Raw genomic sequence first — 72,089 nt, 5'->3', positions numbered from 1 at the left:
TTGTTCCCGCTTTAATCCACATACCGAGTGAATTTTTCTTTTTAGGATTTGCTAATGGTGGTAGGTGTCGTGTAAGATAGGAATCGGTCAATTGGCAGTATAAGTATTACCCAGAGTCTCACATAGCACAAAGAGTTTGACTAAGAGTTTAATCATGGCTACCTGTCCCATAGTCTGTTTCTTAGCAGAGTGGTGAGAGATGAAAGTAGGAAGTCTGGCCCGTCATGGGCACTCTGGCACACCCCTGTAATCTCAGCAACTTGGGAGACGGAGGCAGGAGGATGGCAAGTGCCAGGCCAGCCTCAGCAACTTGGCGAGACCCCTCCTCAATATAAAAAAAATAAATAAATGAGTGAAGAGGGCCGGGGATGCAGCTCGACGTTAAAGTGCCCCTGGGTTCAATCCCCAATACCAAAACATTGAAGAAAATGAAGCAGGACGTCCGCACATCCTTTATTTCCCGAGTATTCCGTGGCATATTTGCTTTTTCTTTTATGGAAGGGATGGCAAATGACCCCATATGGCGACTTTCAATCATAGGACAGGGCCCAGATGTGCCTCAGAATGAAAAAGTAAGCAGAAGACTAACAGTTTGTGGATTGAGAATTGCCTACTGTCATGCGTGCATCTTAGCAAGTTGTTCTCCTACGTGCAGACCTCTGCTTTGTGCAGGGACAGACTTACGAAGCACTCAGTGATGTGCTGTATATTCATCTGCCCCTCCTCCTTTTTAGACCGAAACTTTTTTAAAATCTCCTGTTCACATTCATGTTTGAAATTTCCCTCTTCCAAACTGGGATGGTCCTAAATTCCTCCTTTAAACAAGGCCTTTCTTTACTTCTAGAGGAATTCCCATGAGCACACATGAGCACATACACATGCTTACAAACGTGCACGTGCACGCAGACATGGGACACATTAGGGGACGCAGAAGAGTCATTTTTAAGTGCTTCTAATGTTCCATGAGAACCATTTATTACTTGGTGCCCAGGTTTGAGGCAGGAGTTCTTCTACATGCTGGTGCTAAACGTTGCTGCTTGGGTAGAAACTTGACTTATTTTTCAGCCTTCCGCATTCGGGTGTCCTTCCCATCCAGTTATCAGTTAGCCTGAAGTTTTTCCCTCTCCAGTGGTGCTTAGATCATCTGTGTAACTCCTTGCTGCTCCTGCTGCTGCCCTACTTCTGCACATCATCACCCCTCACCTGTATTATTAAACTTTGATCTGAGCTCATTCCTTTCAGTCATTCTTCAAGGGTCTGCAATATTATCTGCCTGAAACACAGCCCTTCCCGCTTCTGAAACTGTCAGTGACTCCCTGCTCTACATTTTGGTTATTCAGATACCCACCGCACAACGCCAGGCCTTTTTGAAGCTGCGTTTGCTCTGGACTTTGCTTCCTCCCACCCCTCCAGGTCCATAGGCTTCTCTGAAGTAACTCGTATTCCTTTGTGCTTCGCTTACACTCGTCCCCCAGAAAACTTTCAACTTGCGTTGCTGAAATATGTTTTTAGTTATTGATGGACCTTTTATTTTATTTATTTTTATGTGGTTCTGAGGATTGAACCCAGCGCCTCTGGCACGCTAAGCAAGTGCTCTACCAGTGAGCCACATCCCCAGCCCACCTCCTAAAAGCTATTCAATTGTTGACTTAGTAGACATAGCCCAGCATGCCACTCTTGTGTTATTTCTTTTCAATGCTAGGAATATGGCAGAGAGTGTGTATTCATTTTGTGATTCCTCCATAGCCGTGGACACATGATGGTTTTCAGAGTAAGCTTGAGTTCAAAGATTATTTTAATGACTGCAAAAATTTAAATCAGAGTGTTATTTTTCATGAGTTGGTGAGACCATTCTCTAGAGCATTTGACTCCCCCTAGGGAAGTCATGTTACATTACCTACTAGTGTTCATGAAATGGCTGTATATCTCGCGTTTTGAAACTTCAGTAGGGAGCTTCAAAGTTATGGTGTGCGTGCATTCATGTACAACTTGCATGCTTTCTCTGTGTTCCATGTTGACCCTGAAACTTCCCCGTCTTGTTCAAACAAAGCGTCATGCCTCTATCAGGGCAGTCTTTGACTCAAGTCGCACATTTTGTGGTTTCTTTGGTGGATATTTTGGTTTTCCTGTAGTACATAGACTATTCTCGATGTGGCCCCAGTAATGACCATCGCTTGAATTTGAACCTCTTCTCCTTTTAAAATGCAGCTTCCCTGCTGACATCTGTGAAGGGAGATGAAGAGGGATGGTTTAAAAACAATCTTGGGGTTTGGTAGAGCACTTGCCTAGCACAGATGAGGCACTGGGTTCGATCATCGGTCCACATAAGCATAATAATATGAAGGTAAAAAAACAAAACCCTGGGCTTTCTGTTGTAGAGTCTGCAGGATCTAGAGGAGAATCACGGAAACGTTCTTGCTGGTGAACACAGTGAACTTAGGAAACAGATGGCCATCTTGCAAACGAAACTTATGATGGAATCTGTAAGTATCCTGTAGGTGAAGTTGACAGCTAAGGCCTGGTTTTAGCACCAAAAGGGCTTGTTTGCTAGAATATGGACAATATTCAAACAACTATTGAACAGATGATTTTCTCCTTTCAGCAGGAGGAGAAGGCCAGTGCTCGGAAATCTCTCCTATCCCTGTTATTCTCATGATCCTTTGACGAAAGCTGTTCACCCCCAAGTGATACGATAACAGTCATAAAGTTCTCTCCATGAGCCCAACATGTCTTGTTCACTGGTTTGTTAAGTGCTGGATCCCCTTGATGTTCAGACCCAAATGAAACCTGAAGAGCTGTGTGTGGGAGCTGTTGAAAAGCTGGTGTGTGAAGCTTCCAGGCCTTTGGCAGCGCTGCTGGCTTTTGCTGCCTGACACTGCCAATTAACTCTTAGCAATAAAGATGATTTCATGTTAGGTTTGGTGTCAGTGTGTTTGCGTCCATCCCCAAACTCAGAAAGCACAAGCATGGAAGGTCAACTTGTCCCCCCTTAAGGGAAACAGTTAAAGAGATGCAATCTCTTTATGGACACACTCCTGTGAGGTCTCATTAAAAGTTACAGAATCTATTCAGGTGAAAACGAGATTTCAAAGGAAATCTATTCTGTGGGCTGCAGGGCTTATTACAAGGCAGCATAGGTTAGTGCCCCCAGAACCAAGCTGCTCGGAATCATAAGACACCCGAGTCAGTGTGTGACTATCAGCCGTGAGATACAGAACACACAGACACACACACAGAGAGGAATGCCCTTTAATTGACTTGGGCTCCCTAATAAATGACTCCTGCCCTTAATATTGATTAGGAGAACAGAGAACAACACTCCATTACCTATGGTTTAAACATCTCACCCTTTTCTAGGGCGATACGTTAACCACAAGGCTTTCCCCCTATGTTTGACATTTAATTAGCCCGTGGAAAATTGATTGTATATTTATCTGCAGATGGGAAAAGTTAATTCCTATATCTGGTCTTTTATAATGTGAGTATTTTAAAGCTCATTACAAATGAGACTCCCAATGGGAAATAGTTGATTTGATAAACATGAAATTGTCGTTTATATCTGTGTGGCATGTGTATAGAGTCCCACCTTTGCTCCTTGAAATGAAGATGACCCACAAGTACACACTGAGCTCCCTGCGTTTCAGTAGAAGAGGAAAGGTGAACCGTAGATAAGGGATTGGTGAATTAAATTTGTGGATGGGGAGGGTCTCTGATGCTGTCTTAGGCATCCAAGACCTAGAGTGGTCTCAGGACTCGGGTGGCTTTGACCTTCAGTTCTGTGATTAGATCATTATTCTGCTCTTTGTCCTGTTCAGTGAGAAGTGCTAGAGAGCTCACACAGGCTGAGGGAGACACCAGTACATGGGAGGGGAAAGGAATCTGGAAGGGCACATACAACTAACCCTAATCTTGGTATTCCATATGCTCAAAACCACAGACAACCTCTCAGTGCTTCCAGGCTGGTTCTGGCCACGTGGTGTCCTGGGGCTTGGGTGGCCTTTGGAGTCAGACAAATTCAGGCTCTAGCACCGGATAGTGAAGACCAGATTAGTTATCCTGCCTGCCCCTCAGTGTCATCTTTTGTCATAAAGGACAACGTAAGATTCTGTGATGCAGAATTGTAGTTATGGTTAGGGCTGCTCCTTGCTCGATAATGACATATGGTTCCCAATTAATACTTGTGCAGTGTGTAGCTTACTTCATTATAAATGTATTTTATATTTCTATGCATTACTTGAATCACTTAATTCACATTTCTTTTTTGCATCATAATTATATATAATTGTGGGGTTTATTGTGATAGTCATGCGTGGGTATAACATATTTTGCTCCATTTTATTCCCCATCACTTCCCCTTTCCCTCCCCTCCTCTCCCTGCCAATCCCCTTTCTCTACTCACCGGTGTCCCTTCTATTTATTTTTCTAATTGGTGTATTCTAATCATACATAAAAGTAGAATTCTTTATGCTATGTTCATATAGGCACATAACATGATTGGGCTGATTTCTTTCCTAACTCCATCTTTGTCAAAAATCAGAGGCAGTGTTTTCCTCTTTGAAGATTTAGCAGACACTAGAAGCACTCACCTCCTCTTGACCAATGTTTGTCTGGCCTGGCCCTGTTTTTCACAAGTGCTGCAAATGGATTAAGTGAACTGGGCTTTGCTGTGAGTTGAAGAATAGAAAAACATTCTCCGTTTGCAAGTACCTTTCCATTTGCCTCACTTCATTGTGGGACAGTAACATCGCGTCTTTTAAAGAGAAGCAGCACTACATTGGGGGAGCCTCTGAACATTCTCACTCTGCTTTTCCACTATGATTCCATCTTAGTCCTTTTTCTACTGCCAATAATGTGATATCACATTCTGGGTAAGCTGTACATATATTTTTTGAAAAGACTCATTTTGGATCATGGTTCTGGTGAGTTCAAGGGCACATTCAGTGGTGTCCCTCTTGCTAGCAGAGTCCCAAGGCGGTGCCGGTTATCACGTGCAGGGAGTGTTGTAATGTCTGTCTCTGTTTTGGGGTCTTGCTCAGTATTCTCATGGAGCCACCAAGATTCAAACACGGGGGCTGCACCCTGATGATTGTATCTCATCCTCGTCACCTCCTAAAGGACCCACCTCTGATTAAGCTTTCTCCCACTTAATGCTTCTTGATGGAGATTAGATTTCAACACTGGGAACTTCTGGAGGAACACACTCAAACTGCATCCAAACTATAGCATCCCCGTTATCTTTGTTCCTCTTGTACTTGTGACAAACACTATCATGTAGTTGCCCATTTGTCTTTGTCCCTCAGGAGCCATTGTGAGCTTCCTGAAGGCAGCAAGCCTGGCTTCCATTGTCATAAGCCTAACCCCTAAGGGCAGAGCCTGCAATTAGGAGAAGCACAGGGAATGTGTTTGGAAGGAGTTTTCTGCAGCCTACTGTGACCTTTGCTTACTTCAGGCAGCTCCTCCTGAGGGACTCATTTGTGCATCTCACGGGTGGTGATACCCTGCCTGCTTAGTGCTTCCAGGTTCTTTGAATTCACACTTTCTTATCCTCTTTAGACTGCTATTCCTCCCATTTCAAATGGCATCCAGTGTTCTCAGTCTGGATTGAAAATGACTAATTTGTGAGCTAGGCACCTTTTCTTACATCTCTCCCCAAAGGAGTCTGGATTCCGGTGCTATTCTTGTGAGAAATTCATTCCCACTTTTGTGGAATGCCGCCCTTGCCTTTCCTGAGACCTTTCAACTACTCTGTCCGGTTCCCATGATGACAGCAATGATGTTTGTCCCTACTAAAACTGCACACATTTTTTTTCCCTCCACACACTCACCAACACTTCTCCTTTGTCTTTTAAAAATAGCTATCCATGCCAGGTGCAGTGGTGCATGCCTGTCATCCCAGCAGCTCAGGAGGCTGAGGCAGGAGGATTGCAAATTCAAAGCCAGCCTCAGCAATGGTGAGGCACTAAGCAACTGAGTGAGAACCTGTCTCTAAATAAAATACAAAATAGGGCTGGGATGTGGCTCAGTGGCTGAGTGCCACTGAATTCAATCCCTGGTACCAAAAATGAAATAAAATAAATACAATCATCCTAACAGTGATGGGGCGACATTCATCTGGTTTTGTTTTGTTTTGTTTTGGGTACCAAGGCATGAACTCAGGGGCACTCAGCCACTAAGCCATATCCCCAGCCCTATTTTGTATTTAGAGACAGGATCTCTCCCTGAGTGCTTAGTGTCTTGCTTTTGCTGAGGTCTGCTTTGAACCCAAGGTCCTCCTGACTCAGCCTGCCAAGCCGCTGGGATTGCAAGCATGCTCCAAGGTGCCTGGCTTTCCTTGTTTGCTTTTCCCTAATGATTAGGAAGGTCAAGCACCTTTTCAAATACCTGTTGGCCATCTCTGTGTCTCCTTTGGATAAATATCTGTTCAAGTCTTTGCCCATTTTTAATCAGATTTTGGGTTGTTATTGAGTATAGTAGATTCTCATATGATTTGCATATTGATCCATTATTAGATAGATGGTTTGGAAATATTTTCATCCATTCCATAGGATGCCATTTGACTCTGTAGTCATCACCTTTGCTGTGTAGAAGTGAGAAGATAGTTTGCTATCTTCTCACTTATCTGTTTTTGCTTTTGTTGCCTGTGCTTTGGGTGGAAATCCAAGAAAGCATGCCAAGACCAATGTCAATAAAGGTTTCCCTATTTGTTTCACTTATTAGGGGAGCAAGTAACTTTTCCATAGGTTAAGACTCATTTGCTTACTTATCTCTGTGAACTGTCAATTCTTCAGTCTTACGCTTGTTCTATTGGATTTTACCATCTTCACAACTATTAGCAATTCTAAAACAAATTCTGGATAGTCAAAGACTGTTTGAGCAGTTTCACTGTGTACATTTAGATGTCTGTTCCATCAAGAACGTGTTCTGGGATCTACTGTGAGTAATAGGTTTCAATTTATCTTTTTCTCTATTACTATTCATTTACCCCAACACAACCTTTCATTAATTCCATTTTCTCTTACTGATTTCATAGGCCACACTTACCGCTGTATATCCACTCTTTATGTACACTAGGATATTATATATATATATATATATAAAATATATTATATATATGTATAAAATATATATATAGACACATATAACACATATATGTACACATACGTATTAGTCTAATACACATATATATGTGTGTGTATATATATATGTATATATATATATATATATATATATATATATATGTCTGTTTTGTTCAGTTGTTCTCTTCATACACCAACAACACACAATGTAAGGTATAGAGACTTGTTAGGGTAGATTTTAATATCTGCAGAGTTCTTTTTCCACATTGATCCTTCTGATGGATTTCCTGCCTATTATTGCTCATTTGTGCTTGCTAAATGAACGCTAAGATCAGCCTTTCTAGCTTCCCCCCAAAATCTTTCAGTATCTTCATTGGGATTGTATTAAAATTTTCTATTTACTCTTCAAGATTTTGATTTACCCTTTCCTTTTTTTTTTTTTTAAAGAGAGAGTGAGAGAGGAGGGAGAGAGAGATAGAGAGAATTTTTTTTTTTAATATTTTTATTTTTTAGTTCTCGGCAGACACAACATTGTTGGTATGTGGTGCTGAGGATCGAACCCGGGCCGCACGCATGCCAGGCGAGCGCGCTACCGCTTGAGCCACATCCCCAGCCCTTGATTTACCCTTTCCAAAACCAAGTTATGTCTTTCCATCCGTTCAAAAAGACTTTGCATGTTTCAGAATTATTTCCTGTTTTTGTTATTTCAATTTTGAGTATTTCTTGTTAAATCTATCCCTAATATTTTGTTTTTGCCATTGTCAATGAAATTGTTCATTATAATTCTTCCTGGTTATTATTTTGATTTTTTATTGATGTTTGGGAGTGAATTGCTGGACAGATGCCTTATCTGTCCAGCAGTTCACATTAGGCCGCATAGGCCCCCCACCTGAGATTCGGCTTGAGGCACAGATGTGTGGTTGTCGGCAAAGGCCAGCTGGCTGTCCCCTGATGGAGTGGCCGCATGCTGTCTTGCCTCTTGGCCTTCCTGTGCTACTTGGTCCCTGGAGCCTGACTGGGTAAGTACTATCTCAGTTTGCAAGGCAGGCAGTCCTCCCGGACTTCCTGAAATCATTAGAACCGACAGCACACAGCCTGCAGTGGATGGATGTTTGAGGAGTGGTGCAAACTACAAGCCAGGGACAACCTCGAGTCAGAAACTTGGGGCCCCCTCATATATTCTCTTGTTTGCCCCTTCATCCCCATGGCTTCATTTAAAAATTTTTTCCTTTGTCCTTTTTTGATACACATGGCAATAGAGTGTATTTTCTCATATTATAAACACATAGGCTCTACGTTATTCTAATAAGCATCCCAGTGTCGTGGTGGGTCATGCTGTGGAGTTTCACTGTTTGTGTATTCGTGTAGGAACATAGGAAAGTTATGTGCCATTCGTTCCACTGTCTTTCCTATTCCCATTCCCATTCCCTTTATTCTTGTGTCTATGAAAACTTTTTTTTCTACATGTTGCTTTGTTACCTGTTCTTTATGAATCCTCTCATCCTCTGTGGTAGGGTTTCCCTTAATTCTTCCCTTCTATTTTTATGTCTCTATTTACTCTCTGTTGTCTGAGTACATTGGCCAATGCCACCACCTCTGTGATAAGCAGTAAGTAGGTAGTAGGTATCTCTTTCAGCCAGTTATCGTCTTTTGGGCTGATATTTGTATATTTTTTGAGTGAACGTAATTAAATGTATTATTTATGAAAAGTCATTATGCATCTCACTCAAAATCCACTTCTGAGGGAGAAAAGTGACTCTTCTATAGAGATTCTGCTACTTATTATTGTCTTCCACTGCAGAACACTTCACGCAAGAGACCGGTTGGGGCTCAGTTACCAAGAGTGCATATTGGGGAATGCTATTACATGCACTTTATATCGGGTGGCAAGGCTTCTGGCAACAGATCCATCTGGACTCTTGCAGCTAAGATGCCTTTAATTGGACCACCACATAATAGAACTGCATAGGAGAAATACTTTAGTGTGTAAGGGGAATTTAAAGGAAAAACCTGTCAGAAAACAAAATTTTGCCACTGTTAGGTGAGTGAATACACTCCCAGGGGTGGCTTCTATTGAAGTTCTTTTTCAAGGGTTCCTCATACATTCTTGCTTGCCTGTTTTCCTTTAATGGACTTCAAAAACACTTTCCCTAGCTCCAGGAACAAAAAATGACACTTTTATTAGGATTGTCCTAAATTTACAAATTTACTCAGGGACAGCTGATATTAAGATTTGTTTTTGTAGGTGCACAACTGAACACGTTTTCATATACTTAAGAAACATTTATGCCAGTTATGGTAGGGCCTGCCTCTAATCCCAGCACCTCTGGTGGCTGAGGCAAGAGGATCACAAGTTCACAGCCAGGCTCATCAAGTAAATGAGGCTCTAAGCAACAAAGTGAGACCCTGTCTCTAAATTTAAAATAAATAAATAAATAAAGGGCTGGGGTTGTGGCTCAGCCTCTGGGTTCAATTCCCAGTTACCTCCCCCTGTGGCGGGGGCGGGGGGTGGGGGGCAGGAAAAAGGAAAAAAAGGACAATTTCCTTCTTTTTGTCTGGGCTCTTTATTCATGCATCTTATGTGTTCTTGGATTCGGTAATGGGCCTCTTCTCAAATTTCACTCTTCCCGATGGTAAAAGAATTCAAGGTTATAAAATTGGGCAGGGTATAATTTTCACAATGAGGTCTTTCATTCACTTTGAACGTATTCTGGCATACAGCATAGGTGATACATCCAAATTTCACTTTTTCTGTTGGTCACTACTTACCCCAACTCCAATTTTTTAAAAATATGTTTTTAGTTGTAGTTGGACACAATACCTTTGTTTTGTTTATTGATTTTTATGTGGTGCTGAGGATCGAACCCAGTGCCTCACATGTGCTAGGTGAGCGCTCTACAGGTGAGCGCTCTACCGCTGAGCCTCAGCCCCAGACCCCCAATTCCGATTTTTAAAATGCATCACCTACTCACAGATTTGAAAAGCCCCCTATATCACAGAACCAATTTTATAAGCTTTTGGATCTACTTAGAGATTCTCTTTTGTTTTCTTGGCCTGTCTGAGCAGTAATGACAGAGGAGCTTCAAGTATAGCCATTTCACTGTGGCTTCTAATATCCGTGGCAGTGGCTCCTCTCATTCTCCTTTGTCGCTGTTTCCCTGTGTGTATTTTCTCAAATGTTTTTGCTAGCTGACCCTTAAAATCAAAACTGTCCACCAACAGACAAAAACCTCATGGTCTCTTTAATTCGATTGTATGTTAACAAATATAATGGGAAAGCACTCTGAGGTGGAGTCTTGTGCTCCAAGTTGATGGCATGGCTCTTCTGCCCATGCCTGCTTCCGTGTCTTTCAGAATGCACTATTGCTGGCCACCTTTGGATTCTGGATAGTTCTTGTTCAGCTTAGGCCTAGGTACTTTGCATTTGCCGCTATTAAAGGGATGTTCCATTACATCTCCTCCAGGTTACTCCTACGAAGACGCAGGCTTTTGTTTGAGGTGAATTTTGCTACCTGATTCTTTCTTCCCAAATTCTTTCATTAGTTCCAATGTTTTTCATTAAGTCTTCCTTTATACTTTTATGAAGTCTAATTACCTGGTGAGTGAGTACTTGCACTGCGATGTTAAACAATAATGAGATACTAGGCAAATTTTTCTTTCTGACTTTAGCGGGAAGTCCTCCAGTTAGGTAGGGTTTTCCCACTAAGCATGTTGCGGGGTTTTGAGCTGAGGTTTGTACATTTTCATATGGTAAAGGAGCTTAGCTGTGTTGTTTGTGAGAAGGCACTCCGTGCAAAACCCACAAATTACAACTTGTTCTGCAGGGGCTGTGTTTCATAAGGACTTCCCCTGATCAGTGCACTTCAAGTGCAATAGAGTAAGTTGGGGGATGGACGTAAAGGGCAGATATTAGTAATGTCGCATGTTCACGATGCATTTGCTAGCCAATCATTTGTCAATGTTTGCTGCAGTCTTTGAGTTAGAATTCCTTCCACTGGCCCATGAAGCTATAAAATTTATTGCCAGAGATATTGTAGCATGTGTGCTAAGAGAATTTGTTACACGCTGTAAATAAACCAAAGAAAGACTGGTAGAAGAGAGGAAAGGGAATAGGGGAGGGCGGCAGGTCGGGAGAGGAGGCTGAATTGGAGCCAATTGCATTCCATGCTTGTCTAACTGTGTCAAGATGAACACCAATATCATGTATAACTCTAAAGTACTGATAACAAAAATCCAGGCTCCTCAAAAACTAAACAGAATGAAAATATATGCCAAATTGAAGATTCTTTTAACTGGGCTAAAGTACTGAGAGCTTGATATATACTCTTGTATATTTTATACCTAATTTCCTAGTTTTTCTCCACAGTTGGAAGCCCTTTACTACCCTACACTAGTCTGTGCCAGTTGTGCTCAAAAATAATACTAGCTCAACACACAGTCTCTGGCCTCAGACTTTGTGGCACCATCCAATTCTGTCTGCACACAACTGTTGTGTGCCTGGCAGTGAGTCAGGTTCCTTCACTTCTGTTTCTGCACTTGTCGTGTGGATCATCATCATTACTGTCTCAGATAGAAAGAGATAGAAAGATTGGTGCAGAGCTGGGAGCGTGGAGTTACTTGGTGAGGTTTGCTGCTATGATGTCCTCCTGTTTTGCTCGTAGTTCTGTTTCTTCTGAACGTTTATTTTCTCCTGAGGACACTGAAAACCGTCACTAAAAATAGAACAAGAGTTGTGTTTCATATCAGTCAGTAAGAGTCACTGACAAAACATTGATTTTCTGGGAAAGGATGTGTGTGCTGGAAAGGAAGTTATCATAAGCAATAATTTAGGGTTTCATTTTATTCAAGAATCATGCAACATTTAACTTGCGTTTCAGTTATGAATACAGAAGCGCTTTTGTCAATTGACATGAAGTAATGTTGTCTTAGGCAGACTGTTTCAATGGCTTCATGTTCTATATTTTAGGAGATGTATATCGTAATGCAAATATGAATGTGACATTGCATTTTCTCCTCTAAGCTGAAAGCCTTCAGTGAACGACTGCTTTTTCCTGTGACCGTCAACCATTAAATAAAGATCGTGTTCAGGCAACCAGGGACCCATTGGCCCCTGATATTTTCCTTGACACGGTTTCTGAAGAGCATAGGAGGTCTACACGTAAACTCTGCTCCTGTGCTGGTGTTTGTGCGCAACACAGGGCCTGTCTTCTTACAGCATGTTCGCTCCCCTGCAGCAGCAGTCACGTGATTTTGGATTGGCCTTTTCATCAAGTCAATCGTTTTAGGCTCTAAATTAATTCACTACTTTAACTACTTTTTGAAGCCATAGTGTACCTCATGAATTAAATATTGAAATAAGTAAAAGAACCCAGGTCATATCCTTCACTTGAAAGTCGTAACTCAATGTTAGGACAGAAAAGTTGCTAACGTGCATATTTCATGGCCTACAGGGAGGGGAAGGTTGCTGTATTAAGGAGCATTTTATGTTGGCTTAGTTGTTGCCCTCGGTAGTTTGATAAAAGTTGGTCCTTGGGAGGCCACTGTCATCAAGTCACGCTCTGCAGGAGGCCATCATATGAGTGTCCAAAGCATTCCGTCATCCCAGCCTCAGTGCGCACGCCTGGCTGAGCGACTCACAGTGACATGACCCTGGCTTGTAGAAGAAGAGGAGGGAAACTGACTGGAAGCTAAAGCCTCTGTTTCCTACCCACTTCTGAGTGCTCTTCCCCTTCCTCTTTCCTTCCACCTGCACTAAAATCCTGTGGCACAGACAATATCCTCTGGCTCACTTTTACATATAAATAGGAGCAAATCTGATTCAGGGAACACACATTCGCAAGGAGGGCTGTAGATTTGGAAGCCTTGCTACATGAGTGATTTCAGTGTTTTGCAGGAGCAACAGAGTGAACCCCAATTCGATTCGCGTGACTAAATGCACAATGGGCAGCTGTGATGGAATTGTCAGCCTGATCGGATTAAGAGAAGTCTGAGGGTAAGCGGCTTCTGCGTGTGTCCATGAGGGTCTTCTAGGGATGATTGGCAGGAGGGAGAGCAAGCCCACCCTGAGGGTGGGCAGCACTTTCCAGAGGGTTGGGGGCCTGTATGGAATAACAAGCTGGAAGAAGGAGGAAGCTGCAGCAGACAGAGCTCATTTCTTCCCACCTGAGGACATCAGACTGTGCTCCCTCCCTCTTCCAAAGCAGGTCCTGCTGGGCAGCTCTCCAGGGAGTTTCCAGGCCTTTGGTCCCAGCCTGGGGCTGTATCTTTGGTCCCTCTTGTTCTGAGGCTCCAGCTTCTTGGATTGAGCAGCCACTGATTTCTCCACCTCTCCATCCTGCAGAGGGCCATTGTGGGATTTGTCAGCTTCTGGTCCTCTAAGCCAACCTAATGAATATAATTTTTATAATCATGTTTGTTTAATTATTTTCATTTATGAGGCTTATGGCACGCCAAAAAATAAAATATAAAAGGAACCAGTAAGTATGAGATGACTGGCCAAGAGAATTCATGAGGAATTAAGCATAGTGTTCCTGCTATGTGCATTACCTATTAAACATTATTTTACTATTAAACAAGGATTGAATCTGAGGAAAAATATTTTGTATGTATCCTCTAGTTCTTAGTTCTTTAATATCTACAAGGTGTCCTTGTATTTTCTCACCAATATCCTGTAAGAAATGAGTGTAATCATTGCCTGCTGTCTGTAATTGTTGAGGAATCTCCCTCTTTGCACATGGGAGTGTTTGCCTAAATGGCTGTAAATAGTTAGTGTCCATTGTTTTAAGACAAAACTCAACTGCTACTTACAGATGCCTTGTATACTCCTCTTTTATATATTACTTTAGGCCATTATTTTCTCATTATCTTCCTTATTTTAAGCCTACATTCATGAAAATGTTGACAATTCAGAGAATAAAATCAAAATTCTTAGGAAATAATAGCTATTTCTATAATGTTTGGAATCATGACTCTAATAAATGTATATCACTTATGAATGCATCAAAAAATTAAAAGGGAATTCATGTTATGGATTTTAGCTTTTTCCCACTTATATGAGTAATGAAATATAACTGAATGTGAAAATGAATTCAATTTCATTTTTGTGTGTGTAGTTTGAAAATCACAGTATTTTTCCAAAGGTAAATAATGCCTGAAACATGTGTGACAATCATCCCAACAGAACATGAATTATTAATAAAAGCAGAGGTCTGGGGGGTGTTACTCCTTGGAAGTTCACTTGTGTAGCGTAGATGAGGGCTTGGTGTCTATGCCACAAAAAAAAAAGCAACAATAACAAGAACAACAAATAAAATAAAAAATAAGTAAATGAAAGAGTTGAAATCAGCCAGTGAGGATAGTATTCCAAGGAACCTACATTTGACATTCCAGCTCTATAAAAGATTAAAAATAGGGGCTGTGGTTGTAGCTCAGCAGTAGAACACTCGCCTAGCATGTGCAAGGCATTGGGTTTGATCATCAGCACCACATAACAATAAATAAAATAAAGGCATTGTGTCCAACTACAACTAAAACATATTTTAAAAAAAAGTTTAAAAATAGAAGGTTTAAGAATATTCAAGAATTTTTAAAAATAATCAAAAAATTGTCATGTACTATTTCAAAGTTCAGAGTAGTGATGAAAGTTATCTAGCATCAAAATAAAGTGCAGTTAACAAAACTAACTCTTAAAATATTTGTAAGTACACCTCACAGATTGCTCCCAGATGTACACTGATGCAAAAACTGACTGCTGTTAACAACTGTTTTTAGTTTTTGAGCGATCATCATGGGAATTAAACTGTAGCTGAGCATTCAGTATTGTACATTTGGAGAGACACATAGCCATATTGAAAGCACTTATGTAAAGTAGGACAATAATTTTATCCTCTGACCTGTTTCCCATCCAGAACATACAAATATTTATTTTAGGACTAATGTAGACTTGGAAATTGAGCAGAGTTTGAATTATTGCAAGCATGCTCACATATATGTAGCTCCATATATGAAGACCACAAATAATGTAAGATGGGACATAAATAACAGTGTTGATATATGTGACAATATCCTGTTTCCATGATAGTTTCCTAGGTTTTATGGAACTTCATATGAAGCAACTGGAAGTTAAACATACAAAGCTCTAAAATCCTTTTGAAGTGAAGCTATTGAAGTGAAGCTTTGACTTCACTAAGGAAAAGGGTACAGGTCTCATCTATCATTTCTAATTGGAAGCTTACTGTCTTTTTCAAAACCAGCACTCATTTTTACATCCTTGAATCACAAATTGGAATGAATGGAGACAGTTTTAAAAATGCTTATACAATCAGTGCTTTCCACCTCAAAGCTTTATTCATATTTTTAAAATCATATAAAAAGTCAAAATCCTATTTATTATAAAAGTAAAGAGCCTGACTTATTCTATCAATTTAATAACAACTGGAAATTGATTCATAATGATATTTTGTTCTATTTCAAATGATAAATCCTTTTCTCATTTTTTTCTGTAAAACATGTGTCAACAATATTACATGCCTCCTTAAAATAAAAGATGTATATATGAGTATATATGTATTATATATGTGTACACACATATACACAAAAAGGTTTCTTCAAACACAAATATAAGAAGCATTTGTATATCTAATGCAGTGGAATATGTAATGTACCCTCCTCAATTGTAAAAATGAAGATTGTTTTTAAAGTAGATATTACTCTGATTTTTCCTCTTTAATCATAATTTTTGAGGGATAGATGGTGGAAACACTCTTCTCTTGGTTCATTAAACCAAAAATTATTGTAACAATTTAATAGAACCTACTGGAAGCCAGTTCTTCATACTTGGTTAAGTGTTACCAGGTTCCCAGGAAGACAAACCTCATACAAAGCCACATCATATAGTCAAAGGGAAATTGGCATTCAGTGTTCAGCCCTGACCCAGTTCTTATCCTTCATGTCTAATTAACTGTTGGCCTATTGATCTGAACTCCAACCCTACAAAACCCAATCTGGACATTATGGCCCGGGCTTGGTCTCATTGTTCCCCTAACTTTTTGTTTCTTTCTCTTTTTCTTTTCTTTTTTTTTCTGTACTGGGAATCAAACTCAGGGGTACTCAATCACTGAGCCATATCTCCAGCCATATTTTGTATTTTATTTAGAGACAAGGTCTTGCTGAGTTGCTAAGCACCTTGCCATTGCTGAGGTTGGGTTTGAACTTGTGATCCCCCTATCTCAGCCTCCCGAGCTGCTGGGATGTTCCCTTAACTTGGCTAGGATTTGGGAACAGAAAGTGAATATTCAGAGGCATGGTATTTTCCTATCTCCTTCTGCTTTAAGGATAATATACCCACCATCAGAAAACACACACACACATACACAAAATCTCATATCTGGTTGATTTTATCCTCATCATGTACCGGGTTGGTACAAAATCTCTCTTTTACCCTAATGGCTATTTTCCAGCAGCATCCATAGTTCTTGAGTCTTTGCAGATACTTCTGAGATCTCTGGCCTCAATCTAATAAAACTGGCTGTCTAGGTCCACACTCTGTTGGTCCTTGTCTGGATCATCTCGATTGAATTTCTTGTTCAGATGGTGATAATAGTTCTGGTGCAGAGTTTTTTTTTCCTCAAACTCCCCTGAATGGGTCTGTTGACCTTCACTGTTGTCTTGGGCCCCCGAAAAGGACAACAGAGAGGTCACAAAAAGGCCCTGGTTCAGAGGAAGAGGGTGGAGGATGGGTAGGAATAGGGGCTTCATGAGAAGGAATGTGGCCAGGAGAGGACAGAGTTGGAGTATTGGTGGGGAGGACTCAAGGGAATTCAGGAAGAATTTGGGGTTGATATAGTGGCCTTGCTCTTCTTTCTTTTCTTGTTTGAAGTTGGTTGTTCAATATTTGTAATAGGTGTTGGTGGTTTATTGGTCATATTCTCCACATCAACCCTTCCTAGGGATCTATCTCATGCCTGCTGTCTTCCCTTTGTATACAGAGCTGGGCCACACACTTAGGATTGGTTTAGTCAGTAAACCACTTCCCCAGTCAACTATAGCTCGGTGGGGAGGGATGTAGACATCTGAACAGGTCTGTGGGAAAGTGGGTGTGATGATGTTATGGTTTGGATGTGAGGTATCCCCAAAAAGGTCATGTATGAGATAATAGAAAAGGTTTAAAGGAGAAATGATTGGGTTGTGAGAGTCTCAACCCAATCGGTGAATTAATCCCCTGATGGGATTAACTGATTGGTAACTGAAGGCTGGTAGGGTGTGGTTCCCTGGGGGTGTGCCTTTGGGGTTTATATTTTGTCTTTGGTGAGCAGAGCGTTCTCTCTCTCTCTCTCTCTCTCTCTCTCTCTCTCTCTCTCTCTCTCTCTCTCTCCTCTCTCTCTCCTCTCTCTCTCTCTCTCTCTCTCTCTCTCTCTCTCTCTCTCTCTCTCTCTCTCTCTCTCTCTCTCTCTCTCCCCTTCATAATCATCACTTGAGCTGCTTCCTTCTGCTACACTCTTCCACCATGATGTCCTGCCTCACCTTGAGCCCTGAGAAATGGAACCTGCCCCCTATGGGCTAAGACCTCTGAAACTTTGAGCCCCCAAATAAACTTTTCCTCTTCTATAATTGTTCTAGTTTGATCCTTTCGTCACAGTTAAAAAGTTGACTAAAACATATGAGGAGGCCAAGATGGCCTGGTTAGAGAAAGAAGGAATTTTCTTAGCACCCCTAAAGAGTTTTCCAAAGCAGACATGGCTCTGAGAAACTAATGTGACTCCATTTTTGAGAAACCAGCTTCTACCTCAAGGCCTGTCCTAAGGAAGGGGGCGTGACCCTTATCCTTGGAAAAATCCCACAGAGCACTCCTAAGCACTTACCCACCCTGCTGAGTTGTTTATCTACAAATAACAGGAGAGATCTGCTGCCCCAGGTGTCCCTGACTCAGTCAGGCTAGGTGGGGACCCATAGCAACCCCCTAGCAGCCACCAATCAGCATGAGACAGGGAAATACCTGGGATGCCAGATGACCCTCCCAGTAGTTTATGGTGGTCGATAACATGTTGGGAAACCATGTAGTTTAGCATGTACTCCCCTCGTGGCCTAAACCAGTCAGTTCAAAGGAATCCCCCTCTTGTATTAACCAATCACCCCTACCCAACTTGTTCCCGCCAGTGAATGTGCTAATCAATGTTAAGAGTTGTTGTTTGATTTTCCCATGGTATGGAATGATTTGCTGTGTGATGTTGTGACGCATAGAGTATCCCCCAATACCTATAACATCTCACTGGACAAAGGACGGGACTCACTCCCTGGGTCTGCTGCGTCAGGAACAGTTGTGAGTCTAGGCTCAAGCTTGCAATACTCTTGTGTGCTTGCATCGGATTTGGCTCCTGGAGGTCTATTGGGGCCCCACGAATCTGGCATTACAGCACCCCTCCCAATCTCTCCACATTTAATGTTGGTGTATCACATAGTAGGGAGGAAGAGTTTTTGCCACCCCTTTCAGTGGTTCATTTGTGTATGTCTTACCTGTAATCCTTCCATGTTCACCTGACCATATTTAAGAATATGTGGAGAAATGGATCATCCCACTTCTTTCTGACAAATTCTTCTATATACTCTTAATACTACTCACTTCTTGGCCCCTATGAGGAAACTTCTACCTCACCTCTTGCATCAATTGCCCACTTAGGTTCCCTCCAGTTGGGGTATTTATGCTTTAAATCACCAGCCTCAGGCTATGGACTTCAATGAATAAACTTGCCCAGCTGGATATTTGAATCAGGCTGTTTCTCTCTTCAGAGAAAGAAACAAAACAAATAGAATATGTGTGTAACTGGGTGTGTAGCTCTGCATGTATAATATATAACATGTGCCTTTATGTTTTTCACTTGTATGAATAATATTATGTATATAAATAAGACAACATATTAAGGCTTGGGTCTCATCTGGGGGAGGCTAGTAATGTGAAATATAGAGAATACTGCTGGGAGGCTGAAAATTCAAGAAAATGTTGATGTTGCAGTTCTAATTTTCAAATACATGTGCCAAGCTTGCAGGCTAGAAACTGTAGGGCATGATGTAACATGGGGCATGTTGCATCAGAAAAGAAGAAACCTAACTTGCTGGCTGCTACCCACTTTCCAGTCCTGGGGCCACACGTGGCTAAGAGAGCACCTACCGATTAGCCAGAAGGCATTGCCGCGGGTTGTGATGAAGAATCGGACCACCTCTAGGATAGGCTCAGAACCCTTCTGCCCTCGTGTCTCCCATTACTGCCTGTAGGATGGGTGTACACGTGAACTCTCCCCACCCTGATGACCTTTACCCTGATTGGCTCCTGTACATTATATTAGCTGTGTGTGTTTTCTCATTAAATGAGATCCTGCTTTGACTGGTCTCCCTGGCCCACCTGATTGTCCTCCCGCGAGGGAGGGCTGGGTATAGGCTGCCAGTTGACCTTTATGGTTCTTGGTTGGTCCTGGTCTGGGCGTGCTCCCCCAATCTCTCCTGCAGGTCAGGAGGCAACAGGGGGCTAAAAACCCCGACAAGAAACAAATGATGTTTATATTTTATTCTTGACTTTGAAGTATACAGAGCACACTGGCATAAAAATGAACCTTATGCCAATGCAACAGGACACAGAACCCAGAAATGAACCCAATCAGCTAAATTTGACAAGTCCACTAGGAAGACACAATGAGGAAATTACAGTTTCTCTAGTGGCGCTGAGAAAGCTGAATATCTCCATGCAAAAAAAAAAAAAAAAACTATATCATTATCTTATACTGAATAAAAAAAAAAAAGAACACAAAATAGATCAAAGACCACAATGGAAGACCTCAAACTAAAACTCAGAAGAAAGCATGGAAAACGTTTCCTTGGTATTGGACATGGCCACTAGTTTTTAGATATTCCACCAAAAGTTTGGACAATGAAAACAAAAAGAAACAATTAGGACTACTATAATCATCATTTATTTAAGGTGTTGCTTTCCATTTTAGTCACCCACAATCAACAGTGATTTGAAGATATTAAATGGATAATTCCAGAAATAAAAAATTTGTAAGTTTTAAATCACTTTTGTTACAGTGTATTGTTGTAATTGTCCTATTTTGTGTTATTGTCATTAACCTTTTACTTTGGCTACTGTGTAAAGCAACTTTATCAGAGGTATGCATGTATAGGAAAAACTATTAGGTATATACAATCTGTGGCTTCAGGCATGCACTGGGGCATCTTGCAAATATACTTTGTGAATAAGGAAGGGCTACCATAAACCAAGCTGAACAATTACTGCACAGTCAAAGAAATAATCAAAAAATGAAAAAGCAGTGTATGGGCTTGGAAAAATATTTGCAAGCCATATATCTTATAGGGGATGATATAAGTTATATAAGGAACTCACACAACTCAATAGCAAAAAGAAAAGGCAAAAAACCCTCTGATTAATAAGTAGGCAAGGGATCTGAATAGAGATGTTTTCCAAGGAAGACATATAGATGTTTGAAAGGGTATGTGGTTTTGATTTTCAAAAAATTGAAAATCAAAACCACATACCAGTTAGAGGGCTATTATCAAAAAGGTGTGAGATAACAAACATTGGTAAAGAGGTGGAAAAAAAAAGAATGCTTACACACTGTTGACAGAGATTTAAATTGGTATAACCATTATGGAAAATAGTATGACAATTCCTCACAAAGTTAAAGTTAGAACTATCATAATATCTGAAAATCATTATATTGAAAATGTACCCAGAGTGAATGAAACCAGCACTTCATAGAGATGTATCTATTATTAAATAGAACTTCTTACTTCCACAGGAAGTAAAATTTCCTAATTGAGAAGAATGCTTTTCACCATTCTGATATCTAATATTTGTTCTAGCTATATCTTCTTGTTTCTTGTTTTGTAATTGCTTATGTACTACTATTCATCTACAGGGATAAGTCCTTATTCCTGTGGGAAATGAGAATTGTGTCTTAGAAGGATGTGATTTTCTACCTTTTGTCCCAGTTTTGTGGAAGTAACTGTATTTGAATTTCACTTAGGCAACTGTATTTACCATATTCATATAGTTTCTAAGTCAGAATTTCTAGAAGAAATAAGAACATAGAGTTAACTAGAATGTGCTTTAAACTTGCAAAGTTTCAGTAGTTTCCCCAGTAATTGCTAGTTAACTATGGTAAGGTATCACTAAATATTTCTGAGAATAAATATTAAATAAATATAAAACACAGTATTTCAATAAGAAATAAATAACATTGAGAAGAACTGTAGGGCATGACTACCCACATCCCGGTCTTGGGGCCGCACATGTAGCTGGGACGGCTCCTGGCGATCCTGGTGGTGCTGTGTGTGGTGATGGAGGAGGTGGACCACCTCCAGGATAGGTCTGGGACTTTTCGGCCCTCGTGAACAGCTAGCTCGTGCCTTCCCTTATGGACTAGGGGATGGGTGTACACGTGAACTTGTTCTACCCCTCTGACCTTTATTCAGATTGGCTCCTATGCAGTATATAAGCTGTGTGTACTTCCTCATTAAATGAGATCCTGCTTGGACGTCTCTCTGGCGGGTCTGATTGTCCTCTGGTCAAAGGGGACTGAATGTGGGCCACCAGTCGACCTTCATCTCTCTTGGCTGGTCTTGGTCGGGGTGTGCTTTCCCCGCTTCTCCTGCCAGTCAGGAGGAGATGGGGGGCTAAAAACCCCAACAGAGAACATGCCTTTTCCAAATAATGACTGCATCTAGCTATCTCCAGTTACCTATTTACCTGGCCTAAGTAGATATTTTTATCATATGAATAAGTATTTCTTACATAATTTAAGAATTTTGAGTTGATAAATTGGTTATTCTACTTTTTATAATAAACCAGTAATCTTTAACTTCCTGATATCTCTTACGTAGTCTTCATACTTCTAGTTATCATTAGGTTGATAATTTCCTATTTATAATTAGATGTCTATAATCATTAGTTATTCCAACAAAATTTTATTCTCCAGTATTTCTCCATGTTCTTTCCTCCTGCATGCCTCTAGATCCCCTTTCTCTACTCCATTGGTCATTCTATTTTTTTTGTGAGACCAAATTTTGATTTTGTTTTTAATTTACTTTTTTCTCTCTCTCTTTCACTCTACCTTCTGCATATAAAAGAATACTCTCCAGCCCTGACTTTCTGGATCTGGCTTATTTCACTTAGAATCTAAGTTGCTTTCATAGCTTGGCTTTTGTGAATTCCACTGCTATAAACACTGATGTGGCTGTTTTACTATAGTATGCTGATTTTAGATTTTCTGGACATAAATTTAAGAGTGGGATGGTTGGGTCATGTGATGGTTTCATTCCTAGTTTTTTAAGGTATTTCCATACTGTTTTCCAGAATGGTTGTACTAATTTGCAGTCTCCCCAGCAATGTATGAGTGTACCTTTATCACCACATCCTTGTCAACACTTATAATTATTTGTATTCTTGATAATTGCCATTCTAACTAGAGTGAAACTAGTTTTGATTTGCATTTCCCTAATTCTATGTATGGTGAACATTTTGGATATATTTATTGGCTATTTCTATTTCTTCTTTTGAGAAATGTGTATTTGATTCTTTCCCCATTTATTGATTGGGTTATTAGCTTTTTTTCTGTTGGTGTTAATTAAGTTTTTTGAGGTCTTTATATATTCTGAATAAACATTCTCTATCAGAAGTGTAGCTGAAAAAATTTTCTCCCATTCTGTAGGCTCTCTCTTCACACTCTTGTTTCCTTTGATGTGAAGAAGATTTTTAATTTCACTTCATCCCACTTATCAATTTTTGGTTTTATTTTTTGAGCTTTAGGAGTCTTAGTAAGAAAGTTAGTGCCTGCTCCAATATGTTGGAGTGTTGTGACTAAAAATTTTTTTCTAGCAGTTTTAGTATTTCTGGTCTACTTCCTAGATTTTTGATCCACTGTGAATTGATTTTTTTACAGGGTGAAAAATAGGGCTCTAGCTTCATTCTTGTACATATAGATATTCAGTTTTCCAGCTCCATTTGTTCAAAAAGATTACCTTTTCTCCAATGAATGTTTTTGGCATTTTTTTGTCAAGCAGGAATCAAAAGACTGTATATATGTGAATTACTCTGTTTCCTCTAATCTATTTCATTGGTTTTCATATCAGTTTCTCTGCCAATACCATGTTATTTTTATTACTCTAGCTCTGTAGTATAATTTGAGATCTAATATTGTGACACCTCCAGTCTCCCTCTTATTGCTCAGGATTGCTTGGCTATTCTCAGTCTTTCATTCTTCCATGTGAATTTTAGTCTGTTTTTCTAGTTCTGTTAGTAATTTCATTGGTATTTTGACATGATTGTATTGAATTTGTAGATTACTTTTAGTAATATGCCTATTTTTAAAATATCAATTCTGATAATGCGTGGTACAACTATTCATCTTCTAATGTCTTCTTCAATTTCTTTCTTCAGTGTCCTGTAATTTTTGTGATAGAAGTATTTTATCTCCTTGATTAAGATTTACTCCCCCAATTTTTTTTAGTCCCTTTGTGAATGGAATAGATTCCTTGATTTTTTTTCTCAGCATATTAATTATTGGAGAAAGCTAATGATTTCTGTATTTTGATTTGTATACTGGAAATTTGCTGATTTGTTTATCAGATCTAAAACTTTTCTGTTGACATTTATTGGGTCTTCCATGTATATGATCAAGTCAGCAGGAAACAGAGGGTTTGATTTATTCTTTTCTTTTTTTGTATCCTATAAATATATTTCTCTTGCCTAATTTCTCTGGCTAGAGTTTCAAGAATTATTTTGAGTAGGAATGGTGACAGTGGACATTCTTGTCTTGTTCCTAATTTTAGAGGAAATTATTTCAGCTTTTCTATATTCAGTATGATATTGGCTTTGGGTTTGTCAAATATAGCTTTTATGATGTTAAGACAACTTCCTTCTATCTATAGATTCTACTTATTTTTTTAACATAAATGGGTGCTGAATTTTGTCAAGGGCTTTTTGTGCATCTATTGAGATGATTATGTGATTTTGGCCCTGATTATATTTGTGATGAATCACACATTTATTTACATATGTTGAATCAAACTTACATCCCTAGGATGAATTCAACTTGATATGGTGTACAATCTTCTAAATGTGTTTTTGAATGAGATTTGCTAATATTTTATAAAGAATTTTTTGTATCTAAGTTCATCAGAGATACTAGTCTGTACTTTACTTGATGTGGTCTCAATCTGGTTTGGGGATCAAGGTGATGCTAGCTACATAGAATGAATTTGGGAATGTTCTCTCTCTTCACCTTTCATGGAATAATTTCAGGAGGGTTGGCATTACTTCTTCTTTAAAGGTCTGGTGGAACTTAGCTGAGAATCCTTTTGGTGCTGGGCTTTCCTTGTTGGAAGGTTTTTAATCACTGCTTCAATCTTGTTTATGCTTTTGATGCCTTGTTAGTTCAACTTTTGTAGGTCATATGTTTCTAGGAATTTGCCAATATCTTCGACATTTTCCAATTTATTGGAATACGAGTTTTAAAAAATAGTCCATAACAATCCTGTAAATTTCAGGAATGTCTGTGTTAATATCTCTTTTTTTTAATCTCTAATTTTATTGATTTGAGTCTTCTCTTTCTTTTGGTTAGTTGGTAACAGGTTTATAAATCTTGTCTGTTTTTTCAAAGAAACAATTATTGTTGCATTGATGCTTTGCATTTTTAAATTCTTTTTTCATTAATTTCAGCTATGAGCATAATTATTTCCTTTCTTCTACTGGATTTGTTTGTTCTTGTTTTCCTTAATCTTAAAATGCATCATTAAGTTGTTCATTTGGATTTTTCTGATTTTTTATTTTTTATGATTTTCTATGTAATTTATGCATAGCAATAAATTTTTTTTATTAGAACTGCATTCATATTGTCCTAGAGATTTGGTATGTCAAATTGCTATTCTCATTTATTCTAGAAATTTTTCTACTTTTCCCCTTATGCTATCATCCAACCATTGTTCAATCTTCATGTGTTTATATAATTCATATGAGATTTTTTCTATTGATTTCTAATTACATTCCATTTTCTGATAACTGATAAATGATAATTATATATCAGTATCAGATATCTTTTATTTTTTTCATTTTATAAGATTTGATTTTTGACCTACAATACGGCCTATTTTAGAAAAGATTTCACAAGCTGCTGAGAAGCAAGTGAATTCAGTGGTTTTTGGATGAAATCTTCTATAAATGTCTGCTAGAACCATTTAATTTATAGTATTATTTAGGTTAAAATTTATCTAGGCTCACTTCTGGCCGGGGCGCGGGAGGGTGCAGGTCATGGGCGGAGAAAAGCTAGTGGCTAGAGCGACGCGAGGTCAGGAGGTCCAGGTCCACTACCAACTACAGCCAGTCCACTCTCTGCCCTGCGACGCGACCCACCCTCTGGGCCGCCATCCTAGTGTTGTTGCAGCCGACCCGCCTGCCCTCGGTCCGTCTATCCCCTCAAACCTACATTACCTACAGTTCAAAAAACTCAAACCTAAGTTACCTAAGTTAAATATAACATTAGCTACAATAATAGACATTCTAATATAATGCAGTACATGTTTGTCATTTTGTTAAACACAAGATGTTCACTCTGTTAACTATCAATTGAACCCTAAACGGTTTTGTAAGTAGCAGCAATTACAAAGCTGTACATATCAAACTTCTAGCCCTTTGGCAGTAATGGTGACTTCTTCTCTAATGCTTGCAAGTACATTTTAATAAAGATTATTCACTTTAATATTTGGCCTCAGTGAATCAATATCAGTCCCAAAACATGGAGATTTACATTATTTATTCCTTGAGGAAAAAAAGACAAAAGTCTATTTTACCTGTGTACTCCTTTGTATTGATTCATTAGCTTACAAAGCCAATTCCAATGCAAATATGATTTCAAAAGAAAATCAACTCTATGGTCTTATAAAATTATTAAACACACTACATCTGTGTTCTTGAAAGAATTACTGCTAAGAATGATTCTGTCAACTGAACAAGATACAAAAACGTCAGCGCTGAACTTTGTGCTTATGGTTGTAGCATTTCCACAAAGATGTCCCAATTTCATTTACTTGGTTTTGCTCTACCCTCAAATCACACTTGTCTTACAATTGATTAAAAGTATTTTATTAACATGTAGTTATACTTAATTATTTGGGGTTTAAACATCTCTTTTAAAGTGATCTAAAGTGCTCTGTTTCTGAAGTTTAATACTCAACAAGCATGTGGAAGTTTAAATGTACAGGTATTTGTGCCCATTGGCAGCCAGGACAGCTCTCTGTCCAACTCCCCCTAGCCATCCTTTGGCCACTCATCCAGCCCCACCTTCATCCCTCGCTCTGCCCAGCCCAACACTTTCACCACCGCCTCTTTTGCTGCCACCAAATTTGGCTCTACCAAGATGAAGAAGGGTGGTGGGGCATCTAGTGGTGGGGCATGGCCAGCAGCCACCACAGCAGCAGCTTCCCATGGTCCGCTTGCCCATCAACAACCTGCTGAAGCACAAGAGTCTCTCTTTGTCTATGCATTCACTGAACTTCATCACAGCCACCTCGGTCCCTCAGTCCCAGCTCTCACCCAATGCCAAGGAGTTCATGTACAATGGTGGTGGCTTGCCCAGCCTCTTCTTTGATGCAGCTGATGGCTAGGGCAGTGGCACCTCAGCACCCTTTGCGGGTGGTGGGGCCAGCACCTGTAACAGCAGCAGCTTCGATATGGCCCAGGTATTTGGAGATGGCACCAACAGCCTTTTCCTGGAGAAGACACCCTTTGTGGAAGGCCTGAGCTACAACCTGAACACCATGCAACACCCCAGCCAGCCGTTCCAGCCTGTTGTGTTGGCCAACTGACCACTCCTCCACCCAGAGGGCCAAGAGCACCCATGACCACAGATAAGAAAAAGGAAAGGAGAGGAAAGGCCAAAAAAAAGAGGAAAAGAAAACTGCACAAAAACATTTCTAATCTTCTCACTCTTGCTTCTAGAAAGAAGATCCAGCCCAGGCATGGAGTGGGAGGGGGCTCCTGAAGCACCGAATCGTGGTTAACTCAACCCCCCCCACCCCGACCGTTTTCCTGCCTGCCTCTGATTTATTTGGTTGGTTTGGGTTTTGTATTTCTTTCTTTTCTTTTCTTCTTTTACATGTGCTTTTCTATATAACATCTTTAATTAGTGGCTTCCTGTGCTAAGAATGGTCCAGATGTGAATTGCTGCTCCCTGTTCGCTCCTCCCTCCTTCACACTCCTTTATGATTGGTGTGTCCAAGCTCACAGGGAAGGAAGAGCTGCAGCTGGGGCCAAACCCCCCCCCCCCAAGTAGGGAGAGGCTGGCCCATTTCACTGCCTGCCCTCCAGCTGTCCTCTCATTCAAAGCCATCCAACCTCAGCAGGACTTCTTGGGCCCTCCCACCCAAATAGGTCTGACCCCAGCCCACACTCCCTCTCAGGCTGGGCCACAGGGAGTTTCTGGCTAGCCACTTGACACCCTCCTCCAAGAGCTAATATCAGGGAGGTTTGCACTTGTTGAAATCCTTTCATCTCTGTGCTGTGGCCCCATCCACCTACCGACCCCACCAGGCCTAGACGATTATCATGGCTCTGGACACCCAGCATCCTTCATAAGCATGGCCTCTTTCTCTAATGCAGCCCTTCTTCCCTGGGCCTGAGGCTGCGGGCTAGGAGGTGGGAATAAGGTGCGTATGTGTGTGTGTGTGTGTGTGTGTGTGTGTGTGTGTGTGTGTGCGTATGTGTGTGTGTGTGAGCATGTGTGCGCACACGTGCATGAGTGTATACACGTATACATGTGTATACATGTACACCCCTGTGTATGTGGTTTGTTGTCCTGTTCTAAAAGATTCCAAGCCATGTGAAACCTCCCTCTGGATGTGATTCTAGGTTGCAGCAAGTGCTTATTTATGTATGAGGTTGGGGAATGGGCTGGGGGTGGGTTGTCAGCACCTGTAACAATTTTTGAGTACACATGGAGGGGTGACATTGGCTGAGCCTAAGGCACTCCCAGGGGAAAGCACTGCAGAAGGAACTGGTTTCCAGACTGTAGAGGAATCTGCACTTTTGTTTGTTTTTGACCAAAAAGAAAAAAAAAGCATTATACACATACACACACACACACACACACACACACACACACACACACACACATAAGCTCTGAATGGTAGAAGGAATATCCAAGCCTCTGTTGCCTAAGAGAAGTCCCTAGACTTCAGTGACCCTGTTGTGCAACCTTACCCAGGATGGGAACTGCTTACCTGAGATCCATTGATGGGGAGTTGGGGGTGGGGAGATAGGACCCATATTTGGAGTCAGTCAGTGCCTATCGTGGGCAGTCTTGAGCCTTGCATTGTGATTTTTTGGTCTTCTGGTAGTGTTATTTCAGTCCATCTGTGTCCCTACCTGAGAGTTTCTTGGTACCTCTCTCTTGTCATCCCCCTCACTGCCCTTACCCTGCCTACCCTGGACCTTGATGCTATGAGGCGTGGTCTCCTGGGTAGACCAGGCTGGACAGGCATGTGGTCCTCCCAGCCATTGTACTTGTGATACAGAAGGGCACTGGCTCCCCCGCCTCTACAGAAGAAAGGGTCTTTTCCAATCCATGGCATAGCTTCTGAGCCACAGTGCTTTGGTAATGGGGTACTTGGCATCAGGGCTCCATCACCAGAAAGCACCAAAGTCCTGGCACCCCATCCCACTCCATTCTTCCCGGGACCTCAAGTGAGTACTGCTGTGGTAGTGAGTCTGGCCCAGACAGACACTTCCAGCCTCCCCTCCCTATAATGGGCACCAGCTCTACCTCCCCATCAGGGCAAGAAGAATGTAAACTGTCAATCCATAATGATGTCTTTTTCTCAATGCAGGGAGCTATAGATTCTCTAATTATCTCCCTAAGAGTGGGAGGGGGCATTGAAGCAACTGTGGAGAGGAGCCAGGGGAGCAGGGTGATGACTTATTTTTCTTAGTGAAGGAGGCATACAATCAAGTGTTTTGTATTCAGAATGTTGTGGAATATTTTGGAATGGGACAGCAGATGTTAGAGATTTAGTTTAAAAACAAGATTGATCAAATCTGTAAAGTTTATATTGTTCCAGATTTTTTTGAATTTGTATTAGAAGCATGATATATAATAGCCAAAAAATTAAAAATTAAAAAATTAAATTTATCCAGATTATTATAATAGTATAAATCAAATATTATAAATATTTTAAATAAAATGAACCCAACAGACTTCTATAGAATATTTCATTAAACAACACTTGAATTCATTTTCTTCTCAGCTTCTCATGGAATCTTTTCCAAAATAGACCATATTTATGACACAAAGCAATTCTTAGCAAATGCAAAAAAATTAATATAATCCCTTATATCTGATCAGATACAATCATAATTGAATTAAATTAGAAATCAACTGAAGAAAATAAGAGAACTTATATAAAATATGGAGATTGAACAATACATTGATGAGCAATGAATGGATCATAGGTGAAATAAGGGGAGAAATTTTAAAATTCTGAGAACAAAATGAGAATGGAGAGGCTGCAAACTAGATTATCTGGGACCTTATGAATGTGGTTCTAACAGGAAAGTTTATACCTATGAGTGCCTAAATAAAAATGTTTTCAGAAAATGGCTGGTGGTATAGTACAGTGGTAGAGTGCATGCCTTGTATGAATGAGACACTGGGTTCAATCTGCAGGAACACAGACACACATACACACACACACACACACACACACACACAAAGTGAGACAGAGAGAGAAAATAAAATGTTTTAGTCAGCTTTTTGTTGTTGTTGTTGTTGTTGCTGTGACCAAAAGATTTGACAAGAACAATTTTTGAGTAGGAAAAGTTTATTTGAGGGCTCCTGGTTTCAGAGGCCTCAGTCCATATTTCCAACTCTATTCCTCAGGGCTTGAGATAAGGCAGAATATTATGGCACAAGAGTGTGGTGGAGGAAAGCAACTCAGGACAAAATTGGCAAGTAGTGAAAGAGCTCTGCTTAACAAGGACAAAATATAAAGTCAAAGACTTACCCGCAGGGATCCACCTCCTCCAGCCACACCCTACCTCCCTACAGTTACCACTAATTGAATCCCTATCAGGGGATTAATTCACTGATGTGGTTAAGCCTTTCAAAACCCAGTCATTTTGTGTCCAAAACTTCTTGCCTTGTTTCACACATAACATTGCAGGGGACACTTCACATCCAAACTATAACAGAAAAAGAAATATCCAAATAAACAACTTGATGATGATACATCTCAAGGTTCTAGAAAGACATAAAAAACATAAGAGCTGAAATTAATAGAGGATAAAAAAGAATTCATGTAATAAAGAGTCAGTTCTTTGAAAAGATAAACATTATTGGTGAACCCTTTGCCAAATAAAGCAAAAGAGAGATAGTGAAGTCCCAAATTCAGAAAATTAGAAGTGATGAAGGAAATGTAAGGACAGACTTCTCTGAAAACATGACGATATGTAGGGCCTGCTTCAAAAATGCATACTACAATAAATTGGCAAATCTAGAAGAAATGAACAAATTTATAGACACATACGACCTATCCAAATTGAATCAAGAAGATAGAGGAAACATAAACATACTAATAATAAGCAATGAGACTGAAATAGTTATTAAAAAGCTTCTCAACAAAGAAAAACTCAGGGCCAGAAGGATTCTCAGTTGAGGTCTAACATACATTTAAAGAAGAACTAATCCCAACACTCCTGAAATTATTCCATGAACTAGAAAGGAGGGAACATTCCCAAATCCAATCTATGAAGACAGTATCACCCGTGTATCAATATCAGGTAAGAACATGTCATGGAATGGGAACTACAGACCAATATCTGGTGAATAGATGCAAAAACCATTAATAAAATAGTAGAAATACATTTGCAAAACACATAAAAATTATGGTACATCATGAACAATTTGGTTTGCTATGAGATGTTCCCCCACAAGCCTATAACTGTTGAGAGCCACAGCCGAAGGGGCCCCAGAAAACTTCTAGCTGCCAGCAAAATTCCAGCTGCTGGCTGATGATTGGCTCACAGCAGCCCCAGCAACATTTAGCTGATTGGCTCCTCTGTGGTGATGCTCATTGGGCTGTTTCCCTGCCCTTTCAGACCACAGAGCTGCTCATTGGGGGACTTCTTTGGCTCCGCCCATGCGACCCAGCCAATCGGCCTCAAGAGCATAAGGATTGTGGGAGTGGGGGAGGCTTGGTTTTTGGTGAGAGAGGCTTGTGGGAAGCCGGTGGTGGCAGTTGGGCTCTGAGGGTTTTTCCTGAGGAGCTGTTTTGTTTGGTGTGTGTGGTTCTAAAAATAAAGTTAGTTTCTTTTGACAAGTGGCTCCTGAATCGTGCCCAGCCAGACTGCGGCATTTGGTGGCCCACACGGGGAGCGACTGAGGGTAAGTGAACTGCTCACCCCTGAGGGCGGGGCGAGAGGATGGGGAGCCATTTTAAGATTCCTCTTTTGTTTTGCTTCACTTTTGTTTTAAGTTGCCTGTCCCTGGAGATGAGTGAGAGGGAAGAAAAACCGCTCACATCTGAGGAAAAACTATTTCCGTCTGAGGAACAGATAGGGAGAAAGGCTGTAATGATTTTTTGTTGTTCCATTTTTATCTCATTCTATCTCGGTTTCGTTTGGCATCATCTTGTTGGGTTGTATTACAGTAGAAATACGGGATCAGAAATTAGCAAAAAACAAACCGAAAGAGTGTTAAGTAAATTGTTAGAGGAAGGAGGCATCCCAGTAAAATCAAGAGCAGTCAGGGCATACGTTGATACAATACAAAAATGTAGCCCATGGCTTTTTAAGGAGGAGTTGTTAGATATATCACAATGGAACCATCATGGTGAAGATTTAAAAAGAATAGAAAAGAAAAGCCCAGGGACTCTGCCAGTTGGCACATTGTCATTGTGGACGTTAGTATCTGGTTTGCTTAGTCCAAAGCCTTCAGTTCAGACAATGGTAGAGGAAGGAGAAGACATATTGATTCAAGTAAAAGAGAAGGTCTCTCAAGTTAGTCAGAAAGAGGAAAAGATTCAAGAAAAAGAGAAGGTCTCTCGAACTAGTCAGACAGAGGAAGAAAGTTTAGAGTAGAAAAAGCCATCAGGGGAAAAGTTACCACAGGAGACTGTTACTAAAACATTTCTAACACCAGAGGGCGTAAGTGTCCAACCAACAACACCACCTCCATATGCCGGGAGGCTCCCGACCCCCGCAGTTGATAGTTGGGATCCTGAGACAGGATCTCAAGTAGTAGCATGCCCTGTATTTGAGGTAGGAGGGCAGCGAATTTACCATGCTTTAAATTTCAAAACAGTGAAGCAGCTAAAAGAGGCTGTAACAACCTATGGTCCTCAAGCACCCTTCACTGTAAACTTGGTCGAATCCATTAACAACTTGAACATGACGCCAGCAGATTGGGCTAATATGTGTAAAGCTGTGCTAAATGGAGGACAATACCTGTTATGGAAGGTTGCCAATGAGGAAGTTTGCAAGGAGACGGCTAGGCGAAATGCAGCAGCTGGTTATCCTCAGAGAAATCTAGATATGTTGTTAGGAAAGGGACCTTATGAGAATCAGCAGCGACAAATTGCATATTATCCTGGCGTATACGCACATATTGCTGTAGAGGCGATTAGGGCATGGAAGACTTTACAAGGACATGGAGGTTTACAAGGTCAATTATCTAAGGTAATACAAGGAGCTAATGAACCTTATGCTGAATTTGTAGATAGGCTTATTCAAACAGATACCAGAGTTTTTGGGAATACAGAACAAGCAATGCCATTAATAAAACAACTGGCTTATGACTAAGCAAATTGTTGGTGCAGAGATATCATTAGACCATGGAAACATGAAGATTTAAACACATATATTAAATTATGTAGAGACATTAATGAACAAGAGCAAGTCATGGCAGCTGCAGTAAAACAGGCTTTAGATTCCAGGCCAAGAACATGTTACAATTGTGAACAAACAGGATATTTTAAAAGGAATTGCCCCATAGGAGGAAGGTTTAACAAAACTAGGTATCAAAGGAGTAGAATACTGGGTATTTGCCCACGATGCTGTAGAGGAAGACATTGGGCTAATGAATGCCATTCTCAAACCACCATAGAGGGTACTCCATTATCAAAAAACGAACAAGGACCAGGTGTTTATCCACGATATCGTGGAGAAAGGCATCGGGCTCCATTGCCAAAAAATGGACAGGGGGGCCCAATGCTCCAGGGCCCAAAACCACAAATATACAGAGCACTGGAGGAACCCAGCAACCCCATCAGGGTAGTGCCCAGGACACATTGTCCATCAGATCCCTCATCATACAAACCAGAGGGAGCACAGGGTTGGACATCTGCACCTCCGCCAGATCAGTACTAACTCCAGAGATGGGAGTTCAAATCATTCCCACAGGGGTAAAAGGACCTCTTCCCAAAGGAACAGTAAGCTTATTATTTAGAGCAGCTCTTCTACTCTAAAAGGACTTATGATAAGTCCTGGGGTAATTGATCCCAATTATAAAGGTGAAATAAAAATTATAGCCAGTTCTCCAAGGGGTATATCAAAATTTCACCAGGAGATAGAATAGCACAGTTACTAATAATACCAAGCCTACATGATAAATTTTCCAGTCATGCTGTAGAAAGAGGTTCCAAGGGATTAGGCTCCATAGGTGTAGATTGGGCTATGCTTTCTTTAAATTTAGATTCTCGCCCCATGCTAAAACTAAATATTCTAGGACATGAATTTAATGGGCTACTGGATACAGGTGCAGATCTTAGCATCATCTCTCGTCAAGAATGGCCAAAACATTGGCCATTACAACAAGCTACTCAAACGCTTCGAGGCCTAGGAGTGGTGACTAATCCCCATAGAAGTGCAATGGTATTAGATTGGAAGGATCCTGAAGGATGTGAAGGAACTATACAGCCATATGTATTGGATTATCTTCCCGTAAATTTATGAGGACGAGATGTCCTAGATCAATTAGGTTTGACATTAACAAATAACATCAACCAAAATGCATGCACTATTATGGCTAAAAAAGGTTTTAGGCAAGGAAAAAGATTAGAAAAACAAGAACAAGGTATAGCAGCACCAATACAAATAGATCAAGGAACAGACAGACATGGGTTGGATTTTCAGAAAGGGCCACTGAGACAATAAAAATTACTTGGAAATCAGAAAGACCAGTATGGGTTCCTCAGTGGCCCCTGACTAAAGAAAAGATACAAGCAGCCCATGACCTGGTCAAACAACAATTAGCGGAAGGACATATACAACCTTCTGTATCTCCCCATAATACTCCCATTTTTGTCATCAAAAAGAAATCTGGTAAATGGAGATTATTGCAAGATTTAAGAGCCATTAATAATGAGATGGTTATTATGGGACCTGCTCAGTCAGGGATTCCTCAATTGTCTGTTTTGCCAAAAACTTGGTATGTTTTAGTTATTAAAGATTGTTTTTTTTTTCAATTCCAAGTCATTCTGAGGATAGTCCACGTTTTGCATTTACTATCCCTGCACTGAATCATGAAGGTCCTGATCAGAGATATGAATGGAAAGTACTCCCTCAAGGGATGGCTAATAGCCCAACTATGGGTCAAATTTATGTTAACAAAGTAATCCAGCCACTTAGAAATCAAAATCCTGAACTACAAATATTTCACTATATGGATGATGTATTATTAACACACAAGGCTAAAAACATATTGCTGGATTGTTATGCCACACTTACAAACTTATTAAAAAATTATAATCTAGAGATAGCAATAGATAAACTACAATTAAATTTTCCAATTAATTATTTAGGAGTTCTATTATCCTCAACCATGGTCCATCCACCAAAAATTCAAATACGAGTAGATCAACTCAAATCACTTAATGACTTTCAAAAGTTATTAGGAGACATAAATTGGATAAGGCCTTATCTAGGTATACCAACAGGAGAGTTGGGACCTTTATTTGATATCCTAAAAGGTCCATCAGATCCAAATTCACCCCGAATGTTAACACCTGAAGCAAGAAAGGCACTAAAAATCATTGAAACATATATGGAAAATATGCATTTGGATAGAATTGATATGTTTGCCTTTATTATTTATTGTACTACCAACAAAAAATATTCCTACAGGAGTATTTTGGCAAGAAGGTCCATTATTATGGATACATTTATCTTATTCTCCTAACACTATTCTTATTAGGTATCCTGAGGCTGTAGGACAATTAATACTCAAAGGAATAAAAGAAGCAAAGGGAGTGTTTGGAATTTCTCCCAATAAAATTATTATTCCATATACTATGAAACAAATTGATGAGTTAGCTAATGAGTTAAATACTTGGGCAATAATCATGTGCAAATCTAATGTTTCATTTGATAACCACTTACCATCTAATCCTTTATTGTCTTTTTGGTCATTGCATCCTGTAATTTTTCCAAAAATGACAAGAAAAACACCTATTATGAATGCTCCAAATATATTCACTGATGGGTCAAATAATGGTACAGCAGCAATAGTTACACCTGATCAAACTTTTACATTTTTAGTACCCAAACAATCAGCTCAAAAGGTAGAGCTTAATGCAGTATTACAAGCTTTTATGATGTTTAAAGATTCTGTATTTAATTTATTTTCTGATAGTCAGTATATAGTTAATGCTATAGTATCCCTTGAAGATGCTGGTAGGATTTCCCATTCCTCTACTGTTTTCTCTTTGCTTTCCACTATACAAAGTCTAATCTGGGACAGAAAAGATCCATTCTTTATAGGACATATCAGGGCACATACAGGATTGCCTGGAGCCCTTAGTTTGGGCAATGATTTAGCAGATAAAACTACACATGACATACATATTTTCTCTACACTAGAAGAAGCTATAAATTTTCATAAAAGGTTCCATGTCAATGCTAATACTTTACAAAAGCATTTTAAAATAACTAAGGAACAAGCTAGACAAATAATACAACAATGTCAAAATTGTGTGACCTTTTTACCACAATTTAATCTTGGAGTCAATCCTAGAAGACTGATACCTAACCATATTTGGCAGATGGACGTCACACCCTTGCCAGAATTTGGAAAATTAAAATATTTGCATGTTACAGTTGATACTTCTTCTGGATTTTTGATGGGCTCCCTTCATGCCGGAGAAAAAACTACAGATATTATAGCTCATTGCTTACAAAATTTTGCCACTGTGGGCCTTCCAAAACAGTTAAAAACAGATAATGGCCCTGGCTATACTTCTACCTCTTTTAAACAATTTTGCTCATCATTTGGCATTACTCATATAACAGGAATCCCATACAATCCACAGGGATAAGGCATAGTTGAAAGAGCTCATCAAACTATTAAAATGTACTTATTAAAGCAAAAAGAGGGAATTGGGAAGGGGTATATTTCCCCAAAGATAAACTTAAAATAACCCTTTTTGCTCTAAACTTTTTAAATTTGGATTCATCAGGACTTAGTGCTGCGGAAAGGCATATGTGTCCAAAAAATGTACATAAGCCCAAGGTACTTTGGAAAGATATTCTAACAGGACAATGGAAAGGTCCTGACCCAGTAATTGTCTGGAGTCGGGAAGAACAGTGGCCGATTTGGATTCCGGAGAGATTAACTAAAGTCCTGACCCAGTGATTGTCTGGAGTCGGGGGCCTGTTTGTGTGTTTCTACAGGGAGAACAGCAGCCGATTTCGATTCCAGAGAGATTAACTAAAGCGATTTCTACAGACCAAAAAGAAGATGATTTGGCTCAAATCCATAACAGCTGATATCCAAAACTCCAGTTTGGCTATCCTTACATCTGCGACAGAACCAGGATGCTTTGTTCAATATCTATTTTATTATTGCCCTTTCCCACATCATGAAGTTCTATTTTGTTTTTTGAGTGCATACAGACCTAGGTTAATGTTTTGCTGATCAGTTCTATTTTTTTTTTTTTGACTATAGAGTTTTTAAACATTGCAATGGAGATTTCACCTGTAAAAAGTCATAAGGCCTTTACTATTATGTTATGTGTTGTATGTATTATATTATGTGTGCATACTTGTGTTTTGTGTTATATGTTTGAATGTACATATGTCCATATATCATATATGATGAGCGCTCATGAAAAAATGGATCCAAATTTTTTTTTATTCACGTGATTTAAATGGCTTAATTTAAATTGGGTAAACAACTGTTGAGGATTGTTTTAATATGTGAACAAAAAAGGAGGTTAACAGATCTGTTTGTTTACTTTCACCTCTCCTTTTCATTATATTTAATAATTCTCTTCAAGATAATGTAAATTGTTAAGAAAATTGTTTTCTTTTAGTGCCTTCTGGAATGTTACATAATTTTTTCTTTAGCCCTTATTGCCAGAATTCCTATCTTCATCCCAGTGCCAGTGAAGACAAAGATAAAACCAATCTACAGCTTCTGAAATAGCCATCACTGAACTGCTTGCAGAACTTGCCTGGACTATGTATCACTTGTATGCATTGTGAATTCCCCTGTATGCATTGTGAACTATCTGTTGGTGCAGCGACTTGTGGTAGTGTTGGGGTATTTTTGCTGATGATGTCATCGGTGGTACAATTTTTCCAAAAGGAGCCGTCAATTGGCTTGGTGTATCTTCCTCCCTTCTGCTTGTCATGATCTTTCAGCTAAAATTTGAGGGCCAACAGAGGTAAGGCAAAGAACCTCACGCCCCCGCTGGTACCTCTCCACAGGTGTGGCTGTATACTGGACCAGTAGTCAGTGATGGGTAAGATCCAATTACAATGGTACCAACCTAAGACAGGAGGCTGACGCCTTGAGGTCAGCTCATCCGATAATGGGTAAGAACCATATGTACTATTGGACAACCTAAGGCAGGCACGATCCCTAAGCCACATGCTTGTTGTTTAAACAGAGAGGGGAAGCCTATAACAATCTTATAGACCTTGAAAGCCTCCTTTACCAAGGTTGACAGAGGTGTCTGAGCTTCTGTCTCAAGCTTTTACAACTTTCTTTAAATGTCTTGGGAAGGCTGTTTCATAAAATGCATTAAGGTTCTTTCATCAATTCTGAATTGGTATATTTTTGGAAAGGCTCTGGCAAATAGTTCAAGAATACTGCAGGATTTTCTTCCTCACCTTGGGTTACCTCCTTTACTTTATCATAATTAGCAAGTTTCACTAAACATCTCTTCATTACTTCAGAAACACAGTTTGTAAGGTACTCCACTCCAGCCATATGGATAGAGTTCTCAGAGTTCCAATGAGAGTCTGTATTGGGGATCACATATTCCTTGCTCTCTGGACATTATGCCCTGGTGTGTTGACTGCTAGCAAATTAGCTTCCTCAGCAGCCTTTTCAAGAATTTGTTCCTTTTCGCCAGGAGTGCAGTTGTATGTCATTAAGGCAATCACATCCCTCCAAGTCAAGAAAAAGTCAAGCTCAACTTAAAGAATCCATCCCCAAATCTATCAGCTTGTTTCCTGTCTTCAATCCCACTGAAGATGGGAATGGTGGGGTATGTAGTCTGAGGTGCAAAAAGGACGAGATCCTTGACTTAGGTGAGAAGAACCAGGAGAGAATGAGGTGTCAGTTGGTTCAGGAGATAGAGAAGTTGGCATCAGAGGAGGTACTATAGGTTTCTGGGTTGGATATAGGAAGGTACAAGATTCTTCAGAGGGGGCTAAGACTGATATTGAGGCACTAGTTGGAAAGAGATGTCAGAATGTCTTGGTCAGGTTCTATAGTCCCAGGGGGCTTGTAGCCACATAGACCTTACAAGAGTTACTTAGGCCAGGATTCTAATATAATTTCATAAAGGCCTGGGCAATTTTCTTCTCTTTTATAGAAAAGATTAAGCTAGAGAATAGTATTGTACTTTAAAAACCCATTTTTCATTCAATATCCTTGGTTTCCTAATTTGTTTTTTTGTTGTTTTTGCTTTTTGTTTTTGTTTTTGTAATTTAAAACTTTTTTATTGGTTGTTCAAAACATTACAAAGCTCTTGACATATATTTCATACATTGGATTGTAGTGGGTTATGAACTCCCATTTTTACCCCAAATAGATATTGCAGAATCACATTGGTTACACATCCACATTTTTACATGATGCCATATTATTGACTATTGTATTCTGCTACCTTTCCTATCCTCTACTATCCCCCCTCCTCTCCCCTCCCCTCCCCTCCCATCTTCTCTCTCTACCCCATGTACTGTAATTCATTTCTCTCCTTGTTTTTTTCCCCATTCCCCTCACAACCTCTTATATGTAATTTTGTATAACAATGAGGGTCTCCTTCCATTTCCATGCAATTTGTATTGAGGCCAGGTGATGTTGCAAAAGTAAATCAGTTTCTATCTTTTGGGGTCATCTAACTTAAATTGATCCAGTTGGTAAGGAGGCACCCTAAATGTGAGTCATTTGAAATACTGAGGGGCTTTCCCATGCCTACAGTTAATGGCCAATAGCCCAAGGTCACCATAATGTCCTTAAAGAAGTCTGTGACTAATAGAAGAAAAAGTAGGCCCTAATCTTCATCATGTGGGATTAGGCCCCAACTTCCTTAATTAGATTCATACAACACAAGAATTAAAACCAAGAATCAATAAATGGGATGGACTCAAACTAATAAGTTTCTTCTCAGCAAAAGAAACAACCTATGAAGTGAATAGAGAGCCTACATCTTGGGAGCAATTTTTTACCCCACATACATCAGATAGGGCATTAATCTCTATGATATATAAAGAACTCAAAAAGATAAGCACCAAAAAAAATGACCCAATCAATAAATGGGCCAAGGACCTAAACAGATACTTCTCAGAAAAGGATATACAATCAATCAACGAATATATGAAAAAATGTTCATCATCTCTAGCAATCAGAGAAATGCAAATCAAAACTACTCTAAGATATCATCTCACTCCAGTCAGAATGGCAGCTATTATGAAGGCAAACAACAATAAGTTTTGGCGAGGATGTGGGGGAAAAGACACACTCATACACTGCTGGTGGGACTGCAAATTGATGCAGCCAATATGGAAAGGAGTACAGAGATTCCTTGGAAATATGGGAATGGAACCACCATTTGACCCAGCTATCCCACTCCTCAGTCTATACCCAAAGGACTTAAAAACAGCATACTACAGGGACACAGCCACATCAATGTTTATAGCAGCACAATTCACAACAGCTAAACTCTGGAACCAACCTAGATGCCCTTCAGTAGATGAATGGATTAAAAAAATGTGGCATATACACACAGTGGAATTTTACTCAGCAATAAAAGAATAAAATCATGGCATTTGCAAGTAAATGGATGGAGTTAGAAAAGATAATGCTAAGTGAAGTTAGCCAATACCCCCCCCAAAAATGCTGAATGTGTTCTCTGATATAAGGAGGCTGGTTCATAGTGAGGTAGGGAGGGGGAGCATGGGAGTAATAGATGAATTCTAGATAGGGCAGAGGGGTGGGAGGGAAAGGGAGGGGGCAGGAGATTAGTAATGACGGTGGAATGTGATGGACATCATTATCCAAAGTACAAGTATGAAGACATGTATTGGTGTGAACATACAAACAAAGATATGAAAAATTGGGCTCTATATGTGTAATAAGAATTGTAATGCATTCCACTGTCATTTAATTTTTAAAAATCAATTTAAAAATTTTTAAATATGATGCCAAAAAAATCTGTCACTAATACACCAATTCCCTTTTCTGTCACAGATATGGTTTTTGTCTTTCCTGATAAGCCCCAGGGGAAGCCTTACAATACTTTTCACATTGTTCCACATAACCAGTATCTGTCAAACCAGATGTCATTTTCTCATTACCCCCAACCAAAAATGGTTCACCCAATCATTCACCTATCATAGATAGGTGCAGATTTCTAAATGAGGTAATATATCTCCACTTCCACATCCCAGTGCTACATGAATATCATCTCACAAGTTTTTTTTATCTCACAAGTTTTAAAGTATCTTCAAATCAGAAAGGTACTTTCTAATATTAAAACCTTAACTTAATGTAGAGGGGGATGAAAAGCCATGCAAGGCTTGAAGGTTACTTTTAATTCTGTTCTTCACCAACACCACAAAGGATGTTTCCTTCCCTCAAGGAAATCTAATTGAAAGATGATCTACATTTCCTCTTATATTAGTGATCTAAGATAATCTAGTCTTTAGTCTCAGAAGAGGAAAGAAGAACAGCTAGCTTTCAGTCACTTTCCACCATTGTTCTAGACATTGCTTTTTAATAAGAGACTTTAGGATTCCAACTGTAGGCTAGAGGTATGAAATTTTTCCAGAAGATAGAGAAGATTACTGATCTTTCAACATTGAGCCTGTAAACCTACTTATTAAAAAAAATCAGGAAGTAAGCTAGAAGAGTGATTTTGCTAACTTATCTTTTGTTAGAAGTCAAAGAGAAGTGTAAAACAAGCAACAAACAGGTGACTCCCCAGAAAGTAAGACTGAAGAATAAGAAATTCCAATTTGAGATCCAATCGTTAACTTCTGTAAGGCTTAACTCTATTAGAAACTGCAATAATTACAAACATTTATGTTCTGTTTGTATTTCAAGGTATAGTGGTTGATAAAGTTTACTGAAATGAGAAGAGAGCTGGTGTCGAATATTTCTCAGCCCCTTTTCTCCAGTTTTCCATTGCAGTTTTACCTGAACCATCATATCAAAATTTGATGTTTAAAGACATATGGCTCTCCAAAAGTCTATGCAGTGATAGCAACTGCATACTAACAGTGTCATAAAATTCACCTGTAGTTGACCCATAATTTGATCAATTGAGTTTTTAGGTAACAATTATTTTGCCCTGCACTAGGTGAAAGGTGAACTTTTCAGTACCTCCACCATTTTCAGTTGAGAGGTCATATTTTACTTGCCCACTAATCTATTGATGTATTATGATTTGCAGTGAATTTTATTAGCTTTCCTATTTCCAGTGCATGGATGGATAGAGCTTGAGAGCAGATGTGTGACTACTCCCAATCCCAGGAAGCCTGCTAATGGTGTTGACAAAAAGGAGAAGCGGGTGAGAGTGGAGAGGAAGGAGAAAGATAACAGGGAAAATCAGGAAAATTCACAAAACAAGACACAACAGATTCAGAACTTCCAAACCCAACAGCCTGCAGAGATTCCAGAGAGGTACAACTTGAGTAGCAGCCTAAAATACCAGGGTGATGAGGCCTGGAGCTGTTAAAGCCTCAGTCTACCACCCTTCCTGTGGATGTCTACTGTGTAGTAAAGATTACAAACCAAAAATAAGACAGTAGACACTATGCTCAACAGAAACAGGAAGAATAAAAGCTGACCACAGAATAGAGAATGGGGACATAAAGGGTAGGGACAAAGTATCATTTGGACAAGGAGAAACATACAGCAGGGGACACCAGGGAAGAAACTACCAGTCATGATGACACTGAAACAAAGATCCAGTTGACTGTTTGCCAGCCATAAAGCAATTTCCATCACTATTAGTCCTTTTCATTAGGATCTAGTAAAACGAGGTCCCACCAGAGTGGCAAACGTTGTTACCAGTCAGCCCAGCTATTAAGGTTACCCACTGAACCTTGGGTTCTTTTGCTCAATTCAGATAGAAATAATGAAGAGGCAAGTATTGGGGCTTATGCTCAAGCACAAGACAGACTGTTATGCCAGATTCATGGGACCCCAATAGACCTCTAGGAACCGAATCCGATGCAAGCATACAAGAGTCTTTATTGCAAGCTCGAGCCTGGACTAACAACTGTTCCTGACGCCGAGGTCCCAGGGAGTGAGTCCCGGTCCTTTATTCAGTGAGATTTTATAGGTTTTGGGGGATACTCTATGTGTCACAACATCACACAGCAAATCATTCCATACTGCGGGAAAGTCAAACAACAACTCTATAACATGATTAGCACATTCACTGGTGGGAACAAGTTGGGTAGGGGTGATTGGTTAATACAAGAGGGGGATTCCTTTGAACTGATTGGTTTAGGCCAAGAGGGGTGTATGTGCTGAACTACATGGTTTCCCAACATGTTATCAACCACCATAAACTACTGGGAGGGTCATCTGGCATCCCAGGTATTTCCCTGTCTCATGCTGATTGGTGGTTGCTAAGGGGTTGCTATGGGTCCTCACCTAGCCTGACTGAGTCAGGGACACCTGGCCCAGCAGATCTCTCCTGTTATTTACAGACAAACAACTCAGCAGGGTGGGTATGTGCTTAGGATTGCTCTGTGGGATTTTTCCAAGGATAAGGATCATGCCCCCTTCCTTAGGACAGGTCTTGGGGTAGAAGCTGTTGTTATTTATTTATTTTCAAAAAAAGAGTCACATCAGTTTCTCAAGACAGCACACAGGTAAGAGTTCCTGAACTGGCTCTTGGAGAAAGGAAGTAATAAAACTTGTATCTTCTGAGAAGCAGTTCATTCAGGTGTACTGAGGGCTGCTGTACATGGCTTAGTATTTCTGTGCAATCTCATCTGCTCTTTGTACTCAGCACCAGGCACTCTGCTCCCCATGGTGATCCACTCATGTATCTTGAGTCTGTTTCCACTGGGTTCACAAAAGGTGGCAGAGGTGCTCAATATTGCCACCCTAGGAATGTCAGAGCTGGGAATCCTGTGCATGCAGAATCTGTAGGAAAGTCATATTACAAGCTTTAAAGAAAACAGGTGGCATAAATAAGACTTTACTGCTTCTCATTAAAGATGAAAAACATGATATAACACTAGTGCCAGTTATTTTATTTGATGATGCTTATTAATGGTATTTGTACATTTGTTTCCATTCCAGTTTTGTTCAGTAATGAGTGTGTAAACTGCATATGTGAAATAAATGTAAATACTTATGTGGGAAAATAAGATGAGAGACATGAATGAGAAATCAGGCCTTTCTTATTGTCTCACCAGGATACACATTCACATTCTAAAAGGGAGAATAGTAAAAGAAAGAAGGAGTGATAGATATGAACCCAGTCAAAAAATCTAATGGGGTAAATGCCATTAGAATTCAAGGGTCAAGAAAAATCCTTCTTCACTCAGTGTTGTACCCCTCAGTCTTGGTGAGGATGAGGTCCTACTGTACGGTCTCCGACGAGGCAGTTTGGCCCCCACAGTTACTAGGGCTTCCTTGTAGACTGTTAGTCCAGGACGCAAGAAAAGACCACTGACTCCAATTAAAATCAAATTAAAGCAAGCTTATTATTTCAACCGGCAGGGCTGCCTCTCCCCACAAAAACCGTGGGAACAAGACAGCCCCACAGCTTTCTTGCAGCCCAGCTTTATAGCCCAGAAAGTTACACAAAGTGGGGTTACAGATAACAAAACTTTGACAAGCATAACATTTTTGCTGGTCCCGGCATCAGAATTTATGAAGGTCATTAGAGCCTCAGAGAGGGTCGTTATTTGGCCAGAGAAGGCCAAGATTTATGAGGCGTCACCTAAGTTTCAGAGAGAGCTGCTATCTGGTCAGAGAGCCAGGCATGGGTAAGTTCAAGGCACGGGCAGGCATTCCAAGCAAATTCAGAATTTGCAGTAATTTATAGTAAAGCCAAAATTAGCTTTTCATGGCTTTGTAGCAAGATGGCTCCCAATTTTAAGAGAAAATCAGGTTGGGTCAATCATAGACCTATCCATACTCCTTTGGCTGGTCCTGGCCCTGCAGTGTCTCTGGGTCTGGGCCCCATGGCTTTCCAGGGATGGGATTCCAAGTCCATGGCTCTGCTGGCAGGATCCTTTCTTTAAAATGTAGGCCATACTCCCAAGGCTCTGTGCATTGCAGCCCACACTATATCAGACACATAAAGAAGGCACTCAACTCTAGATCACAAGGTCAGAGATGTGAAACAGAGCCACAAGGGTTTGCTGAGAATTATAATTATAATCTTTTGTAGAAGAAAACAGCTGTGATTGCTAGCATATTAGAGTAAAAGGAAGTGTTTGAGAAAAGAATTATACAGGAGGCCTGGAAAAACATTTGTGGGTGGCAGAACTGTCACTGATTTGGTTGGGTTAGGGTGATGTTTTGACTATCAAATGGCGCATCTTGTACAGTTCAGTATAAGTCAGTAGACCTCAGTGAAGCCATTTTTGAAAATTATGTTCCGCAAAGTAACAAAAGCAACTATTGAAAACAGTAAAACATTTTAGGAGTGGAATTTTTTCACTCTCAGGGTCTTGCATTGCCTCCTTAAATTTTATTAAATAGCTACAAGGAGATGTAATTGATATTCAAATATATATATATAACATATATCTAGTATAAACTATATTTAGTTTGATCACATGCATACAATCACAAAACTATCAGCATAAACAAGGTAATAAGCAGAGCCATCACCTGCAGAAGTCATTCTTCAACTGTCCTTTATATTGGGGAGAGAAATAACACTTTGTTGTGGTGTGGACTGATCAGTAAAGTCAATAAGAGTATAAGTTATAGGTATAGGTTATAGATTAATATTGGTTATTTAAAGCAATTGCCGTGGTAAAACTACCTGATTACTTGTAACAGTTCCCTCCTTGCTGGAGTAGCAAGAATGGAGTCACTATGGCTATAGGAGCAGGCAGGTGTGGCTATAGGGACCCCATCTCAGCTATTCTAGACTCCACCTTAGCTTTTCTGTTACTACTCTGTGAAGAGACAGCTGCAGGATCCATTTCTGAGAAAACAAAATGAAAGCTGTTTTCTGCTAAATTAATATATATATATATAGTCTTCTATACTTTGTACCCCACAAAATGCTGAGGGCCATTGCCAAGTAGGAATGACACATCGAAATCCTTGACAGCGTACCCCATGTTAAATGGACTTGCCTTGGAAATCCGCTGTGACCTTGCATGTGTGTTTGAGAAAGGCGACCCTGCTCAAGGATGAGGGTGGATCTAGGTTTAAGGTGTATCCTGCAGGTTTGAGGAAGTATCCAGCTCCTTGGGTTTAGGGCGTTCCCGGTTTAAGACAATAGGGGTTTTAGAGAAGTTGGAGGTTGAAGATTATTGCTGCTGGGATTAGGGTGTTCCTGCTGCTTGTTCCCATTGAGTTCTCCTGAGATTAAAATGGGATTTGGAAAAAAGCCTGTGGAGTAGGTAAATTGTGCGGGCAGATTTTGGATTTCCCCAGAAGGTGTTTGTAGAGGCCCGTGTGAGTTCGGGAATAAAGAATTGCTGTTTGAACCTACAAAGCTGTGTGGTGGCTCGTGATTCAGTGCCAAGCCGAGACTTTGGCAACAAAATGTAGTCAACCCAGGATTTGATGGTCTTGGTGAACTATATAACTTTGAAATAGATTCCTGCCCCCACTGACCACCTGCTTGAACCCAGGATAAGGTTGTCTAACACCTTTCTAACAACCCAAGATGTGGTTGTCTGAGTTGCTCTACTAACTGCTGTTTTAGCTTCTGTGATTGGCCTGCTTGCATGCCTCTAAGGAAAGTCCCTGAGCTATGATTTTCATTTTTAAATTCCCAAGACACAAGCCAGGAAATTGCTGCCACAGAACTTAAGTCTCTACGGGAATCAGTCCCTGGCCAGGTGATAAACTGTCCAATTGTTTCAAATTCAGTCTGTCAGTGTTTTCTTAGTGGTCTCCTTATAACAACTTAAATGGCAATTTACCATATGAGACATATTTTAAGTGTACAATACAGGATTAATTACAGAAAGTGCTGTACTTTAGATATCAAGAACATTTTCATCTTACAAACTGCATCCTATACCTACTGAAAAACAATACTTAGGGACTGGGTTTGTGGCTCAGCAGTAGAGCACTCACCTTGCATGTGCAGGGCCCTGGGTTCGATCCTCAGCACCACATAAAAATAAATAAACTTAATAAGGTATTGTGTCCAACTATAATTAAAAATAAATAAATAAATATAAAAAAGAAAAACAATACTTAATTTAAATAACAGCAACAACTCAGGAGCCCTGCCCAGCAGTATACTAACAAGAAAGGGGCTGAAGAGCCCTGAGGTACCCACAATGGCACATGCCAGAACAGGCAACACAAGGGTAGCGGCTGCAGGGCACAATATGGTTGTGCAATAGTCTGGTGGGGAACCAATGTTGAACAAAAGCAGAAGTGTCCGAAGAGCATGTGCAACACAATAGCATCAATAGTGATGCCACAAAGTAGCTCCAAGGATGGCTATGCTGCCTAAGTATTCAGGTTCCATCCAGCATGCATACCCCAACTTCCTAGAACAGGGAAAGGGAGGCCAAGACACCACAGTCATGGCGAAGACGCCTCCTGTGCGGGTAAGGCAGCTTAGGGAGACGGCAGTGCTGTCCACTGGCCCGTCCTTCCCGCATGAGGTGCAGGGCTCACTGCCATCCATTCGATGTCCTGTCCTCATGGGGTCAGGAGCGTGACTAGGTGTTGCCAAGGCTTGGTGCCCCAGGGCCCCAGGGCCCTCAGCCCATGGCAGTGCCGCCCTCTCCCTCGGTGGCGGGTGGAGGAGCTGCAGGGGGCGTGGCTCTGATTGAGCCCGCCTCCCGCAGGCGCACTGCGCCAGCCAATCAGCGAGTGAGGCATCTACCCACAACAGGCTGGCTGCTGCCACTAGGTGGACGCCAAGGCCCTGAGAAGATCTTCAGGGTTGCGGGTCGCCCAGCTGGGTGAGGGGTAAAGATCGCGGACCCTGAGGTGAGGCGCCACCAGGCCTGGGGAGGTGGGATCGGTGTGTGGTTCCGCGGGGGGCCAATGGTGTGGGGCTCTCAGAAGGTAGGGACAAAGGTGTGAGGTGACATCCCGGGTGTCGCCAGGGCCTCAGGTGAGAGAGGCCCCTGAGCGCGCGTCTGGAAGGGAAGGGCCCTGATGGCGGCGGGAGGGTCTCCGCGATGCTGGAGGCCTGGCGGGGAGGATCCGCCCGCGCTGTCCCTGGTGCTGGGCCGCCCTCATCAGGGGACACGCGGGCCCCTGAGGCGACCCTGAGGCTTTCCCAAGGGAGAGAACAGAGAGGGGCTGTGTCCTCCCTCGGTGTGCCAGACTGGTGCAGGCAGAGGGGTCCCTTCCCACGGAACTTACTGAGGAGTCATTTAGTGGGTCGCGTGGCCACCATCTGCCCTTGGGTCTGTCCTCCCCAGTGGCCACCAGCCGGGGTCATCTGGGGACCTGAGCAGCGAGATCCCGCAGAGGCGCCTGAGGCGGAGGGTTGGAGGGGCGCGGGGCAATTGGGGCCCTTGTGTAGCTGGACGGGACTGGACGGGTTGGGTGGGACAGGATGGGACAGGGTGGGGCAGGACTAGACTCTGGGGCCATCCTTCCCTTTCCCTAGGGTTTCAGCAGGACTAGGACTGGACTGGACGGGGACAGGGGGGACTCACCTTGGGGCCATTCTCCCGGATCCCTCAAGTTCTGGCTGGGTGGGGCAGGGTAGGGCGGGGCTCCACCCTGGGGCCATTCTTCCCTTCTAATATTCCAGAGGGACAGGAATGGGCAGGGCTCGACCATGGGACCATCCTTCCCTTCTCCTAGTGTTCCTGAGGGGCGGGGCAGGGCTCGACCCTGGGTCCATCCTTCCCATGTCCCCTCAGGTTCCAGCGGGACTGGGATTGGACAGGACAGGGCTCGACCCTAGGGCCATCCTTCCTATCCCCTGAGTTCCAGTGGGGTGGGACTGGATGGGGCCACACTGGAACAGGGTGGGAGTCTACCCTGAGGCCATCCTTCCCATCCCCTGGGGTTCTAGCCCTCCTGCAGCAGAACAGGACTGGAAAGGGAACAGGACTGGACGTGATTAGACCCTGGCCTAGTGTCATCGGTGGGGGAGGGAGTTGACCCTGACAACATTTTCCCGTCCCCTCCATCCTTCCCTTCCCCTAGGACTCCAGCCCTCCTGCAGTGGGATGGGACTGGGCAGGGCAGGTGGGACTTGATCATGGCGAGGCCCCATCCTTCCTGTCCCCTCTGGCTCCAGCACACATACACAGGGACAGTATTGGACTGGGCGGGACTCAACCCTGGATCCATCCTTCCTGTCCCTGCTGGCTCCAGGGCACGCATGAAGCCACACCAATCTACAACCACAAAGTCCCGCGCCCTGCTTCTCCTCTGATACCTCCCACCTTCTTTAGTGCATCCCTGCCCTCTCAAGCTTCTGGGCTCCTGTGCAACGCGAGGCAGCAGTAGCCATGGCACCCACGGCAAGGAAGAGCTTGGGGAGAGCTGCCAAGGCCCAGGTGGAGCCTCAGGACCTGTCCGTCTATGACTTTGTGTGCCCAGGTGAAAAACGCTCCTGTCCCGGGGGGGTCCCTGCAGTGTCTTTGTGTGCCCAGATGAAAAATGCTCCTGTCCCAGGGGTCCCTCCAGTGGGGAGGCTCTGCTCTAGGCATCCCAGGTTCCCAGGGTCCCCCTCTTATCCTGTCGGGCCCATGAAGCACGTGGGCTGCTGGAGTTCCTGGTCCTGGTTTGGGGCTGCCCCATGTTTTCAGCGCCGAGTAGCACCTTCTGGGCTTCTGGTTTCTGGTTCATGCTCCTCTGGACCCCTGGTAGCCCTCACTTCCTACCTGTCCCAGATGCAGGACATACTTTACCCTGACTTTGGCCCTGGTACAGATGCCTCCTTCCAATGGCTTCAGGCCCTGACCTAATTTATTCTGGCCTACACCTAAAGGATTCCACCTCTGTCTGTCTGTCTGCTTCAGGAACTTTTCCTTGGCCTGAAGAGCTAGGGAAATTGCACAAGGGAGAGGATATCTCTGCAAAGAGTGGATCAAATAGCACACTTGTTTGAAAAACAACTTTCCTTTCTCTTTTCTATGCAGCAACCAGTTCAGGACTTGATGACAGTGGGGAAGATAATTCTCTCACTGGACGACATGAGCAAGCCGTGGGGTAATGTGTTTAAAGCAGTTTTAACCTGCTGTGCCACATAGTGTGATTTCAGAAAAGTCTGCCTTTTGCTCACACAGCACCTAGCTGACCTTAAGTGCCTAGGGAACTTCTTCCATAGTAACAGTGTTTTGCCTCACTTAAAAATTTCCTGTCATTTTTTTATAGGGAGGATGTACAAAAGATGTTACAGGAAGTTGGAGGTATGTTTTGGAAGATATTTTTACTTAAAAAAATTGTGTTCAACCGTACAATTGTTAGTGTAGGATTTACTAAACACTGGCCTACAGGACTCTGCCCAAAGTCTTTTTTCTCGTATACAGAATTTTATGTATTTAATTTAATTTTATGACTTTCTGAAGTTTTTATCTTTGGAGCACCAATGCTTAAGAGTTCCTCTGAAATAGCTGTTAGTATTTTTACTTTAAGGAATCATGTAGTAGAAAATTGAAGACTAGGGGAGGGGAGAGGAGGGGGGATAGTAGAGGATAGGAAAGGCAACAGAATACAACAGACACTAGTATGGCAATATGTAAATCAGTGGATGTGTAACCGATGTGATTCTGCAATCTGTATACAGGGTAAAAATGGGAGTTCATAACCCACTTGAATAAAAATGTGAAATATGATATATCAAGAACTATGTAATGTTTTGAACAACCAACAATAAAAATTAAAAAAATAAAATAAGAAGTAAAGAACTATTTAATGTTTCTAAATAGTACTCAAGAATATTTATCATATATGTTTATTTACTTTTCCATATTTCAGAAAATCACCTTTACTTTTTAATTGAATATATTGTAACCAGTGAGGTTTAATCATTTAAAAATTAGCTATGGAAAAAATAACTTCTTAAAGTTTGTTTAAAATAAAGAGACCTAGTAACATTTAAAAAAAAAAAAAGAAAAAAAAAAAGAAAATTGAAGACTACTTTTTTTTGTTTGTTTGGTACCAGGTATTGAACTCAGGGGTGCTTAACCACTGAGTCACCTCCCCAGGCCTTTTTTGTATTTTATTTAAAGACAGAGTCTCACTGAGTTGCTTAGGGCCTCACTAAGTTACTGAGGCTGGCTTTGAACTTGCAATCTTCCTGTCTCAGCCTCCTGAGCCTCTAGGAATACAGGTATATGCTACCACGCCCAGCAGAAAATTGAAGACAACTTTTATATCTAATGAGAAATGTATGATTGTATCCAAAAACTCACAATTTTTCCATTTGCTTGTTAATTGTCAGCCACACTGTTTTAGATGTGTTGGCACAGGTTTATGATCCCAGCAACTCAGGTAGCCAAGGTAGGAATATGGCAACTTCAAGTCCAGCCTCATCAACTTAGTGAGATCCAGTTTCAAAATAAGATTTAAAAAAAGGACTGGGGATGTAACTCAGTAGTAAAACAACCCTGGGCAATCCCCAGTACCATAAATAAACAAGCAAACAAACAAACTGAATAAATTTCTTTTATTTCTATATACTGTAAAGTCTATAATGTTAACAGCGTATTTATCAACTTTTGGCTCTGCTATAGAGATAATTCATACAAAGGATTATGTTTTGAAAGCTTTGGTTTATTTGGTGCTGAAAATGCTTGTATTGTGAGGTGTGCAATTAATTGTTATAGATGGACACCATGAGTATTGATAAATAGCTATTGGTAGTAGATCTTGATGTGAAGTCATATCCTTAGTATTGTATTACTTTCTAGTAGTAATATTTTATGAGAAACACTGCAGTTACAAATAAACATCTTTTACAACATCCATGAAAATATTTAAAAAGTGCTCTTATGTATATTTATTTACTTTATGTAAACCTGGTATTCTTATGACCATGAATACTGCCTCTTAGTAAAATATAGTTAAAAGCATCACCCACTGCATGATTTATAAATATTTATTTTTATTACAGTATATTTATTTCTCTCTCTTTGATAGACTTTTTAAATAAAGTACTTTTATGTATTTTATGAAATGAACTCTAACAATATTCCATCGTAGGAGTGTCCTTTGAATTAGAGGACATTTAATAAATTATAAAATTTGACTCATTAACTGCTTCTCAAGAGGAAATTAAATTCTTTTTTATGCTTCTTTGTATACATTTTTTAAAAATATAAATTATTTTGACTATTAAAATTTTTATCTAATTTAAAAGGTGACCTGCAGTTTGATAAATGAGAATTGTATTACTATTACCTAAATGTGTTCATAGAATATAAGTGAGCAAATCTTGCTTTTAAATGATATCTGTTTTATAAATTTTAAATGTCTTTCCAATATTACTGAATCAATATTTCCCATATGGGTACGAATATATGGGAGCAAAAGTAATTTTCAATAGCCACTTAGTGAAAATTTATTTTATATTTAGCTGACATCACACAAGCTCTTCTTGCTAGAAGAAAACGGTTTGAAATGAATACAGATGCTTCTCTCAAAATTATTAATGAAAATATTGAGCATATTCGCAAAATACAACAAGAGCAAAGGTAAAGTTTTGTTTTTGGAATCACAATACTGGTATGTGTGTGTGTGTATATACATATATGCATACATATATATATGTGTGTGTGTGTATATATATAACTATTCATGCATAAATCTTTGCACTCCAATTATCACCTTGCATTTATTAGAATCTCCAATTAAAAATGTGTTTTGTAGCTGGGTATGGTAGCACACACCTATAATCCCAGAAAATTGGGAGACTGAGGCAGAAGGATTGAAACTTCAAGGCCAGCCTGAGAAATTTATTAAGACTCTGTCTTAAAATAAAAAGGGCAGGGGTGTAGCTCAGTGGTAGAGGGCCTCTGGGTTCAATCCCTGATATGACAAAGTATTTTGCTTGATTTTTCTCTAAACAGATAATTTTTGAACCTTAGTTTCACAAGTACTGAAGTATATTACCTAGAAGACAATAAGATTACCTCTTTTGCCTTTGAGATAATAATATTTTCCCTATAAAGTTGATTTATATACATTTATTATAATATGTTAACTGAATATAAGACAAATGTCCAATTATCAATCCTGTGAGTGTTAACAGTATTCAGTTATATAGAAAAGGTAGTTCATATTGCAAATAATTTATGTTTTTAGCTGAATTTCATTCTCTGCTCTTTTTGCAAAATTAATTGTGGCAATATGGAGAAATAGTTAAGAGAAATATTCCTGTCTGGAAGTGTTACACAGTGAATGGATATGTTATCCACATTAAATCTAACTTCTAATGCCAGAATCTATGTTATTTAGTAAGAGGAATTGAAAATTAAACTGCTTTTATATCAATTAAGTATTTGTGGAAAATTTATACTGCAGTCCTCAGTTTTCAAACTGTTAAGCAGGTGAACTAGCTTCTCTAATAGTCACTTAGGAATAAATATTTTTATAATGAGAGTAAATCATTTTGCTTTTCTCTTTCTCATGAGAAGATTTTAGCTACTTTTTTTTAAAAAGATAGAGAGAGGATATAGAGAGAGAATTTTTAATATTTATTTTTTAGTTCTCGGCGGACACAACATCTTTGTTGGTATGTGGTGCTGAGGATCGAACCCAGGCCGAATGCATGCCAGGCGAGCTCGCTACCGCTTGAGCCACATCCCCAGCCCAGCTACTTTTATTTTCCTTTCATGATATAAATTATGTGAAATTATGTCAATCACTTTTGTTTTTAATATATTTTTCATACGTTTATGCAGTATGACCATGTTCATTATTATGTTTTACAGGCAGAATCTTCATTACAAATATTCTCAGCAATTTCTGCCTTTGTTTCAACAGTGGGACATAGAAGTACAGAAAGCTGAGGAGCAAGAAGAAAAACTAGCTGTTGGTATCAGGCTTAGCTTTATGATTAATCTATTATATCAAAATCTCAAGTAGCAACACTTCATGCAAAAATTCAGGAGAGAAGATAGAGGACTTAAGGCTAGCTGGGCAAAGGTGGGTGGAAGATGTGGTGATGGGAGACAGGACTTCCTGTTGGGATTGCTTGTGTTTCTTCAGAGAAGTGGTGAGGTCATCATCTGGGACTAAGGATGGGGAGCAGATGCTGCTTTCAGGACAAAAGAGAAGGCAGGGAATTGTTTCTCGAGAGTGGTTCTGTGGACAGACAAGGGAAACAGAAATGCCAAGAGGCGATAGGGTTCAACTTAAGTTCTTAACATAGTGATCATGACTTTACAGCGGGAGCAGGCAACTTGGCTTGGCAGAACATGTAGAGAGTTGGATTGGAGAGGTTTGGGTTTATCCAAGTACATTGATGAAGGGAGAAGGGGTCACAGTGTATAGGCAATAATAGGTGTCTGATGACTGACTATGGAATGTCATCTGGGACTGAGAAAAGGGAGGACATGGGGACAGCATATTAGACAGTGAAAAGTGCTCCATTCGAGGGAATTTAGGTCTTTTAAGGCTACTGAGCCACAATATTGAAGAGAGTGACTTACAAAGGTAGGGAAGTAATGGCTGAACATTGTAAAAATGGAGATATGGTGCAGTACAGTGGTCAGGAGCCTGGACTCTGGAATCAGACTGTTTGGGATCTAAAAGTATTTCAGCTAGCTGCTCACTGTGAAACCACCAGCAAATTATTTATATCTGTGCTCTGTTTTCTTTTTAGTGAAAGAGGACACACTAAGAGTATCTACCTCACAAAGTTGTTTTGAATAGTAAATGAGTTCTTTTTTGATGAGTTAGTTTAAAATGCTTCAGAACAGTGTTTTAATATAAATTTCCTATATATCTTTGCTATTGATTGTATTATGTAGATTCTGCAGTTATTGAGCATGAAAAATCTAGAGTTTGACTCTGGGAGTGGCAAGTAGGGAACAGTATGAAATTATTGTTGGAGAGTGGGTCAAGGAATAGAGAGGCTTGCATCACTGGAAGTTCCAGCCCTGTGTATATTGAAATGAGCAGGAATTAGTATTGTTTTTGAATATTGGATAAGAAGAAATATTCCCTACTTAATTTCTGCTAGGTAGGACTTTAGATTCTGTCTGCTTGTGGTAAACATTATTAGAAGTGTCATCTGTTGAATTTGAAATCAATAATTAATACATTTATTTGAATATTGGTAATAAAATGTCCTATTCAATGAGTGATACAAAGGATGATTGTATTATTTTGTTTGGGTTTATTGGAGTTGAAATGCAATTATTTAAAATTGGATATAAACATTAAAACAAATTAACAGTTATTAATTTAAAGTGTATTTCTTTCAACTAAGATTTATAGATTTGTTTTTTTAAATGTTAAAATTTATTCAAATTTTATCACTTTTCATTTTATCTTTTTAGAATATGTTTCAAGAGCAAAGAAAGCTTTTTCTTCAATCTAGAATTATTCAGCGTGAGAAAGTTAAAGAAATTAAAAATTTGTACGAGCAATTGCTAAAGGTCTGTTGTGTTGTACTTGGTAAACAATACATTCTCATCAAATACAATATATATGTAGAATTACAAGACTGATTGGTTCTTTCTGAATTTGTGGTGAAGCAGCTTGATTATGTGTTAAAAATTGTTAATCATACTCTATCTCAAATTTATTTTTCTAGAATTACCATAATTTTTACATGAACTTTTAATTTTAGAAACCATTAATAGTTGTGAGAGTTATTTAAAACAGAAGTAAAGTTGGGAATTTTACCTAGAAATATACATTTTGTATATAACATTGATGCTTTATTAACACTATAATGATGTTTTTATGTTCAAATTGATAATATGTAGTGAAGAGCAGCAAGTCGATAAATCATTTCTACTTTTCTTTTACTTGTCTTCTATGGACAGCTTTCATTAAATAGGAAGTAGGCAAATATAACTACTCAGTAACTCTTTCATTTTCTAGTGTAGTTCATAAGTGTTCTATGGTATATTTACCTATAGAATTATTAATGAGTAAGAATGGTTTTATGTTCCAACTTATGATTACCAGGATGAAAAAACAGGTGGAAGATTAATCCTTTGTGAATTGAGAATGTTCTTCTGTCATATTTGCACATCAGCTAATTTTCCTCAATAACATTGACCTCTTATTCATGTAGATGCATATTATTTAGGAGTTAAAAATCCTTTGGGAGGGTTCTTTTTAATAGTCTCTTTAAGATGTACATTAAAATGTCACTCTTAACTAATTGAAGTGTTTCAGTAAATAATTAAATTATTCTAAAAATTCTTTCAGTATCTACAGAGTCATCTGTATAAAAAGCACTTATTTAGAAAGAGCTTGCAAGTTGACAACATGCAGCTCTAATGTTCCCTTAGAACCATTAACAAGTTGGTATGAAGAAGTAAATCGAAAAGTTTTCTTCTAAACGTTATTGATAAATGTTACTAGTTATGGTAGGAACTTTATTATTTAGCCTCCTGAATTTAATTATCCTTCCCATCCAGTTATCAGTAGGTCCTGTAGTCTTACCCCTGCTGTGGTAACTTTTTTTTTTTTCCTATGCTGGGGATTGAACCCAGAGCCTGGCCCATGCTAGCGGACCTTTTATTGCTTTAATTTCTGCTGTTGCTGCCCTAGTTCAGGACTTCATTATTCCTTGCCTGTAATATTAAATACTGTTTTTCTGAGTTCTCTCTTCTCGATCCATCCTTCAAGATTTTGTAGTATCATCTTCCTAAAACATGGCCCTTCCTTCTTCTAAAACTATCAAGGGCTTCCCCTTCTTAATTCTGTTATTCAGATACCCTCTTCCATGTGCAGGAACTCACCATTACATTTCCTCATTTTGCTTATGTTCTTCCCCTACGGTATTTTTAACTTCTTTTCTTTACCTATTGACATTTTATTATTTTGCCCTCTAAATCTCACTGAACCTCGCTTGTCAGCTACATACCCCAATAAATTCTTCTTCCATACCTATTTTAAAGTTTTTATATTTTTTCTGTTTAAATGTTTGCTCATATATATGAATACAGAAGAGATTGTAGTCATAATTCTTCCACAGCATGTAACTCAGTACTTTTTCCATAGTGTACTGGATGTCACTATTGAATGAATGATAAAGATTTAGAAGGGTCATATGATAGCCTGTTTTATTCTAAGGAAATCATGTTGCTTGAACTGTTAGTGATAACAAATGAGTCATTACCCTGTTAAGAAGTGTGGCATTTCATAATGAAGGTCTACCAGTCTCTTTCTATGTCTGTTCCATGTTGACAACTGTTCACCAACCCGTTTTTGTAAACTAAGTTCGTGATTGTTGTTCCTCTCATATAAATATTCTTCCACTCAGATCTGACATTTAAAAAATTTCTTGGGGCCCGTGAAGCAGCTCAGTGTGAGTACAAACCTACCATGTTGAAGCCATAGGGTTAGTCCTCGGCACAACAGTCACTAATATGCCATTATGTAAAAATGTGAGTATGTAACAGAAGTGAGTCTGCAATATGTATTTGGGGAGTTCAAAACCCAATTGAGTCAAATGTATGAAAGATGATATATCATGAGCTCTGTAATGTTTTGAACAATCAATAAAAAAAAATGAAAAAAAAAGGAAAAAAATGTTAAGGGGATATTTATATCTGCATATATTAATTATAATTTCAGTTTGAATTAATAGCAAACTCTGAATATCAAAAGTTGTTACTTTTGAAATTTAATTTACACATTTGTAATATAAAATAAGAAGTGGAACCTTCTAACTGAAGTTGACTTTTTTTGTTTTAGAGTATCAAAGACCTAGAGGAGTATCATGAAAGTCTTGTTATTGGTGAACAAAGTAAAGTGAAAAAAGAAATGGCTGAGTTGCAGGAAAAAATTCTTAGGGAGATTGTAAGTAGCTTGTATTTAATATCAAAAACCAAGAATTGATATAAACCTTGGAATATTTTCCATATAGAAATATATATAACAGCTATCTAAATTTCCTTTTTTGAAACAGCAACAGCAAGAGGTGGCAGTTGTTGAAAAGTCTCTTCATTCTCTGTTATACTGATGGCTCTGAAGAAAAAACTCAAACCTAAGTTACCTAAGTTAAATATAACATTAGCTACAATAATAGACATTCTAATATAATGCAGTACATGTTTGTCATTTTGTTAAACACAAGATGTTCACTCTGTTAACTATCAATTGAACCCTAAACGGTTTTGTAAGTAGCAGCAATTACAAAGCTGTACATATCAAACTTCTAGCCCTTTGGCAGTAATGGTGACTTCTTCTCTAATGCTTGCAAGTACATTTTAATAAAGATTATTCACTTTAATATTTGGCCTCAGTGAATCAATATCAGTCCCAAAACATGGAGATTTACATTATTTATTCCTTGAGGAAAAAAAGACAAAAGTCTATTTTACCTGTGTACTCCTTTGTATTGATTCATTAGCTTACAAAGCCAATTCCAATGCAAATATGATTTCAAAAGAAAATCAACTCTATGGTCTTATAAAATTATTAAACACACTACATCTGTGTTCTTGAAAGAATTACTGCTAAGAATGATTCTGTCAACTGAACAAGATACAAAAACGTCAGCGCTGAACTTTGTGCTTATGGTTGTAGCATTTCCACAAAGATGTCCCAATTTCATTTACTTGGTTTTGCTCTACCCTCAAATCACACTTGTCTTACAATTGATTAAAAGTATTTTATTAACATGTAGTTATACTTAATTATTTGGGGTTTAAACATCTCTTTTAAAGTGATCTAAAGTGCTCTGTTTCTGAAGTTTAATACTCAACAAGCATGTGGAAGTTTAAATGTACATGCATTTAAGCAATTGAATCATTAATTCTCATAGCTGTCCTTTTCTCATTCACTTTTTACATTTAGAAACATAAAAATTTCATTTGGAAATATTTTATTTTAAAAACATGAATAACCTGTAATCCCAGTGCTTGGGAGGCTGAGGCAGGAGGATCACAAGTATAAAGTTAGCTTAAGGAATTTAGCAAGGCCCTAAACAAGTTACCAAGGGTCTGCTCAAAATAAAATATAAAAAAGGCTGTGTATGTGGCTCAGTGGTTAAGTGCCCTTGGGTTCAATTCCTGGTACAAAAGAAAAATGTGAATAAGTCAGATTTATTCTTTTGTTGAGTAACTGAAGTTGCTTTCATTAATCATTCAAAACAAAATGACTCTCATTGGATGGGGCATGCTAGCACATGCCTGTAATCTCAATGACTTGAGAGACTTAGACAGAGGATCACAAGTTTGAAGCCAGCCTCAGTAACTGGCAAGACCCTAGGCAACTTAGGGAGGCTGACTCTCAAAATAAAAATGACTGGGAATGTAGCACAGTGGTAGACTGCCCCTGGTTTCAATTCCCTGTACCAAAAATAAAAAATTATGCCCACTGAGAGGAAAGGAGTGACTTTCTCTCATTTTTCCATGTGCTTTCTATTTTCATTTTCCCTGATATACCCTCTTTCTTCCCAAGATTTTATATATTTGTGGCCGGTATCTGGAGATTTAACCCAGGGGCTATTTATCACTGAGCTACATCCCCACCCCTTAGAGCTTTTTGCTAAGTTGATGGGGCTGGCCTTGAACATTGGGATCCTGCTGTCTCAGTCACTGCAGTCATTAGAATTATAGGCAGGCACTATTGTGCCCCCTCCACATTTAAAAAAAAAATCCATATAGACTCTTCCAACTTGCAATGACTTTTATAGGAATAAGTGTGTCCCCTACCATGATCCAATATTTGACATTATGAGGAGAATGTAATTCCGATGTTTTACATTTTTATAAAGGAATTTCCTCTGAAGTCAAAGCATGGACCCCTAAATAAATCTTAAGCACTACTTCAAATTTGTAAGATTCTTTGAGACATTTTTTCATTAGTTATAGATGGAAAGTAGGTATTACAAAGGTCTTGTGATATTTCTGGTATTCATACAGAGCTATCTAATTTTATTTGAGAATAGAAAGGCAAGTATCAGGATGTAATATAATAGTTGATATTTAGTTCATCTCCTTAATATCACAATGAGTAAAGGCATACTTAAAGTAGCATTGGTTGATATTCTAAAGGGAAGAATTTTTTTGCCATCAAAAATTACTAGAGGGATGTGTATAAGAATGTGTGTGTGTGTACATGAGATTTTTTTCCAAATAGTTTCAGGTTCATACTAAATGACTTGGAATGTACAAACATTTCCCATGTACTTCCTGTCCCATACTTGTAGAACCTTACCATCAACATTGTACACCAGAGTGACACAGTTGTTAAAATCCATGAGGTTAACGCTGACATTATTTTCACTGGAAGTCCATGATTTATATTAGAATATACTGTTGGTTGCCATATTTTTCAGTAACTAGTTTTCTTACATGACACTTGTGATATAGCCACTATTTTAGATTTCAAAAAAAGGAGTGAGGACTGGGGCTATAGCTCAGTGGCAGAGCACTTGCTTAGCATGTGTGAGGCACTGGGTTTGATCCTTGGCACCACATAAAAATAAAATAAAGGCATTCTGTCCATCTACAACTACAATTTTTTTAAAGGGAGTGAGGGGCTGGGGTTGTGGCTCAGCAGTAGAGCACTCGCCTGGCACATGCAAGACACTGGGTTCCATCCTCAGCACCACATAAAAATAAATAAATAAAGGTATTGTGTTCATCTACAACTAAAAATATTATTTTAAAAGGATGTGAGTATTTTGTTCATTTTTGTGATGGAATTTTAACTCAGCATCAGGAAGAAGTCATTTTAATATAATAAATATAAATACTTATTTTTTTCTCCCAGAAACAGTAAGACAGTTGTTCTTTACTAAGTACAAATTATAAAAAATTTGTTGTCAGCCTTTTTAAAATTGTAGTTCTTAAATAATTTACATACTTTATTTTGTTCTATAATAATCACCTTTTAAAATAACTAATATCAAGAAAGTTATGTCTTCTAATACCATTTGACTCAGTCAACATTTGCAGTAGTAGAAGACTTGCACTCATGAACTATGATCCCACATTTCTATTCATGGTGAACATTTTAACCCTCAAGAGGGTTAAAATCCCTCAGGTCCTGAATTGTTATATAATCCTTCAGCAAAAAAACCCCAAGGATCTGGGAAGGATACTTTCTGATTTCTTATATACTGAGATTGCTACTCAGTCTATAGTGGTTCACCTTCTGATCCTCAGGATTGAAATGCATTTCTTTGGTCATGTTTCTCATTAATGTATAGATTGTTCTACTTTGAACCTAAATGCTGATAATGGCCATGAGAGCTGAATAACAAAAATATACATGATGGGATCTTCAGGACTTTCTCCTGTTTTATGTTCAAAGACAAGCTCACTTGAAAGTACATAGGCCTTCTGACAAAGTCCCTCACAGATTTCTTTGGTTGCTACCTTTCTTCTTGGACTACTATGTGGTCAGTAGGATTGTGAACTTGATCAAGTGAAAATATAAAAGAAGCTGTCTTGAAATTTGCAGTCACAAAGCAGTAAATATGTCCTCATAACAATGATGCAGTGAATAAAATTCGGGGGGGGCGGGGTAGGCTCAAAAATGTTTCTTTAAATATTTGTCCTCCAACCAGGGGGAAATGCTTTCCTTCAGCTACCAAAGCCCAGAAGAAAAGGAACTTCCTGCCTCATCTTATAGAGAGGTGTTCTCCTGACCCAGGAGGAGAGATCACTATCTCATCTCCTTGACTTTAATGGAAAAGCTCCATGTTGCTCTTGGCTCTCTGATGTTGCAAACTTATCCTTTTTGGAACACTACTAATGATAGCTGGGGGTATATCTGTTTTGTTTGGTTTCCATAATCTTTTACATAAAATCTGCTTTGACCCCTATAGATAAAGGTCAGCATCCTTATTTCACCATAGTGCCCATCAGGGAAAAACTAGGCCAATTTCCTTTTTTTAAAAAAAAGTATTGGGTTTTTGCTTACTAATATTTTAGATATGTTACATAGGTTCATAAGGTAATGAATATCTAAATACAGTTAAAGAAGTTCTAACCTGGACACAAATATATTTTGAATAATCACACTCTTGTCTTAAATTTGGGTTATTTGGGGTAACAGATCAAATATTTCAGTTTTTAGATTTTTTTAATACTGCCCAGAAAAGTGTTCTTTGACCACCTCAGGAATAAAAATTACATGTCAACTACCGTAAGCAGAGAGAAAGAATTTTAAACAGATTAGATATTAGTTTATGAGTTTATTCCTGAAAAATGTAATAACATCATGAAACTTGGTGAAAAACCATTTATGTAGTACCTGATTGTATGAAATTAGCACACAACAGACATCTTTAAAATCCTAAGTTTATCAAATAGTGTGAGACTTTTCAAATCCCTTAAAAAGACTCACTGCCATGTTTATTTTTATGCACTTTCATGTGTGTTTATTCATCACCAGCAACTTGATGAAAGCCAGTGAGGTCCAGAGGTACAGAAAAATACACACACACACACACAACAAAAACAACAACAACAAAAAAAAACTTTAGATGCTCCATTTATTGAGCAGCCAACTGTAGAATTAAAATAACCTAACAAAATAGGAAACTTAATAATGCAGTACTTAGCACATATAATAATTATTTTACTCAAGTGACCAAGTTCCTGTGTTAAGGACAATAATTCTGTATGCATTTTGAAATTCTTTAAATTTTTTTAAAAAATTTGTAGTTGTAGGTAGACAGCATGCCTTTATTTTATTTATTTTTATGTGGTGCTGAGGATCGAACCCAGTGCCTCACACATGCAAGGCAGGCGCTCTGCCACTGAGCTATAGCCCCAACCCTAAAAAATTTAAATAAAATCTTATCCACACCTTACCCACATTCCTTTATTAAGCAGGATGTTATAATCAAGAACTTATCCTGTCCTTGAGGACTCATAGTCATAATTTGAATACAAATCAGTCCTGTATTTGGTAGTACTGTGTGATCAGGTTAGTTTCCTCGATGTTAGCTGACAGTGCTTGATCCAATAATGTACACTTCTGATAGTATTAGCCCCATCAAATTTGATAGTTGTGTTCTCTGAACCAGGAATAACCCCATAGTGGTAACAAGTTGGGTTAAGTAAAGTCTAACACTAACCAGTACCTCTAGTCCCATGACAGATTAAAGTGATTTTGACATCTTTGCAATATTCTTTTTTTAAATTTTTTCATGTTTTTTTAAATTTAGTTACGATGGACACAATATCTTTATTTTATGTATTTATTTTTATGTGGTGCTGAGGATGGAACCCAGTGTCTTCACATGCTAAACAAGTGCTCTACCACTGAGCCACAGTCCCAGCCCTCTTTGAATTGTGTTTGATGGAGAATAGTAGAGGTATTTGGGAGGTAAATGGTGTTTTCAAGAGTGTAAGGTGTTGGGGGAGTATGGCCTCTAATATATGGTTTGATGCTGAATGTGGAGAAAGGTTTACAAATTAAAAGAAGTCATTTTAAATAAAATTCAGAAACATTTACCATAGAGAAATTGAGACTGCTATTAGATTCATTAGTCACAGGCTGTATTCCATCTTGGGATCCAACACCTTAGGTGATGTATATATGTGTGCATGTTTAGTTGACATACATTAATTTTTCCTCTTTATGATATAGTTCCAGAGTTTTGAGAAATATATAGCATCATGTACCATACATAATCATTCCTTCACTCTAAAAGTCCCCCTGGTATCCCTTTTGTAATCAACTACTTCTGTCCCCAAATACTTCTTTGCCTAGAAATCATTAATCTGTTTTTTACCCTTAAAATTTTGCCTTTTCCAGAATCATATGAATGGATTAATACAATAAAGTCAAGCCCCTTTTGATGTGTGTCTCTTCACTTAGCAACATCCATTTAAAATTCATCCATGTTGTTGCATTAAAAAAAAGAAACTGAAGCTGCTGCTCTCATGGAAATTGTTCTTAATCATAATGTTATCTGACATCCCTTGAAAATAAGTAAAATGTAGCAAGAAAGTGTTATCAATGGAACAACATATCCATCTATATTCATCTACCATAATATTGAAGCACTGGTCTAAAAATAAAAGACTTGACCCGAAACCTAGAGAATCTACATTCATTCAGTCCACTTTTAGTCATGTGAGCTCTCAATAAGGAAGTAAGCAATGTATACAACTATGAGATCACATTAATGCAATTTGGAGGAAATTTTCTGCATATTTCACTGTTCTGTTTTGGATGTTTGGACATTTATTTTTCAGGTCTGAGAATTCATAACTGTAATTCAATATTAACACTGTAGAAATAAAAAACATTCCATAGCAGCCTTTATGTGGGGATTCTGTTGAGGAAAAACTTGCCTTCTGGGGACTTGGGGTCAGTGGTACCAATAGACTAATAGGAGAAAGGACAAACTTTATTCATATGTGTGAGGAATGCACACTATGGCCAGCATAGTGACAGGGAGGTTGATATGTCTGACTTCACAGAAGAGCGGGAGGGAGGAAAAAAGGCCGCTCTGGGAGTACAACAGGACTCCTTAGGAAAGACCCATGCAGCTTCAAAGAGAGCCCAAAGTAGAAGAGAACATTTTACAGAAATGTTTTGTCACAGGTGCCAGTGGTTTGCTTCTTCTTGGCAATAGAAATGCCCTTGCAGAAGGGACTGATGGCAGCATCACTCCATCTTCTTCCCTGAAGTGAAGCTGCCTGAGAGAAGCCATGCATGGGAGCTTCTAGTCAGAAGAGGGAAACTCTGAAAAAGAATCTTTTTATGGCTGTGCTTTAAAACAAATCTTTGTGCCAAATCTAGAAGCTCCAGTGCATACTGACAACACTAAATCTCAAACTCTTCAAATTCATTACTGGGAAGCCTATCAAGGTCTATAGTATTGAAAATCCTACATATTAGAGTCATAATGGATAATTACAAAACAACCATTAACTGAAAGAAATTAATCCAGGTGGGAGTGAGTCTCCCTGAATAAAATCTCAATTTATATCACAATCTTGTGGTTTACATGGAACACAAACACCTAACCATGGATTCTTGTGATGACATTGTAAGACATAGGGGTGTAAAGGTAAGAAGGTTTTGCAACCACACGAGTTGCTAACTTCCTGTAGCTCATAACTGCCAAAAAGATCTGACATGGAGTTCAGGTGACAAGACACTGAAGCCCTAGGGGACACAGCAGAAAGTTAGCACCACTTTGTAACACTACATTTATCAAATTACACAGTGAGAACCTGGAAGGTAGCATGTGGCTTTCAGGGTGTCCAGAGGAGAGCTGTGCTCTTTACAATCCTTCAAAGACCTAGGGTTTCATGGAGGTAATGCAGGGTCATAGACACTTGTAAACATGCTATTGTTTTATGCTAAGAACCAGTTAATGATTAATGTATACTATGTTATATCAAATACCAAACTTTACAATATCAAATACCAGCAACACTGAGATTGCCAAATTAAAATTTTGGTGCACATGTCTAAATAAAGCTTATCCAGAGAAACCTGAAAATAGATGAGTCAACAGTTAGAAGGAGGTTGATCTCTGCCCTTGTATGTATGCACACATACCTTGCATTGAATTCACCTTGCCAATGCCACAAGACACAAAATTGTACCAGGCAGCTATATTAGGGTTCTCTAGGGGAGCGAAACCGACAGGAGATGCATTCACACGTGCACACACAGATAAAAGAATGCTTAATTAAAAAAATATATATATTCATTAGGTTGGCTTAGAGGACCAGAAGCTGACAAATCCCACAATGGCCCTCTGCAGGATGGAGAGGTGGAGAAATCAGTGGCTGCTCAGTCCAAGAAGCTGGAGCCTCAGAACAAGAGGGACCAAAGATACAGCCCCAGGCTGGGACCAAAGGCCTGGAAACTCCCTGGAGAGCTGCCCAGCAGGACCTGCTTTGGAAGAGGGAGGGAGCACAGTCTGATGTCCTCAGGTGGGAAGAAATGAGCTCTGTCTGCTGCAGCTTCCTCCTTCTTCCAGCTTGTTATTCCATACAGGCCCCCAACCCTCTGGAAAGTGCTGCCCACCCTCAGGGTGGGCTTGCTCTCCCTCCTGCCAATCATCCCTAGAAGACCCTCATGGACACACGCAGAAGCCGCTTACCCTCAGACTTCTCTTAATCCGATCAGGCTGACAATTCCATCACAGCTGCCCATTGTGCATTTAGTCACGCGAATCGAATTGGGGTTCACTCTGTTGCTCCTGCAAAACACTGAAATCACTCATGTAGCAAGGCTTCCAAATCTACAGCCCTCCTTGCGAATGTGTGTTCCCTGAATCAGATTTGCTCCTATTTATATGTAAAAGTGAGCCAGAGGATATTGTCTGTGCCACAGGATTTTAGTGCAGGTGGAAGGAAAGAGGAAGGGGAAGAGCACTCAGAAGTGGGTAGGAAACAGAGGCTTTAGCTTCCAGTCAGTTTCCCTCCTCTTCTTCTACAAGCCAGGGTCATGTCACTGTGAGTCGCTCAGCCAGGCGTGCGCACTGAGGCTGGGATGACGGAATGCTTTGGACACTCATATGATGGCCTCCTGCAGAGCGTGACTTGATGACAGTGGCCTCCCAAGGACCAACTTTTATCAAACTACCGAGGGCAACAACTAAGCCAACATAAAATGCTCCTTAATACAGCAACCTTCCCCTCCCTGTAGGCCATGAAATATGCACGTTAGCAACTTTTCTGTCCTAACATTGAGTTACGACTTTCAAGTGAAGGATATGACCTGGGTTCTTTTACTTATTTCAATATTTAATTCATGAGGTACACTATGGCTTCAAAAAGTAGTTAAAGTAGTGAATTAATTTAGAGCCTAAAACGATTGACTTGATGAAAAGGCCAATCCAAAATCACGTGACTGCTGCTGCAGGGGAGCGAACATGCTGTAAGAAGACAGGCCCTGTGTTGCGCACAAACACCAGCACAGGAGCAGAGTTTACGTGTAGACCTCCTATGCTCTTCAGAAACCGTGTCAAGGAAAATATCAGGGGCCAATGGGTCCCTGGTTGCCTGAACACGATCTTTATTTAATGGTTGACGGTCACAGGAAAAAGCAGTCGTTCACTGAAGGCTTTCAGCTTAGAGGAGAAAATGCAATGTCACATTCATATTTGCATTACGATATACATCTCCTAAAATATAGAACATGAAGCCATTGAAACAGTCTGCCTAAGACAACATTACTTCATGTCAATTGACAAAAGCGCTTCTGTATTCATAACTGAAACGCAAGTTAAATGTTGCATGATTCTTGAATAAAATGAAACCCTAAATTATTGCTTATGATAACTTCCTTTCCAGCACACACATCCTTTCCCAGAAAATCAATGTTTTGTCAGTGACTCTTACTGACTGATATGAAACACAACTCTTGTTCTATTTTTAGTGACGGTTTTCAGTGTCCTCAGGAGAAAATAAACGTTCAGAAGAAACAGAACTACGAGCAAAACAGGAGGACATCATAGCAGCAAACCTCACCAAGTAACTCCACGCTCCCAGCTCTGCACCAATCTTTCTATCTCTTTCTATCTGAGACAGTAATGATGATGATCCACACGACAAGTGCAGAAACAGAAGTGAAGGAACCTGACTCACTGCCAGGCACACAACAGTTGTGTGCAGACAGAATTGGATGGTGCCACAAAGTCTGAGGCCAGAGACTGTGTGTTGAGCTAGTATTATTTTTGAGCACAACTGGCACAGACTAGTGTAGGGTAGTAAAGGGCTTCCAACTGTGGAGAAAAACTAGGAAATTAGGTATAAAATATACAAGAGTATATATCAAGCTCTCAGTACTTTAGCCCAGTTAAAAGAATCTTCAATTTGGCATATATTTTCATTCTGTTTAGTTTTTGAGGAGCCTGGATTTTTGTTATCAGTACTTTAGAGTTATACATGATATTGGTGTTCATCTTGACACAGTTAGACAAGCATGGAATGCAATTGGCTCCAATTCAGCCTCCTCTCCCGACCTGCCGCCCTCCCCTATTCCCTTTCCTCTCTTCTACCAGTCTTTCTTTGGTTTATTTACAGCGTGTAACAAATTCTCTTAGCACACATGCTACAATATCTCTGGCAATAAATTTTATAGCTTCATGGGCCAGTGGAAGGAATTCTAACTCAAAGACTGCAGCAAACATTGACAAATGATTGGCTAGCAAATGCATCGTGAACATGCGACATTACTAATATCTGCCCTTTACGTCCATCCCCCAACTTACTCTATTGCACTTGAAGTGCACTGATCAGGGGAAGTCCTTATGAAACACAGCCCCTGCAGAACAAGTTGTAATTTGTGGGTTTTGCACGGAGTGCCTTCTCACAAACAACACAGCTAAGCTCCTTTACCATATGAAAATGTACAAACCTCAGCTCAAAACCCCGCAACATGCTTAGTGGGAAAACCCTACCTAACTGGAGGACTTCCCGCTAAAGTCAGAAAGAAAAATTTGCCTAGTATCTCATTATTGTTTAACATCGCAGTGCAAGTACTCACTCACCAGGTAATTAGACTTCATAAAAGTATAAAGGAAGACTTAATGAAAAACATTGGAACTAATGAAAGAATTTGGGAAGAAAGAATCAGGTAGCAAAATTCACCTCAAACAAAAGCCTGCGTCTTCGTAGGAGTAACCTGGAGGAGATGTAATGGAACATCCCTTTAATAGCGGCAAATGCAAAGTACCTAGGCCTAAGCTGAACAAGAACTATCCAGAATCCAAAGGTGGCCAGCAATAGTGCATTCTGAAAGACACGGAAGCAGGCATGGGCAGAAGAGCCATGCCATCAACTTGGAGCACAAGACTCCACCTCAGAGTGCTTTCCCATTATATTTGTTAACATACAATCGAATTAAAGAGACCATGAGGTTTTTGTCTGTTGGTGGACAGTTTTGATTTTAAGGGTCAGCTAGCAAAAACATTTGAGAAAATACACACAGGGAAACAGCGACAAAGGAGAATGAGAGGAGCCACTGCCACGGATATTAGAAGCCACAGTGAAATGGCTATACTTGAAGCTCCTCTGTCATTACTGCTCAGACAGGCCAAGAAAACAAAAGAGAATCTCTAAGTAGATCCAAAAGCTTATAAAATTGGTTCTGTGATATAGGGGGCTTTTCAAATCTGTGAGTAGGTGATGCATTTTAAAAATCGGAATTGGGGGTCTGGGGCTGAGGCTCAGCGGTAGAGCGCTCACCTGTAGAGCGCTCACCTAGCACATGTGAGGCACTGGGTTCGATCCTCAGCACCACATAAAAATCAATAAACAAAACAAAGGTATTGTGTCCAACTACAACTAAAAACATATTTTTAAAAAATTGGAGTTGGGGTAAGTAGTGACCAACAGAAAAAGTGAAATTTGGATGTATCACCTATGCTGTATGCCAGAATACGTTCAAAGTGAATGAAAGACCTCATTGTGAAAATTATACCCTGCCCAATTTTATAACCTTGAATTCTTTTACCATCGGGAAGAGTGAAATTTGAGAAGAGGCCCATTACCGAATCCAAGAACACATAAGATGCATGAATAAAGAGCCCAGACAAAAAGAAGGAAATTGTCCTTTTTTTCCTTTTTCCTGCCCCCCACCCCCCGCCCCCGCCACAGGGGGAGGTAACTGGGAATTGAACCCAGAGGCTGAGCCACAACCCCAGCCCTTTATTTATTTATTTATTTTAAATTTAGAGACAGGGTCTCACTTTGTTGCTTAGAGCCTCATTTACTTGATGAGCCTGGCTGTGAACTTGTGATCCTCTTGCCTCAGCCACCAGAGGTGCTGGGATTAGAGGCAGGCCCTACCATAACTGGCATAAATGTTTCTTAAGTATATGAAAACGTGTTCAGTTGTGCACCTACAAAAACAAATCTTAATATCAGCTGTCCCTGAGTAAATTTGTAAATTTAGGACAATCCTAATAAAAGTGTCATTTTTTGTTCCTGGAGCTAGGGAAAGTGTTTTTGAAGTCCATTAAAGGAAAACAGGCAAGCAAGAATGTATGAGGAACCCTTGAAAAAGAACTTCAATAGAAGCCACCCCTGGGAGTGTATTCACTCACCTAACAGTGGCAAAATTTTGTTTTCTGACAGGTTTTTCCTTTAAATTCCCCTTACACACTAAAGTATTTCTCCTATGCAGTTCTATTATGTGGTGGTCCAATTAAAGGCATCTTAGCTGCAAGAGTCCAGATGGATCTGTTGCCAGAAGCCTTGCCACCCGATATAAAGTGCATGTAATAGCATTCCCCAATATGCACTCTTGGTAACTGAGCCCCAACCGGTCTCTTGCGTGAAGTGTTCTGCAGTGGAAGACAATAATAAGTAGCAGAATCTCTATAGAAGAGTCACTTTTCTCCCTCAGAAGTGGATTTTGAGTGAGATGCATAATGACTTTTCATAAATAATACATTTAATTACGTTCACTCAAAAAATATACAAATATCAGCCCAAAAGACGATAACTGGCTGAAAGAGATACCTACTACCTACTTACTGCTTATCACAGAGGTGGTGGCATTGGCCAATGTACTCAGACAACAGAGAGTAAATAGAGACATAAAAATAGAAGGGAAGAATTAAGGGAAACCCTACCACAGAGGATGAGAGGATTCATAAAGAACAGGTAACAAAGCAACATGTAGAAAAAAAAGTTTTCATAGACACAAGAATAAAGGGAATGGGAATGGGAATAGGAAAGACAGTGGAACGAATGGCACATAACTTTCCTATGTTCCTACACGAATACACAAACAGTGAAACTCCACAGCATGACCCACCACGACACTGGGATGCTTATTAGAATAACGTAGAGCCTATGTGTTTATAATATGAGAAAATACACTCTATTGCCATGTGTATCAAAAAAGGACAAAGGAAAAAATTTTTAAATGAAGCCATGGGGATGAAGGGGCAAACAAGAGAATATATGAGGGGGCCCCAAGTTTCTGACTCGAGGTTGTCCCTGGCTTGTAGTTTGCACCACTCCTCAAACATCCATCCACTGCAGGCTGTGTGCTGTCGGTTCTAATGATTTCAGGAAGTCCGGGAGGACTGCCTGCCTTGCAAACTGAGATAGTACTTACCCAGTCAGGCTCCAGGGACCAAGTAGCACAGGAAGGCCAAGAGGCAAGACAGCATGCGGCCACTCCATCAGGGGACAGCCAGCTGGCCTTTGCCGACAACCACACATCTGTGCCTCAAGCCGAATCTCAGGTGGGGGGCCTATGCGGCCTAATGTGAACTGCTGGACAGATAAGGCATCTGTCCAGCAATTCACTCCCAAACATCAATAAAAAATCAAAATAATAACCAGGAAGAATTATAATGAACAATTTCATTGACAATGGCAAAAACAAAATATTAGGGATAGATTTAACAAGAAATACTCAAAATTGAAATAACAAAAACAGGAAATAATTCTGAAACATGCAAAGTCTTTTTGAACGGATGGAAAGACATAACTTGGTTTTGGAAAGGGTAAATCAAGGGCTGGGGATGTGGCTCAAGCGGTAGCGCGCTCGCCTGGCATGCGTGCGGCCCGGGTTCGATCCTCAGCACCACATACCAACAATGTTGTGTCTGCCGAGAACTAAAAAATAAAAATATTAAAAAAAAAAATTCTCTCTATCTCTCTCTCCCTCCTCTCTCACTCTCTCTTTAAAAAAAAAAAAAAGGAAAGGGTAAATCAAAATCTTGAAGAGTAAATAGAAAATTTTAATACAATCCCAATGAAGATACTGAAAGATTTTGGGGGGAAGCTAGAAAGGCTGATCTTAGCGTTCATTTAGCAAGCACAAATGAGCAATAATAGGCAGGAAATCCATCAGAAGGATCAATGTGGAAAAAGAACTCTGCAGATATTAAAATCTACCCTAACAAGTCTCTATACCTTACATTGTGTGTTGTTGGTGTATGAAGAGAACAACTGAACAAAACAGACATATATATATATATATATATATATATATATATACATATATATATACACACACATATATATGTGTATTAGACTAATACGTATGTGTACATATATGTGTTATATGTGTCTATATATATATTTTATACATATATATAATATATTTTATATATATATATATATATAATATCCTAGTGTACATAAAGAGTGGATATACAGCGGTAAGTGTGGCCTATGAAATCAGTAAGAGAAAATGGAATTAATGAAAGGTTGTGTTGGGGTAAATGAATAGTAATAGAGAAAAAGATAAATTGAAACCTATTACTCACAGTAGA

At 39.7% G+C, this 72,089-nt stretch overlaps 2 protein-coding genes across 4 annotated transcripts in view; both read left to right on the top strand.

Annotated features, from left to right (window-relative positions):
- The window catches only part of LOC144371663 (synaptonemal complex protein 3-like), an 11,542-nt gene extending 8,627 nt beyond the window's left edge, over positions 1 to 2,915 (top strand). For 2 of the 3 annotated variants that reach the window (XM_078034090.1, XM_078034088.1), the window contains 2 exons: positions 2,379 to 2,483; positions 2,603 to 2,915. In XM_078034090.1, the coding sequence (XP_077890216.1) occupies positions 2,379 to 2,483; positions 2,603 to 2,656 (159 nt within the window). In that variant the 3' untranslated portion in view covers positions 2,657 to 2,915. The remainder of the gene's footprint in view (positions 1 to 2,378; positions 2,484 to 2,602) is intronic. The other variant, XM_078034089.1, reaches the window with a different exon arrangement.
- A 44,723-nt stretch (positions 2,916 to 47,638) lies between these two features.
- LOC101955845 (synaptonemal complex protein 3) lies at positions 47,639 to 58,148 on the top strand. The gene is made up of 9 exons (XM_021720425.3): positions 47,639 to 47,746; positions 49,177 to 49,324; positions 49,867 to 49,936; positions 50,102 to 50,136; positions 52,305 to 52,422; positions 53,662 to 53,761; positions 55,234 to 55,332; positions 57,611 to 57,715; positions 57,825 to 58,148. Exons 2-9 carry the CDS (start codon positions 49,234 to 49,236, stop codon positions 57,876 to 57,878), a joined length of 672 nt encoding a protein of 223 aa, XP_021576100.1. The 5' UTR covers positions 47,639 to 47,746; positions 49,177 to 49,233; the 3' UTR covers positions 57,879 to 58,148.
- Positions 58,149 to 72,089: the final 13,941 nt, after the last annotated feature.

This window comes from Ictidomys tridecemlineatus, chromosome X (genome assembly GCF_052094955.1).
Source record: "Ictidomys tridecemlineatus isolate mIctTri1 chromosome X, mIctTri1.hap1, whole genome shotgun sequence".
Taxonomy (NCBI): Eukaryota; Metazoa; Chordata; class Mammalia; order Rodentia; family Sciuridae; genus Ictidomys; species Ictidomys tridecemlineatus.
The sequence above is the reverse complement of the archived record's forward strand: the minus strand, read 5'-3'. Positions and strand labels throughout refer to the sequence as shown.

What these genes read in the sequence shown, in the direction of transcription:
- LOC101955845 (XM_021720425.3), top strand. Translation starts at nt 49,234, where the DNA reads ATGGCACCCACGGCAAGGAAGAGCTTGGGGAGAGCTGCCAAGGCCCAG. An exon ending in CGACATGAGCAAGCCGTGGG is followed by an intron (nt 49,937 to 50,101) that starts GTAATGTGTTTA and finishes ATTTTTTTATAG; the next exon opens with GGAGGATGTACAAAAGATGT. An exon ending in AAAAAATTCTTAGGGAGATT is followed by an intron (nt 57,716 to 57,824) that starts GTAAGTAGCTTG and finishes TTTTTGAAACAG; the next exon opens with CAACAGCAAGAGGTGGCAGT.